Below are 72,089 nucleotides of genomic sequence, written 5' to 3'. Positions count from 1 at the left end.
CGACACACTCAAGTACTCTGGGTCATACACAGTGTGAGATCATTACTCATTACCCACATACATTAAATTTTTAAGCCACTCCTTGGATATGATCCAAGAATTATCTCATCAACACTTAACACTCCAGCCACAGAATGAAGGGGCAGGAGAGTGAAATACCACACTGAAATATGAACCAGAGGAGAGACTGAATTGAGACACAGAGGAAGAAAGGGTTTCATAGCTACCCACCGGCCATAATTAGCCTTCCAATCTACACATTTGGCAGGTCCTCATGTGCTTCGGAAGCCTTGGCAATGGACAAGTACACATGTCTCCACAAAGTACTTGCAGCCTCTGACTGTTAGCAACAACAGAATTTCAGAAGGGTGACCATGAAAGGAGAAGGGAATGAAAGGAAGTCCTGTGAGAAAATACCTACAGCTGCTTGAGACAAAATGGGAAGAGATGAAGAATGTAGTGTGCCTGGTTGCCAGCACTACACAGCTGCAGTTTTCTAAGAAGGAAAATAGGAAGGCTTCTTTGAAAGCCTTTCAAGATTTAGAGATCTGCTACAAAAGGAGATTTACCTTAAAAGATGGATAACTATAAAAATATAACCAATAGGAGAGAAGCAATTTTTTGGCACAATTTATGGCTCCAGACACTTAAAAAAACATTGTCTTTAAGGAAATATTCTTCTCCTCAAATGATACAGACTTTTTAGTTAAAATGCTCTAAGCCAATGGGAAAAAATCTTATATATAAGAAAGGGTTTTGAAAGACAGTCTAAGTTGTTATGACGGATACTCTTTTAATTCTTTTATGACTTTCAAGAATGTACTAACATTTTTATGACTTCTAGGAATATTTATTAACTGTTGGTGACTGAGAACTGAGGATAAAACGATGAAAAAGATGACCCAGTCTTGACGTATTTTGTATTCCACCGAGGACTGTAAAATAAATCATAATAACTTGTTGTGACACAAGAAACTGTCATAATAGGAAGGTAATATGTGTTATGAAATACAAAGCAGGAACTTCTGACTAAGTCTAAGGGCTAGGGGAAAATTATAGCAAGTACTTTGTTTTCCTAAAATATGGAGGGTGAGTAAGAGTCACCCAGTAAAAAACAAAATCAAATTTTTTGGTTTTGTTTTTGTTTCTTATCTGTTCATAGGTAAGTGGCTAGAGCCAAAAGGAAAGAAAAGATGGGTAGGAGAGAAAGAAGAGGGAGAGAGAGTTAGTTTGCCATGTTGAAAGTACAGATGGCAAGGTGAGGAGTAGATGATGGGAGTCTGGAGAGGTAGTCAGAGAAGCTGGGGAGGTCAGGAAAGCCTTCATAAAAACAATGACTATATTATTTCACATATAAGCCGGGATACTTTTGAGAAAACAGGAGGCAGTATTAATAGTTATGCCTGGACATGAGCATAAATGGAGGCATATGGTGATTCTATTTTAAAAGTACAGAGATAATTTTAAAGAAAAGGATGATATTCTGATACTAGCCTTTATAAAATTTCAACTTTAATGGAGAATAGTTTGGAAGAAAATAAGGATGGGCAAAGGGAGACCAGCTAGAAAGGTTTTAGCTGACTTGGAATGACTAACGATCTCATGACCTGCACTAAAATAGTTTTGGCAATTTGGAGTTAAATGGATACACCTAGATTTAGATGAAATAAAATCAGTAAGACTAATTGGAATAGATGGGGTAAAGGGACTGTGTTGGAGAAGAGACAGAAACCCAGGATCATTCTGAAGTTATGACTTCAGCAGCTGAGGCGGCATGGTGATGAGTTTTAATGAGGTTAGAGACGTCGGTGGAGAATCCTGATTTGGGGGAGGGAAGGATAGAAGATGTTCAGTTTTTATCATACCAAGTTTGGGAGGGCTGGGAAATCTTAAAGAATAAATTTTGAGTAAATACATTTATATTCGGAGATATAAAAGTGATGTCATTGTCAGATACAGTAGGTGGAAAAGGGTAATGTTTTTAAAGAAAAGACTGTCAAGGAGATAAAAGGGCCTTGGACCAAGCCTTGATGTTTTCCAATGCTATGCTGAGAATGTTTGCTTTCCCCAAAATTTGTATATTGAAATCCTAGCTCTCAAGTGCTGGTATGGGGCTTTGGGGAGGTAATTAGGTCATGAGAATAGAGCCTTGTGAATAGAATTAGCACCCTTAAGGAAAGGGACACCAGAGATCTAGCTAGCCTCTTCTATCATGTGAGTACATAGCAAGAAAGTGTTATTTAGGAACCAGAAGGTGGGCTTTCTGCAAACATCAAACCCACCTTAATCGTGGGCCTCTCAGCTTCTAAAACTGTGACAACTAAATTTCTGTTTGTAAGCTACCCAGACTATCATATTTTGTTATAGCAGCCAGGGTAGACTAAAACATCCAACATTTAATAGTTGGGTATAAGAAGGAAAATAGTCAAAGGAAGCTGAGAAGGAGCAACCAAAGAAACAGAAGAGCTCAAACTTCTAAATGAGACATCAAGTAAAATAAGGTTACAAGAATAAAATAAATTCAGTCACAAATAGGTTATTCAGGCTGCCATTTTTTTTTCTTGTTTTCATTCTTTTTTTGTTATACACACTGCTTGCTTTATCTTTTGCATTGATTTGTCAGAAATTTATTGTGATTTAAATTCTGTTAATGATACCATTATGTGCAAATGTACATAATGCCGAATTATATAATTATTAAATTACAAATAATTTAAAGCCCATTTTGTAAGCAACGATTATAACTTTTCTTGGCCTACATTTTTTCTTTTGCTTATCTTCATTTATTCAACCTAGCTATGCAAATCATGTATATATGTGTGTGTGTGTGCGCACACATATCTATATATACACATGCAGCATATTAAATTATACATCTATATGTATACTAAATTATCTACTATCAACATTTCTGTTTTCTCATTTGTACTGTTTTGATGGTATGGTGACAATTATTTAGGAACAAACATATTCTCAAAAATAATAATTCCTTTGCCTTCTGGAAGAGGAGAGATCTGGATATAAATACTAGCTCCATCTTATATTAATGGTGTCAGCTTAAGAAACAGGATAAATTCCATGTGATGTTTTGTAAAACTGGAATGTTTCTGGCTCAAGTGAGTGTTTATTTTTTTCCTTCACCTTCTTCTGATCATGAGCTTGCTTTAATATTCACTGTGAGTCTGTTTCCACGGTGACTCCTCAGTTCTTGGGCTTGTTCTTGATTGAGTCATCTGACCACAAAGAAACTTTTGGAAGAAAAAAGTATTGTGTTGTGTCATTTTCCAAAACCTTGTAAATCTGAGGATGTTTCATAATAAAATCATCAGAGCATAATTCTCTCCTCTGTAAAATATTTGAAGACATTTTTTCATTGCATTATAAAATCTTTATTGTCATGAAGAATTATGAACCCGATTAGATTTTACTTCTTTGAAAGTAGCCTCTTTTCTTCCTTCTGGATGTTAGAAAAATTCTTTAATCATGAATTTTAATAATATTCTAGGGTATCTGTATGTGTGTATGCAATTGAACTTAATACACTGTTTTTCCTTTAACATTTTGGAAATTCCTAGGGCTCCCAAATCAGCTCTTTTTGTGATCAAGAAAATTATTTGTGCCCATACAGTGGATTATTGTTTCTAAGGTATTTGTGGTGTTTTTCAGAATCTCTGTATTTTGTAACCTGGACTTTTATGGTATGGCTTCTATTATTTTATCTTCTATTGTTTGCTATTTCTTTATGTAATTTGTTCTCATTTTGGTGGTCTTTCAAGAGTTTGTTTTCTTTACAAACACTTATTCTGCACTACTGTCATTATTAGTATTTTCCAAGTACATTAAATTTCATCTCTTTTTTTTAACTGATCTTTGTAGTAAAGACTAGAAGAAGAAAGTTGAGGGAGTTCTTGCTTCATAGCCTCTTTTTTTTTTTTTTTTTTTTCTGTGAAGTAGGAAAAAAGATACCTGCTGAGAATGAAGATACGTAAGCACAAATAGAAGATTTAGGTTACAGAAGTAATTGCATAGTTCTAGAAGAAAATGCAAAGGGAATTAATCCAGAAAAGAAAAGGAAGAGCTGAGTAAAACATTAATCAGCTAAAACTGAGAACCATATATTTGTGATTTCTGCCCTCAGGGAACATAAACTCTAGTTGGAAAACAAGAGAAGTTACAACCATTACAACCCAAACAAGTTACAGTGGTTCATGATTGTGAATAAACAGACAACTTTAAGACTCAGATGTTTTTGGTTTTTGATAATAATCATTCTTAAATATATAAGAAGAAACATTTTATTTCATAAAAAAATTGAAAAGAATAATATGCATAATCACATTTCCCTTACCAGGCTATCTACTTTCTGACAAGTTTTCATTGTAAATTTACCACTGACATTGGAATCAGAAATATCTCTACTTAATTTCTTATAGACTTTTAAAAGCAAAGATTCAGAATTAATTTCTTTCCAGCATCCTGACTATGTTTAACTTCTAATTTAAAATGTAAGCTTAAATAACTAAAAAGAAAATAACTTTTTATTTATTATAAATAACTAAATATGCATTTTTGCATATTACACCCCATATATTGAAGTTGTGATTACCTCCTAATCCGAGCTTTTTAGTTTATATCTAAAAAATGTTTCATAGACAATTTAAGTAACTATACATATGGATGTTAAATTGTGGATTATATTAATTTATACTGAAATAAGAACGATTACAAAAAATTGTACCGTAAAACCACCAAGTATATCTTATATAGAGATAAATTGTTGGGGCAGTGATGGAAACTAATGCAGTATTAATCTCTTGATGCCATTTAAGTATATTCACAGATTACCAGCAAACATGAAAAAAAGATTTATTTAATATTTTGTCGTATTGCACAATAACTCAAGGCAGTAGTAAAGAACTTGGAGATTTACTGAATTCTAGAGGCCAAACACCTGGAAATGAAGAAGCAGAATGGAATACCACAAAGACGAGAAATTTTTACAAGAATGAATGACACCATAAATTTAAGTCTAAAATTGTAGCTGTTCTGAGATGTGTCCAATGTATCAAGTAACAACTGGACATAAAGACATTGTCATTTTCACTAGCAATTCCCTGAAATATAGGTATCACAATGTTTAAGGAAAATATAAAAATGTTTTTACATTGTGCCAATGCCCTGCATTCATGACATCTGTATTAGTCTGCTTGAGATGCTGTAACAAAATATCAGAGACTGGATAGCTTAAACAACAGGCATATATTTTCTCACAATTCTGGAGACTATAGAAGTCCATGATCAAGATTCCAGCCAATTCAGTTTCTGGCAATGGCTCTCTTTCTGGCTTGTAGACAGCTGCCATCTCATTATGTCCTTGGATGACCTTTCCTCCATTGATGCACATAGAGAGGATCCCTTAGTTGTCCTTCTCTTCTCCATCTCCTCCTCCTCTCCTCTTCTTTGCCTCTCCTCCTCCCCTTCACCTCCCCTCCCCTCCCCTCCTCTCCTTTTTTATTTTTGAGGTGGAGTTTCACTCTTGTAGCCAAGGCTGGAGTGCAATGGTGAGATCTCAGCACATTGCAACCTCCACCTCCCGGGTTCAAGTGATTCTCCTGCCTCAGCCTCCTGAGTAGCTAGGATCACAGGCATACACCACCATGCCAACTAGTTTTTGTTTTTTGAGTAGAGACCCCTGGGGTTGTACCATGTTGGTCAGGCTGGTCTTGAACTCCTGATCTAAGGTGATCCACCCACTTTGATCTCACAAAGTGCTGAGATTACAGGCATGACCCACGACCCCAGCCTAGTTGTCTTTTCTTATAAGGTGACTAATCCTATCAGATTAAAACCCCACTCTTATGACTTCATTCAATCTTGATTACTTCCATAGAGGCCCCATTTCCAAAAATAATCAGGTTGGTGTTAGGGCTTTAACATAAGAATTTGGGGAACACAGACTTTGTCCATAAACAATCCATGGGGTGGAATTATTGGAAAACCTTTTTAGCTTTATTTGAAAGAAGCCACCACTGTGGAATCATTTAAATAAGATTCCGATTATTTTAAAAGAGTTATGGCTGAAGGTAGCTTTCGGCCTTTCTCAGTGCTCAGAACCTCTTGGTAACTGACTTCATTATCAGCTTTACCCCTAACCTTTCCCCTGATCAGTGTTGGAGGTGGAGGAGGGTGGAAAACTGAAGATTACACAGTGCAAGGCACTCACTCTCATCTTAAATGACCAAAGACTGTCTGCTAGGCGTGTTAAAAAGCTGGTTCACAAAGTCTGAAGCCCTTTCCCTCAAATATCAGTTACTGTTGACTTTAGAATAAAAGGACTTTATGTGAAGGACTCAAGTCTTTGACTAAGTATCCAGCCTATTCAGGTTCCTTGGACCATGCAGCAGCTTTACTTTCCTAAGGCGACCTTACCTAGATCTTACACGCTTAAAACACTTAACTATGCCTTATGCATTTTCTTCCTGAATGCTATTGTGAATAATTACCCTGCATTTGCAAGCATATGTATGTTTCTGTTTCAAAATTTATCTAAAATAATTTTAGAAAAATTGCCTTCAACCATGGATCTTGACAATTATTATAGTTAATCTTTATCAATATTACTAGAATATGAGAATAATGATCCAAATATTCCACTTACCCCATTAATTGGTTAGCATTTTTGTTTTTTAATGCTTCCAGTTACATTTCTGAGAAAATTTTCTATTCGTTTTTTTAGGTGAAAAGGTAATTTACTGAACTGTTTTATATTTTCTTTTGTTTAATTTGAGGTGAAACATATTCCCACAATGGACTATTGCAAAGGAATTGTGTTAAAAGCAAAGTATCTAATGACCTTTCCAACGCCTATGCAACAACTCACTATTAAAACATTTATCCAGAGTACTAAAAGGACATACAGAGTGATGTTTATTGTACTGGACTAAAAAGCCCTGCCTGTTGTTTTTCTAGAAACTCTTTTGTTTTGTCTCAATGCATGCTTGGATTTGCTCCCTGATATAATTTCCATTCCATAAGCCCAGGCCTCCTAGACATACCATCCATGATGTGCCCACTTTTTGTCTTACATACATCAAACAATGCAGGAATCACTGGAGTATATTATTTTTAAAAACAGTTCTGGTACTTTCTTGGCTCTTTTATAAATGTTATTATTGGAATTTTTACAATTTTATGGAATTCAATGGGACCCTACAATTTCCTTGAGTGTAGGATTTCTTCTTTCCTGTATTTTTATGCCACAAAGTTGAATTTCAAAGAGAAACACTAGAAACACTCTTCTTTCTACAAGGAATAAAAGGCCTCAGCAAATTCCTAATCTAATTAACATCTTTAACAACTAAACAATAAATTGACTGCAACTGCCCTGGAAGCTCTGTGCCACCTTGTTAAGCTGCTTTCCAAGATGCTATAAATCAAAAGAGAAATGCTAAGGTCATTGCATATGTTTGTTGCTTGTTCCAATGTGAAAGGCTGATTGCTTTACCAACTGCTCATTTAGGCTGGATTTTTTTTTTAATACTTGTTTTAGAGTTTTAGGTTTGGAAAAGAGGCTGTTCTGAATGCACAGTATTATATTTTGGCTCCGGTTTCTTAGGCCAAAGTCTAATAACCTGGTTACTTCATTTATTATAGATTATGTATATTTTTCAAAGAGAATACTGAGCAAATTACAATTTACAAAGAAGGTTATACAATAGCCTTTAACATTTCACCCGAATTTTTACCACACCATTGAAATTCTGTAATTCCTTTCTTATGAATTTCTATGGGTATGATTCACTGTGTGGTTATGATAATGACATTTCTTCAAAAGCCATGATTATCATTTATGTTCAGATAAGCCAATATTTTATATCTTGATTTCAAACTGAACCTTATGCATAACTGAAATACATGTAGTATTTCTACCTGTATAGTAGAAAGGGAAATATTAATCATTTGAATGTAAACTTATTCTATTTGAACACACTCCATCTTTCAGATATAAGTATTGTGGATGAACTTAACTGACTAAGGGGTTTTTTTGCCCCTAGTCTAGTTCATTTGTAGGGTATCTACATGGTTCACAGCATACCCATGGCATGATCCTGAGATTTTAAACCAATGCTTCTATTTTGTTTTGTTGCTGTTATTATTTTTTTAGCTAGTGTCTTTTGTGAGCTCAAATTAAGGGGTCCCTCAAGAAAAGATCATGACCTGGTATAAAATAAAAAAGGAGTAATTATTTTAATGCATAATCCAGAAATAGTCTTCATTATTGTCATATGACAATATGACATATGACAATATGACATATGACAATTCAATCATCTAGTAACTTAACCAAAATAAAATAGAATAAATTGTTTTACCTTGTGTTCATAAAATAACAAAGAAAGGGGTTCTGGTGTATTCACAAAATGGGAAATAATAAAGAAAAAATGTTCAATTTTATTTCATTAGTAATTTACAAAGTATAAAATTACAGAAATAGATAATAAAATGCCACTAAAGTTGATTTTATTTACTGTTCATTGTATTAACAAGGAGCATGATATTTGACAAACTAATTTCACAATGTATCTCTACAACCAATACCATAATCTATTAGACCCATATCTGGCTATCTATCACAAGAAAATAACAGACTTTTAGAAAAGCACTATAGTTTATGGTGTGCATAATGTTTCGGTCAGTGACTGACTACATATATGATGGCTGTCCTGTAAGATTAATTATGTGGGTCTTTTTAACTTTTAAGTTGAGCAATACATGTGCAGTTTGTTATACAGTTAAACTTGTGTCACAAGGGTTTGTTGTAAGATTTCATCACTCAGGTATTAAGCCTAGTACTCATTAGTCATTTTTCCTGATCCTCTCCCTATTTCCACCTTCTACCCTCTGAAAGGGCCCCGTGTGTGGTGGTGGTCTTTATCTGTCCATGTGTTCTCATCATTTAGCTCCCATTTATAAGTGAGAACATGTGGTATTTGGGTTTTGTTTCCTGTGTTAGTTTGATAAGGATAATGGCCTCCAACTAGAAATAAAAAATTTTTTTTAAATTTATATGAAATAAAAAAAGCCTGAATATCCAAGGCTGTCGTCTTAGCAAAAAGAAAAAAGCTGGAGGCATCCAGCTCTCCAACTTCAAACTATATTACAGGGCTACATTAACCAAAACAGGATGGTACTAGTACAAAAACTGACACATAGACCAATGAGACAGAATAGAGAACCCAGAAATAAGACCATGTGTGGTCTTATTTTTGAGAAACCTGACAAAAACAAGCAGCGGAGAATACTGTATAACAAAACTCCCTATTCAATAAATGGTGCTGGGATAACTCAGTAGCCATATGCAGAAATTCAAACTGAACCTTTTCCTTAAACCATATACAAACATTAACTCAAGATGGAATAAAGACCTAAATGTAAAATTATCTGGTATTTTTACTGTAAACTTTTCTATGTTTAGATACACAAAACTTACCATTGTGTTACAGTTGTCTATATATGTAGCACAGTAATGGGGTGTACACGTTTGTACCCTAGCAGCAATAGGCTATACCATGTAGTCTAGCTCTAATAGGCTCTACCATCTAGGTTTGTGTAAGTATGCTCTGTGATGTTTGCACAATGACAAAATCACCTAACAATGCATTTCTCAGACGGTAACGCTGTTTAGTGATATATATAACTGCCAAAACCTGAAAACACAAAAGCATTCAATGATAACCACGTGGTTTGTTGTTTGTTTTGTTTTGTTTGAGACAGAGTCTTGCTCTGTCACACAGGCTGGAGTGTAGTGGTGTGATCTCGTACCACTACAACCTCTGCCTCTCAAGCTCAAGCAATTCCCCAATCTCAGCTTCCCAAGTAGCTAGGAATACAGACACCTGCCACCAAACCTGGTTAATTTTTTGTGTTTTTAGTAGAGATGGGGTTTCTTCATCTTGGCCAGGTTGGTCTCGAATTTCTGACCTTAGGTGATCTGCTGGGTTTGTCCTCCCAAAGCGCTGGGATTACAGGCATGAGCCACCGTGCTCAGCCTACCAGGTGGTTGTTTAAATTATAATACATCAGCCACATGTATATTACTCAACCATTAACGTGATGTTTATTATTATATATTGACATGAATAAAACCTTATGAACTCTAATGTTAGAGAACAAAAAAAGCAGAATAAAAATTCTGTGTATAGGCCAGGCTCAGTGGCTCATGCCTGTAATCCCAGCACTTTGGGAGGCCGAGGCGGGTGGATCATGAGGTCAAGAGATGGAGACCATCCTGGTCAACCTGGTGAAACCCCGTCTCTACTAAAAATACAAAAAATTAGCTGGGCATGGTGGCGCATGCCTGTAATCCTAGCTACTCAGGAGGCTGAGGCAGGAGAATTGCCTGAACCCAGGAGAAGGAGGTTGCAGTGAGCCGAGATCGCGCCATTGCACTCCAGCCTGGGTAGCAGAAGCAAAACTCAACAAAAAAAAAAAAAAAAAAAAAAAAAAAAAAAAAAAATCCGTGTACACTATACAGATATTTAAAAATATGCATCTGAAAAAGAGGGAAAAAAAAATCATGGTAGCTGCTATTTTGAGGCTGTGTTTTGTGGATATTTTTCCTTTTCTCCTTTCCAAACTTTTTCTCTGATGTGGTTATATTACCATTACTTTTATAATATTTATTAGAAAATCAAACATAGTAATTTTTAACTTACTATTTGTGAATTATAAACAAACCCTCAATGAAAATAACTATTTAGGAAAATGGCCTCCGTCCAGCTTCCCAGTGTTTTGTAAGCATGCTTTTATTTCTAAATTTTTTTGATGACACACAGAGGAAGAAAAAAATATCAAAGATAAATCAGGCAAAGCCTACTGGTCACTGGGAAAGGTTGATGTGCCGTGAGAACTGTTACTAACTGCAGGGGATTTGACAGACTGACTCAATTGTACCTATTTCCACACATTTGTGATGGAGTGTAGAAAATGTTTTGTAAAAATACATTTTCATAAAATGGCTTGTAGAATATGGACCAAAGCTTGTGAAAGGTCTGATGTTTGAAATGGTGGGTAAGTCAGCTGAGAGGAAGGCGGTGAAAGACCACAGCTGGTTGTTTTTTGGTTTATTTTTTTCAGAGTAATTTCACAAACTTTCCAAATTAGCATCTGCCTTTTGAGAGTTAGACCTGAGAGACAGAACCTTCAAATTCTGTGATATTTAAGTGAGCTTCTTGTTTGCTGATAAGTTTTGATGTAGTGTTATTTCTAAATTTAAGGTTACCAGATATCTGCAGTTCTGGGATCAAGCCTGGGATTTGGTCTTGCTTTCCCAGCTGTATTGTATCACTAGTCTGGAGGAACAGCTTGAAAAATTTAGCCACTCCTGGGGGAATAAAGGATTAAGCTTGACTTTCTTTATGGAATCAACATTTGATTCAATATTTTTTTCTGTATTCATGCATAACTACATAGACAAACAAATTGAATCAGTGATTCTCATTTTGTTCTTTTCCTTGTGAACACTAATATTTCACTTTCTTATATTTTCTGTATATAAGCATGGAGAGGCTTGAAATACAGTTTTTCATCACGTGTATGAGGATAAGATAGATGACGTATAAGGGTAAGATGTGACTATATCGTTCTTAAAAGTGTATGGTACCTCATTTCTTTACCAAACAAAAGAGATTGACTGAAATGGTCTGTTTCAAAGAGACACCCCTTTTCCCTCTAAACTGGAGGGTGTATGCTTTTGTGAAAATGTATATATGTTCACATAGAATGAATTGAGCTTTGTAAATCAGATCAATCAGAGTTCTCTAGTTTCCCCACTTGGATAAATACTACTTCTAGGATATTTCAAAGTTTAGAGCTGAATTACTAAGATCCCATAAGAACTAGAGAATCATGAGTGGTGAGCTCCACCCTAGGTTGACTTCAGCAGTGTCCAGCAGTAATCAGTGATAAAGACAACCTCTCTTACTGGGAGGACCTAGGGAAACTGCATCTGAATTAAAAGTCTTCTGTAAGAACTGAATTAGGTCTAAAGTGTTTTGTTTTTAGTTTTTAACTAAAACTGCCCTGAAGAATTTAGTCTGGTGTATTACAAAACGACCTCTGCTGAGAACTTTAGTAGAGCTTTTGCCTGTGTTTTTCTGTGGTTTTTGCAATAAACTACTTCTCTGGTCATTTGGACACGATCAATTAATTTGTGATTTCCTCTTCCTCATTGTTATCTTCACTGATACAGATACCATTAGCAGTCACAAATTTGTCCAACTCATAAATCTTTCTGCACTACTTCAAAAGTAGTAATTGCTCTGAAATAAACTTCTCTAAACTCTTATAGTGTTACATGTGTAGAGTCTGTTTTGTTTTCTCTGGTAGCCTTTTTATTAATTTCATATTTTATTTTAATGGCCCTTAATTCCTTATTTATGCTAGCTTTCCCTGTCTGGTGGTTTACGTGGTTAAAAATCATCTAGTTACACTAATCTCTCTTGCTACTCTTCAGGCTATTTTACCAATAAAAACCTCAGAGTTTTAGTTACCTTCCTACAAGAAAAGGTAAAAGAGAAAAAAGGCTTTGTTTTCTCTTGCTTCCATTAGTGTGCTCAATAATTTACCTAAAAGATGGAGGCTTTGTCATGAAATTTTTGCCAAGGTGTATGTGCAGAATGGTATTTCCTAGGTTTTCTTTTAGAGTTTTTATAGTGTTAGGATTGACATTTGTAAATTACATTTATTTATCTTGAGTTTATTTTTATACGTAGTGAAAGGAAGGGGTCCAGTTTCCATCTTCTGCATATAGCTAGCCAGTTATTCTAGCACCATTTTTTGATAGGGAGTACTTTCCCCATGGCTTGCTATTGTGAACTTTGTGGAAGAGCAGATGTGATCTTATGATATAATTGTAGGTGTATGCCTTTTTTCCTGATTCCCTAACCTAGTCCATTAGCAATTCCAACAAAAACAAAAATTGACAGGTGGGACACTTGCATTGGGCCTGTGTACCCCCTTTGTTTTGGCCAATTTCTCCCATTTGGAGTGGGAGCATTTATCCCGTGCCTGTACCCCCATCGTATCTTGGAAGTAACTAACTTCTTTGGATTTTACAGCCTCATAGGTGGAAGGGACTTGTCTCAGATAAGACTTTGAACTTGAACTTTTGAGTTAATGATGAGATGAGTTAAGATTTGGGGCAACTACTAGGAAGGCATGATTGGTTTTGAAACGTAAAAAAACCATGATATTTGGGAGGGGCCAGGGGTATAATCATAAGGTTTGGCATGTCTGTACCCAAATCTCATTTTGAACTGTAATCCCCATAATCCCCACATATTGAGGGAGGGACCTGGTGGGAGGTGATTGGATTATGGGGGCAGTTTCCCCCATGCTGTTCTCATAACAGTGAGTGAGTTCTCATGAGATCTGGTGGTTTTATAAGTGTGTCACACTTCTTCCTTCACATGCGCTCTCTCTTTCTCTCTCTCTCATGTTGCCTTATGAAGAAGGTGCTTGCTTCCTCTTTGACCAAGATTATAAGTTTCCTGAGGCCTCTCCAGGCATGTAGAACTGGGAGTGAAATAAACCTCCTTTGTTTATAAATCATCCAATCTCCAGCAGTATCTTTATAACAGTGTGAAAACAGACTAACACAAACCTAATTAAAGAGCTTCTGCAGAGCAAAAAATAAATAAAAGTAAAAACAAAAAATTATCAATAAACAGACAACCTATAAAATGTGAGAAAATATTTCCCAACTATGCATCCAACAAAGGTCTAATATCCAAAATCATAAGGAACTTAAAAAACAAGCAAAAAACAACTCCATTAAAAAATGGGCAAAGGACATGGATAGAAACTTTTTAAAGGAGGAGACACACTTGGCCAACAAGCACATGAAAATATACTCAACATCACTAATCATTGGAAAAATGCAAGTCAAAATCACAATGAGATACCATCTCATACCAGTCAGAATGGCTATTATTAAAATGTCAAAAAATAAGACATTGGTGAGGCTGCAGAGCAAAAGGAACATTTACACACTGCTGATGAGAATGTAAATTCGTTCAGCCACTGTGGAAAAAAGTTTAGAGATTTATCAAGCAACTTAGAACTACCATCTGATCCAGCAATTCCATTACTGGGTGTATATCTAAAGGAATATAAACCATTCATCCATAAAGAAACATTGACACATATGTTCATTGCAGCACTTTTCACAATAGTGAAGACGTGGAATCAACCTACATGCCCATGAATTGTGGACTAGATAAAGAAAACATGGTACATACACACCATGGATATACAATGGAATACTATGCAGCCATCAAAATGAATGAAATCCTGTCCTTAGCAGCAATATAGATGTAGCTATAGGCCATTATCCTAAGCAAATTAATGCAGGAACAGAAAACCAAATACCATATGTTCTCACTTAGAAGTGGGAGCTGAACATTGAGTACATATGAACACAAAGAGAACAACAGATATTGAGGCTTACTTGAGGGTGGAGGGAGGGAGGAAGATGAGGATCTAAAAACTACATAGCAGGTACTGTAATTACTACCTGGATGTCAAAATCATTTGTATACCAAACCCCAGCAACACGCAATTTACCTATGTAATAAACCTGCACATGTACCCCGCCGAACCTAAAATAAAAGTTAGAAAAAAAAAAGTAAAAAAATTTAAAATAAATTGTATATCAACCCCAGAAAAGATATAGCCAAAATAAAACTAGTTTGAAAAAAAAGTTATGTACAATTGACGAATCTATTTACCTGATACCATCATTTTTCTCTGACCATCATACTTAGAACTATATTAGATTGGAATAAAATGTATCTATCAGCATATTATCGATATGTAAAATCGTGCACTAAATTTCATTAAAAAAATCAAGATTTTCAGATTTTCCTTCTTAAATTATATTCAAACATATGACCTAATGAGACTCTGGGACTGCAGTCAACAATGACTTTGGTTGAGAAATATATAAATCATTGCTCATTAGTAAGAAAATTGCTGAGACACTAAATCACTTTATAAATATGCACAACAACAACAACAACTGTGTCTGTATCTAGTTTCCATGAATTGGTCATCCAAACAAAAGATCTGCCTGGACTGTTTTGTTTCTTAGTGTGTATACTTGAGGTCCTGAGCCTTCTAATTATGCCTCATAAGTTCATAGAGTTATAAGGTACATGAGTGAATTGTTAAATAACCTAATTTAGTAAGAACTTAAATGTTATGTTTTGAAAGAATGGCTCAACCAGACACAGAAAGGCCACATACTGTAGTATTATTCCATTTATATGAAATGTCTAGCAAAGTCAAAATTAGAGAAACAGAAAGTAGATTAGTGATTGCCTGGGGCTGTGGGTGGGAACAGGCACAAGGATCTTTTTGGGGCCATGGAAATGTTGTAAAACTAGATTGTGGGATGGTTATATAACTTGGCACATTTAGGAACAGTTTTGAAATACATATGTGTGTGTGTGTATGTATACACATATATGAAATAATGGCTTGATTAAAATGTTATTTCAGTGATTCTTCCATTAAAGTTACTTAATTTGCACTTATTACACAATCTGTCATTTTTCTACCCTAGAGGATGATAGAAAAAAATTCTGGAAATTTGCTCTGTTTTCCATTTTCCACAATGAGGAAGGGTGTACATGCCTTATCTTCCAATTTTAACCACTTAACTACAGAGCTGAGAATAATGACAGTGACTCACATTTTCCCTGGAGACAAATGAAAAATATATGTAGGTACCTAAATTATGCCTGCCTTAACACAGCTCTACATGCCTCAGAAACTATCATGGTGTTAACATACATGGTTACTCTCCATAAATATCTGTTGAATGAATACACATAGAGAACTGTATGCATACGTGGCTCCAAATTACAGTTGTTGAATCCATAACAGAATTTCTCATAAATGTAAGAAGTTTGTATTAAGTAATTTATAACCTGCTGTTTGTTCTGTTATATTATGGTGGTTTAAGATCAATGCACAGAAAATATTTTCAAGTATAATTTCATCCGTACATTAAATGTTATAAAATATTACTTTTTTCTCTTTCAATAATTGAATATTCCCCTGGAGGCGAAGGGCAAATATAGTTAAAATATTACATCAACTGACTAAAATACAATGGAAAACCATTTTACAACTGCAGAAAGACAGGGCTATTGCATGTTCTGGTTTATTTATAAAACTATGCTGGGAAGACCCACTTCCAACTCAGTTTTTGGCAACAGACCTTGTTTAGGAACAAAAAGAGTGCATTAATGAATTGATAAATAAATACAGTTCTGCATATAAAAGAAATTAATTCATTATAACCTGAGTTTGGCTTCTGATAGTCAATTCTACCGAACTAAAATGAAATACTTAACTCAGTTGCAAAGTGCTAATTTCATAGTCCCCTACTTTCCCTCAAGATATTCCCGCATAGGTGTTATGAGTAGTTAACTGCAGTTTTTCTCAATAATTCAGAATCTGCAATGAATCAAAAACCTCTGTGTGAGTGACTGTAGAAAATGATAACACTCAGTTTATTATGTAGCACATTTCTGTAGCTGTTTAATGATAGGAACAGTTACCACAGAATTTATTATGCCAAACTATTAGACAATTGATTTTTCTCATTAGATGCCAACTTAATATGTATTGATGTACACCCATGTATACCCACATGTAAACTTGCATATACATTAACACACCAAAAAAGCTGCACATTTACTGCAATTTTAGTTTTACCATAATTAACTAAAATTCCAATATTATGTTCAAACTAAGACCTACTATTTTGAATACAGAATTATTTTTTATTGTGCCTCAAAATGGTTATATGAGAAATTTATGATTTAAATTCGTACATGGCTACATAATTGTAGTCAGTAAAGAATGCATCTTTTCCTTCTATGAAAGCTACTATAGAGAAAATTTAGCCATCATCGTAAATTAGTAGTCTATGTCTCAGACCTAGTCAAACTCATACGTGTCTTTTAACTGAGATCACTAAAAATTGTACTTATCACAATGAATCCATTGGAAAATTTACTTTTGCAAGTAGATCCATAATCAGAAGATCGGTGCTCAGTTTATAAGCATGCTTTCTGGACAGGCTGTTTGTTAAGAAACAGTTGATAGTTGCTTTCTGTACCTTTGGTCCTATGGAGGAGGTAGTGTTCTTTTTGTTTTTTGGAGACAGAATCTTGCTCTGTCCCCCAGCCTGGAGTGCAATGGCAAGATCTTGGCTCACTGCAACGTTCGGCTCACTACAACCTCTGCCTCCCGGGTTCAAGCATTTTTCCTGCCTCAGCCACCCGAGTAGCTGGGATTACAAGCACTTGCTACCACACAGGTGAATTTTTGTATTTTTAGCAGAGATGGGGTTTTGCTATGTTGGCCAGGCTGGTTTCGAACTCCTGACCTCAGGCGATCCACCTGCCTTGGCCTCCCAAAGTGCTGGGATTTCAGGCATGAGCGATAAAATGTTCTTATAACTAAGATCCAGCCTCTTGGTCAAAATTAAAGCCTGCCCTGGAGGCCAATGTGTGTAGTTCATGCTGCCGTAACTGCCATGTGTTTTTTCATCTTAATAACTTACATCAGCAGAGTTTCCACAGTGTGCTGACTTTTAATTAAGAGGCTGATGATATGTGCCTGAACAGGATTTTCTAGTGGCGTAGGTAATACAGCACTAAAAGAAATCTGTGCCTCCTCTCTATCCCTGATGAATTGAACAACACCCAAGAAAGCACATCTGGCCCAGAAGACAACCTTTTAATACATAGACTTTTTAGAACCTTGAGGAATCATTTGTTAATGAATACTTCTTTAACATTTTGTTTGATAATGTCTGCCTTCTCTACTACCCTGGAAGCTCCCCCGGGAATAAGGGCCATGTTTTTTCTTTTGTTTGCCACGGGATACACAGTACCTTTAGCATAGTGCTTAATGAATGGTAGGAAATGGATACTTATTTGTTGAAAAAAACGTCAAAAAATACATCTCTGTGAGTAATCACTTACCTGGCATTACTCAGTTACAAAAAGTCTTACTGGCTTGTTTGATTACTGCTGTATGGATTTGGTAGTACGGTTATTATCAGTAACTTCCACTATGCTTTGTAACATTCAGAATAATGTCTTGGTGAGCAAAGATCGTGCCACTGTGTTCCAGCCTGGGTAAGTGAGTGGAAGCTTGTCTTTTGATAATAACAATAGTAATAAATGCCTCTAGTATAAAGACCTATTAAAAACAATCAATCTCTTTGACTCAATGTTAAAGAATTACTTCTTTCCAAGATGGTAGAGGGTTATTAAAAACCAAGTTTTCTTCATATTCTACTTAGAACTGGGCTTTAAATGTATAACCCTTCAATTATTAACCAATTGAGATTTCAATGAGCTGTATCTCAGTTTGTGCTTAGAATAAGCATCACATGCCTGCAGCATGTATGAACCAGCCACTCTTTGGAAGACCGTGTTCACCTGGAACAGTGGTCCTGATTTCCTTCTCTGAGTAGCCCCTGGCTAAAATGGCAAAACTTACCACAAAGTGAGCATGGAGACTAGGATGCGCATTGCTTTTCAGGATCAGTTGCTCCCCATCTCATTGGCCATTAGATTGGAGGATTGTTGTTCTGAGGATTTATTTGGCATTTGTGAAGTACTGACAAGGTCCCCAGCACTGAATAAAACACAGAAGGCGACATGCTTCACTTTCCCACTGGGCTTAGAGTTGAGGCAATTACAGTTCTGGGTTTTGTGCATGTTTGGAATTTAAAACTGTTGCTTTGTCAGTGTGTTGATTTTATGGTCAGTCTCAAGAGTAAGTGGATTTCAAAAACATAGCCAGTTAAGAGGAGAATTGGCTGACTGTTAGATACAAGTATCTGGATAATAGTAGTATTCGTCCCACAAGATGGTTCTGAAAGGAAGGTTATAATTGACTTAAGCCGTTTTTTGATGCCTGTTCTTTTAAACATGTGGCTGGAAAAGCCTCTTCTGGTCTCTCAGCTCAAATGCTCAAACATATTCTGTAACAGTCATGCAGCCTGGTCTAACACAAAGAAAGTATTGTACTTCATCACTTAGCTAGGTTTTCCTTCAAGATCAAAAGTGAAAGCTATTTCCATTTGAATTGGAAATACGCAGTAAACACTTTCTTGATAGAACTTTTAAGATTTCTCTGTGTACTGTTAGGAAGGTAAAAAGTAAAATTGGGTTGTATCTCCTTAAGACAGTAAAAATGGAATGAGGAATATTTTTTTCTGAAAATGTCACAGGTTAATATCAAAGAGACCGTCAAACTGTTGAGATGCATAAGGGAAAATACTTAGAGATGGGAAATAGGATTCAGGAACATAGTAAAATCTTACAGATTGATAGTTTGTGATACTTTCAATAAGGGCTTGCCTTGAGTTTAGCATAGAATGATTTGTAAAGAGTCTGTAAATCAATTCATCAGGTAAAGACAATTACAATGGGAGTTTTATTCCAAAATCTCTTAACTGTGTTAGAAATACTATTTTCATGACAGCAATTAATATGCAAAAATCGTTCTTAACATGAACTTGATTAGACAATGTTTTATTGTATAATACAAATTTATATTAAATGAAAATAACAGAAACTAATTTTTTCCCTTGAAGTATTACGTAACTATCTGCTTAAATCAGGGGCTTGCATCTTATATCTATCACTCCTTCCTTTCCCTTCATTATTTATAGGTCCCAAACCCAGTCACAACGCAGAAAAAAGATAAGGGCCATCTACCTGGTTAACTGATTTAGTTTTTTTTGTTTGTTTTTTTTTGTGTGTGTGTTTTTTTTTTTACGATGAGCCCAGCACATCATATGCCATTGAGGAAAGCATAAATGAGAAGGAGTCATGAGGATATAGACCTACTTCCTTCTATTGTCTCTCACATTAATTTAGGAACAATTTTGTGGGGAATCTACCACTGAGAAAGAGTCCCAGGAGGTTGATCACGGCTGTAGAGGTGGGGATCTGGTGGGAGAGAAATATGATATGGCTTTGAAGATGAATATGAGGAGCTTAAGGTCCAGGGAGCCCATCCAGGTACCTGGAAGTCCTTGACATGTATCACTGGCATAGATAGGAGAGTAGGGGTAGGCACAGCATCCCCTCAAAGAGACCACTGTAGCTGATACTTGGAAAGAGGGAGGTTCATAGTGTTTGAAAAAGGAAGAACAGAATAAGCAAGGCACATTCAGAGTTGGGAGAGGCCATCACAAACTCTAGACATGAAAATGTGCCTCCGATCTCATCTTGGCCCAAGGGCCATGGCCATTCTGAACTAGGCCAGGAGCAAAGTCCTGTTGTGTCATTTGCCAGGTTGTGTTTGGCACAAATAACAGAGAAGCAGAGGAAGCTGTGCCCTCCATGAGAACAGAGCAGCTCTAAGCAGTATTTTTCTGCTGATGTGCAGGCGAAAACTTATATGCAGGGGCTGGTTCAGAATGTTCTGTCCTGCTCAGGGAACAGTGTTACGGGATGGACTTCTTGAAGCTGCTCATTTAAAGGCAGCATGGAACATATGTACCTGAGAAGACATGGTACTCACAGTTACGGCTGAGGGCCTGCTGAAGGACCCCAAGGTAATAACAGCAAGATTTTGCTCTTTAACTCTGGATGACCTCATTAACAGTTTACTGTAAATGCTGTAAACGCATCAGCATCTGTAGGCACTGGTACCTGCTTGCTTTTTGTTCTGGGTGTGAATCCCGTGATAATTGCTTTTGACAGTATTTATTTTCACTTCTTCATCTTGAGTTGAACCTTCCTTTCAGGAAATTCCTGCCTTTAAAGGAAATTCTGAATTTCTGGGATCCTCCAAGATGAAAGAAGTTGCCAGAATGGGGCAGAGAAACATGAAGGCATCTTGAAAGGTTTTAAGCTACAACTTTTAGTGTTTCTCAGAGACTTGCTTTTCATAGAGAGGACCAAGACTGAACAACATGACAGGAATATGATATGGGCAACTTTCAACCTAGAAGACTCCTAACTGAAATATGTTTTCATTATGATGACAGGTCATGAAGCTCCAATAGGCCTAAATGTTGTTCAGATTCTATATATTGACTGTTACTAAAAAAATAGAGCAGGAAAACAAGCTTTGATAGTTCCTGAGAGGACCTTCTCTGATATTACAGGAACATGAGATACACCTCCAGTGGGAGTGTTTTCTGTCCATGAAGTTACCAGAGTCCTCTTAGCAGAGAACAAGAGCTCCCAGGAGTAATGGGACAGGTTCCACCAACCTCAGAAGTTCCCCAGCCTGAGGCTGGAGAGGGTGGATGATGAACGTTGGTACAATATGTTTAGAAAACTCATTAAAATAGCTCAGAGTATGTTGTTGAGGGTGCTCTCTTCCCTCGGTGTCTTTTTCTTTTTTTACTTTATGAAGTATTCTGATAATTTCAGTGTGAATTTTCCCTTCTGATATTTATTTTAGAATAAAGAACCTTTTAGTAGGAGCATTGCTCTTAAGAATTTGTCTGAAAAGATTTTTTTTCAAATGGTCATTACAGTAATGACCATCAAAATCTAAGATTCTGAATCTTAAGTTCAGAACTAGAGAACTACATATGCAATGTAAAATTATAAAGACTCTCAGTCTCAGACCAATAACAATCTCTTGTTTCAGATTCAAAATGAAAACAAATTCTTAGAAGGAGAAATTTTATAAAGGGATATAAAAATAGAGTAGTAGAGAGGCCACATAGCACAGGGTTAAGGTCAAGGGCTCTGGAAAAAGAACCAAGATTTTAATTCCAGATTCAACATTTAAAATTGCGGCATCTTGTTCAAATTAGTTGGCCATGCTGTGTCTCAGTTATTTTCTCTAAAACGAGGATAATGGCAGTACCTGACCACAAGGCTGAAAATATTATTTGACTTCTTCACTCTTGGTTCAAGTTCTATTCTATGAGCCTTGGGATCTAGATATAAATGTAGATTTTTACTTGTCATCTGTAAATCTATGCAAGAAGAATAAAACACCAATTTAAGTGACAGGAATGCATATCATATTATACTAGCTATTGAAGAAGTGGAAGAAGTTATTTTGGGGAAGATTATTTGGGCTGAACAAAAAACGTCTAGTGTTTAATCTTCATGGTATCCTAGATTATTTAGGTTTGCCATCTCTCTTTGGAATGTCATGCTGTTGTCTGTTACTTAAGGAAAATGATTTTGCCAACCCCAGATCATTTGGAAAATAAATGCCAGCTTCAGAAAAATATTACGACAGAAGTTGCTACCTGGCTTTGAAAAGAAGAACTACTTTTCACTTTTCGTTTCTCAGAGGGTTGGGATAATGCATTTGGTGAGGGGTGGTGAAGGAAAATGTAATGAAGTCCCTGAGACTGTGTAAAGGTAGGGGTGGGAGGATACTTGAGAGGTTTGAAAGAGATGCCGTATTTCTGAGACTGGAAATCCTGGGAGAGCTATCAAAAATTGGGGTGAAAATGTGTGGGAAGTGGCAGTGTCACTTGGCTTGGATAATCACCATTAGATTTCTCTCTGATGGCCAGGAACTCTGCTGAAAGTTTGCTAAACAAAAGTCAAAAAGCACAGGTATTCATTTTTTTAGTCAAAACTAGTTATATGAATCAATGAGAACTGAGAAACTTCTGTGGTGGGTAGAATAATGTCATAAAGATTTACCAATGTGTTTATTGTTTATTGCTCAGCTAATTAAATTCTAGGAGCCTCTGGGTGTAGGGAAAGGAAGGCATGGGGCTGGAGGCTATAATGTAGAGCAATGGTCCCAGCCTTTTTGGCACCAGGGATGAGTTTGATGGAAGACAATTATTTTCATGGACTGGGTTTTGGTGGGGGCGGTGATGGTTTCAGGATGGGTCACATGCATTACATTTATTGTGTACTTTATTTCTATTATTACTTTTTTATCCCTTTTTTCAAATTATACTTTAAGTTCGGGGATACCTGCACAGAATGTTCAGGTCACATACTTATACATGTGCCATGGTGATTTGCTGCACCCATCAACTCATCATCTACATTAGGTATTTCTCCTAATGCTATACCTCCACTATCCCCCTGAACCCGATAGCCCCTGGTGTGTGCGTGATACTCCTTTCCCTGTGTCCGTGTGTTCTCATTGTTCAAATCATTTATGAGTGAGAACATGCGGTGTTTAGTTTTCTGTTCCTGTGTTAGTTGGCTGAAAATGATGGTTTCCAGCTTTATACATGTTCCTGAAAAGGACATGAACTCATCCCTTTTTATGGCTGCATAATAGTCCATGGTGTATATGTACCACATGTTCTTTATCCAGTCTATCACTGATGGGCAGTTGGGTTGTTTCCAAGTCTTTGCTGTTGTGAACAGTGCTGCAATAAATATGTGTGTGCATATGTCTTTATAGCAGAATTATTTATAATCCTTTGGGTATATACCCAGTAATGAGATTGCTGGATCAAATGGCATTTTTCATTCCAGATCCTTGAGGAATCACCATACTTTCTTCCACAATGGTTGGACTAATTTACACTCCAACCAACAGTATAAAGGCATTCCTATTTCTCCACATCCTCTCTAGCATCTGTTGTTTCCTGATTTTCATGATATTGATTCTTCCTATGCATGAGCATGGAATGCTTTTCCATTTGTTTGTGTCCTCTCTGATTTCCTTGGGCAGTGGTTTGTAGTTCTCCTTGAAGAGGTCCTTCACATCACTTTTAAGTTGCATTCATAGGTAGCAATTGTTAATGGGAGTTCACTCATGATTTGGCTGTATGTCTCTTGTCTATTCTTGGTGTGTAGGAATGCTTGTGATTTTTGCACATTGATTTTGTATCCTGAGATTTTGCTCAAGCTGCTTATCAGCTTAGAGAGATTTTAGGCTGAGACAATGGGGTTTTCTAAATATACAATCATGTCATCTGCAAACAGATACAATTTGCCTTCCTCTCTTCTTATTTAAATACACTTTCTTTCTTTCTCTTGCCTTATTGCCCTGGCCAGAACTTCTAATACTGTGTTGAATAGGAATGGTGAGAGAGGGCATCCTTGTCTTGTGCTGGTTTTCAATGGAATGCTTCCAGCTTTTGCCCATTCAGTATGATACCAGACAATACTTTTTTATTGATATATATTGAAATTTATTGATCCTTTTTCTCTTCCGTCAGTGTTAGTGTCTGCTGATTTTTCCTCGTCATTTGAGTTAATGTTTCTAGTTACAAAGACTTATTTTGTATTGCATTGTAGAAATCTGAGGTATTATAATATGACTCAGTTTCCTATTTAAATGTCATGACTGTCAAGTGAGGATGGTAGTCAGGCCTGTGTTCACACACATAATCTCTGCAGATATCTAGCAGCCAGGAGGAGCTAGAGATGAGAGGCTTTACTTAACCCCTGCAGATGCCCACCAGTCAGGAGGGGAACTGTCTCCCTGTTACCACCTTGGGATGGTAGCCAGGCTCTGCTCATACACCCAGCCTCTGCAAATGCCTACCAGACAGGAGACAAAGCTACTTCCTCACTATAGAGGTGGGGTAGAAGCCAAGGCTCTGGTCAGATAGTTGCAGTGCTGGTAGCTGTGCACAGTGGAGCGAGGGAGGGATAGAGTGACTCTTCCTATTTGAATACCCTTTCTTGCCTGATTGCTCTGGCCAACTTCCAATACCATGTTGAACAGGAATGGTCAGAGAGGGCATCCTTGTCTTGTACCGGTTTTCAAAGGGAATGCTTCCAGTTTTTGCCTGTTCAGTATGATATTGGCTGTGAGTCTGTCATAAATAGCTCTTATTATTTTGAGGTATGTTTTATCAACACCTAGTTTATTGAGAGTTTTCAGCATGAAGGGATGTTGAATTTTATCAAAGGCCTTCTCTGCATCTATTGAAATAATCATGTGGTTAATGTCATTTTTTTTATGTGATGAATTACCTTAGTGATTTGCATAGGTTGAAACTATCTTGCATCCCAGGATGAAACCTTTCCATATTTTTCCTTTCCAAATTTAGTGCTTCCTTCAGGATCTTATCGGGGTAGATAAGCTTTTTGATGTGCTGCTGGATTTGGTTTGCCAGTATTTTATTGAGCATTTTTGCATCAATGTTCATCTGGGATATTGGCCTGAAATCTTTTTTCGTTGTGTGTCTGCCAGGTTTTGGTATCAGAATAATGTTGTCCTCATAAAATGAGTTAGGGAGGAGTCTCTCTTTTTCTATTGTTTGGAGTAGTTTCAGAAGGAATGATACCAGCTCCTCTTTGTACCTCTGGTAGAATTCAGCTGTGAATCCATCTGGTCCTGGGCTTTTTTTGGTTGGTAGGCTATTAATTACTGCCTCAATTTCAAAACGTCTTATTGGTCTATTCAGGGATTAAAATTCTTCCTGGTTGAGTTTGAGAGGGTGTATGTGTCCAGGAATGTATCCATTTCTTGTAGATTTTCTAGTTTATTTGTGTAGAAATGTTTATAGTATTCTCTGATGGTAATTTGTATTTCTGTGTAATCAGTGGTGATTTCCGCTTTATCATTTTTATTATGTCTGTGTGATTCTTCTCTCTTTTCTTCTTTATTAGTCCAGCCAGCAGTCTATTTTGTTAATCTTTTCAAAAACCCAGCTCCTGGATGCACTGATTTTTTTTGAAGGTTTTTTGGTGTCGGTATCTCCTTCAGTTCTGCTCTTATCTGTTTCTTGTCTTCTGCTACCTTTTGAACTTGTTTGCTCTCATTTCTCTATTTCTTTTAATTGTAATGTTAGGGTGTTGATTTTTGATCTTTCCCACTTTCTCTTGAAGGCATTTAGTGGTATAAATTTCCCTGTAAACACTATTTTACCTGTGTTCCAGAGATTCTGGCACGTTGTGTCTTTGCTTTCATTGGTTTCAAATTATTTATTTATTTCTGCCTTAATTTCATTTTTTACCCAGTAGTTATTCAGGAGCAGATTGTTCAGTTTCCATGTAGTTGTGCCGTTTTGAGTGAATTTCTTAATCCTGAGTTCTAATTTGATTGTACTGTGGTATGAGAGACTGTTTTGATTTCTTTTCTTTTGCATGTGCTGAGGAGTGTTTTACTTCTAATTATGTGGTCAGTTTTATAATAAGTATGATGTGCTGAAAAGGGTGTATATTCTGCTGATTTGGGGTGGAGAGTTCTGTGGATGTCTGTTAGGTCTGCTTGGACCAGAGGTGAGTTCATTTTCTGAATATACTTGTTAATTGTCTGTTTTGTTGATCTGTCTAATATTGACAGTGGGGTGTTAACAGTCTCCCACTATTATTTTGGGAGATTCTAAGTCTCTGTAGGTCTCTAGGAACGTGCTTTATGAATCTGGGTGCTCCTGTATTGGGTGCAATTATATTTCAGATAGTTCTTCTTGCTGCATTGATCCTTTTACCATTATGTAATGCCCTTCTTTGTCTTTTTTGATCTTGGTTTGTTTAGTCTGTTTTATCAGAGACTAGGATTGCAAACCCTGATTTTATTTATTTATTATTTATTTATTTTGCCTTCCATTTGCTTGGTAAATATGCCGCCATCCCTTTGTTTTGAGCCTATGTGTATCTTTGCATGTGAGATGGGTCTCCTGAATACAACACACTGATGGGGCTTGACTCTTTATCCAATTTGCCAGTCTTTGTCTTTTAATTGGGGCATTTAGTCCATTCACATTTAAGGTTAATATGGTTATGTGTGAATATGATCCTGCCATTATGATACTAGCTGGTTATTTTGCCCATTAGTTGATGCAATTTCTTCATGGTGTTGATGATCTTTACAATTTGGTATGTTTTTGCAGTGGCTGGTACCAGTTTTTCCTTTCCATATTTAGTGCTTCCTTCAGGATCTCTTATATGGCAGACCTGATGGTGACAAAAATTTCTCAGCATTTTCTTCTCCATAAATGATTTTATTTCTCCTTCACTTATGAAGCTTAGTTTGGCTGGATATGGAATTCTGGGTTCAAAATTGTTTTCTACGATTATTGAATATTGGCCCCCACTCTCATCTGGCTTGTAGGGTTTCTACCAAGAGATCTGCTGTGAGTCTGATGGGCTTCCCTTTGTGGGGAACTCGACCTTTCTCTCTGGCTGCCCTTAACATTTTTTCCTTCATTTCAACCTTGGTGAATCTGATGATTATGTGTCTTGGGGTTGCTCTTCTTGAGGAATATCTTTGTGGTGGTCTCTGTATTTCCTGAATTTGAATGTTGGCCTGTCTTGCTAGGTTGGGGAAGTTGCCCTAAATAATATCCTGAACAGTGTTTTCCAAATTGGGTTCCATTCTCCCTGTCACTTTGAGGTACACAAATCAAATGTAGGTATAAGGCTGGCTGCCTTGCAGAGGGTTAAACGGACACATCCATCTCTCTCCGCACCTGACAACTACGTCATTACCCAAGCTCGTTATCTGGCCTCACCACATGACTTCCCTGCACCCACCTCTGCATACCATACCAAAGCCCACACACAGCACTAAATTATGCATCCAACCCCCAGCCTGCTGTTGAAAAACCCTGCAGAAAATTTTTTAAACAAGCCCCACCAAACCCTGCCCCTGGTAGCAGTCTGCCCTGTACGCCCCCAGCAGGCCCACTTACCCAAGGCCCTGCCCGCCTACCAATGGCAACTAGCTCCAGGTATTTCCTGCTTCTCAACAGCCAATAAGATTGCCTTCGCATTATTTCCCCAATAGCAAATCAAGGCCCACTTACCCAAGGTCCCACCTGCCTACCAATGGCAACTAGCTGCAGGTATTTCCTTCCTCTCAACAGCCAATAAGATTGCCTTCGCTTTGTTTCCCAATAGCCAATCAATTGCCTTCCCTCCACATAAAACCCCAAGACCTGAACACCTGGGCGTGACTTCTTTGGCCTCTTCCTGGACCACAGAACTTCGCCTGGGAGCTGAATAAATTAGTTTCTCATTTTCTTATACTTGCCTCAGTTTCCTCATCTTACCTCGGCAATAAATCTTACAGTAGGTTTGGACTTTTTACATAGTCCCATATTTATTGGAGGCTTTGTTGTTTCCTTTTTATTCTTCTTTCTCTAATCTTGTCTTCATACTTTATTTTGTTAAGTTGATCTTCAATATCTGATATCCTTTCTTTTGCTTGATCGATTCAGCTGTTGATACTTGTGTATGCTTCATGAAGCTCTCATGCTGTGTTTTTCAGCTCCATCAGATCATTTATGTTGTTCTCTAAACTGGTGATTCTAGTTAGCAATTCCTGTAACCTTTTTTCAAGGTTCTTACCTTCCTTGCATTGGGTTAGGACATGTTCCTTTAGCTTGGAGGAGTTTGTTATTACTCACCTTCTAAAGTCTACTTCTGTCAATTCGTCAAACTCATTTTTCATCCAGTTTTGTTCCCTTGCTGGTGAGGAGTTGTGACCTTTTGGAGGAGAAGAGGTGATCTGGTTTTTAAAATTTTTAGCCTTTTTTCACTTTTTGCTCATCTCTGTGGATTTATCTGCCTTTGGTCTTTGATGTTTATAACCTTCAGATGGGGATTTTGTGTGGACATCCTTTTTATTGATGTTGATGCTATTCCCTTTTGTTAGTTTTCTTTCTAACAGTCAGGCCTCTCTGCTCCAGGTCTGCTGGAGTTTGCTGGAGGTTCACTCCAGACCCTGTTTGCCTTGGTATCACTAGTGGTGGCTGCAGAACAGCAAAGATTGCTGCTGGATCCTTCCTCTGGAAGCTTCATCCCCAAGGGGCACCCACCAGATGCCAGTTGGAGTTCTGTTATATGAGAGGTCCACCAACTCCTACTGGGAGATGTTGCCCCATCAGGAGGCATGGGGTTCAGGGACTCACTTGAGGCAGTTTGTCCCTTAGCAGAGCTGGAGCACTGTGCTGGGAGATCCACTGCTCTCTTCAAAGCCAGCAGGCAGAAACATTTAATTCTGTTGACAGTGTGCCTACAGCTGCCCCATCACCCAGCTGCTCTGTCCCAGGGAGATGGGAGTTTTATCTATAAGCCCCTGACTGGGGCTGTTGCCTTTCTTTCAGATATGCCCTGCTCTGAGAAGAGGAATCTAGAGAGGCAGTCTGTCTACAGTGGCTTTGCAGAGCTGTGGTGGGCCCTGCCCAGTTTGAACTTCCTGGTGGCTTTGTTTACATTGTGAGGGGAAAACTGTCTACTCAAGCCTCAGTCGTGGGGGACACTCCTTCCCACACCTTGCTTGACCATCCCAGGTCGACTTCAGATGACTGTGCTGGCAACAAAAATTTAAAGCCAGTGGATCTTAGCTTGCTGGGCTCCATGGGAGTGGGATCCACTGAGGTAGACCACTTGGCTCCCTGGCTTCAGCGCCCCCTTTCCAGAGGAGTGAAAAGTTCTGTCTCATTGGCATTCTAGGAGCCACTGGGGTATGATAAAAGAAAACTCCTGTATCTAGCTCAGTGTCTGCCCAACTGGCCACCTAGTTTTGTGCTTGAAACCTAGGGCCCTGGTGGTGTAGGTACCCGTGGGAATCTCCTGGTCTGAGGGTTTTGGAAGAATGGTGGGAAAAGTGTAGTATCTGGGCCAGAATGTACCATTCCTCTCGGCACAGTCCCTCATGGCTTCCCTTGGCTAAGGGAGGGAGTTCTCTGACCCCTTGTGCTTCCCAGTTGAGGCGACACCCCACCCTGCTTTGGCTCACCTTCCATGGGCTGCACCCAGTGTCTAACCAGTGCCAGTGACATAAACCAGGTACCTCAGTGGGAAATGCAGAAATCACCTGCCTTCTGCATTGATCTAGCTGGGAGCTGCAGACCAAAGCTGTTCCTATTCGGCCATCTTGCCCATGAATCTATTATTACATTTTAATAAATAATAAAACAATTTTACAACTGGCCATAATGTAGAATCAGTGGGAGCCTGAGCTTGTTATCCTGCAACTAGGCAGTCCCATCTGTGGGTGACAGGAGATAGTGGCAGATCTTCAGGCATTAGATTCTCATAAGGAACTAGCAACCTAGATCCCTTGCACATGCAATTCACAATAGGGTTCACCATCACAAAAGAATCTAATGCCTATGCTGAACTGACAGGAGGCAGAGCTCATACAGTCTTGTGCATGATGGGGAGTGGCTGTAAATACAGATGAAGCTTTGCTGGTTCACCGCTGCTCATCTCCTATGTGGCCTGGCTCCTAACAGGTCACCAGCAGTGGTCCATGGCCAGGGGGTTGGAGACTTCTGAGGTAGAAGGATTGTATATTATTGTTGGATTGCTGTGCTTAGTTTTATTTTAAATGTTTCAAAATAGCACACTACTTATTTACTTTCCTAAGGTAAGTCATTTTGTAAAAACTCCTTTTCTAATACCAATGATGCTGGATTTCAGTATTACTGCTTTTATATCAGAGGTTCTTAAACTGAGACACCTGTCTATCTAAAGAACTTATTCATAGCATTAGGCAATGGATCAATATTGATGAAGAAATTAACAGAATTCCCAAACTAGTGACCTCTGTGGATCATTTGTCCCATACAATTTTATAAAGATTTCACTTAGTTTTAACTTTTAAAGATTGAAGTTTTCACTGAAAATCAAATTCTCAGTTTATTTTGAAGGACTGCATATCTTCAAAGGCTGAGTTTTGTGTGCATTACTCAGAGGCAGCAATCAGCTAGAATTAAGTGTCCCCCTGTCTTCACTGTAGTTCCCTGTTCTGCCTGCTTGACTCATTCACATTGCCTGTCCCCAGTGGTGTTTGAATTCAAGACATCCAATATAGTCTTATCATTATAGTACTTTAATACATATGATTAAATGATATATCTATATCATTTAAATTATATATATATATATATATATATATATATATATATATATATATATATGATAACTTGCTATTTAGATATCCCCATAGGTTGTGAAATGATCACCACAGTTAAGCTTTTTGGTGAAAATATTTAAGATCTATTCTCCTAGTAAACTTTCATGTATACTGTGTAGCAGAGAGTAGAATAGTGGTTACCAAGGTCTGTGGGCTGGGGAAAATGGGAAGATGTTGGTCAAAAGGTACAAAGTTTCACTTCTGCAGATGAATAACTTCTGGAGAGCCAATGTGCAACATAGTGACTGTAGTTATCAATGGACCACTTTTAAAGGTTGAATCAATTCAGATGAAAAACTGATGCAAATAATACCCATTTTGCTTTTGTTTTATTCTTTCTCTTTTCTAATCAGTATTTGTAATTAACCTGTGTTTTTACTGTTCAATAAATTTGGCTAAAATAGTTCAATGATTATCTGGAGATTAGTCTTTAAGTAGGTACTTTTATTTTTTAAGAGGTGGTCTTTCATACAAACTTAAAAGACTATATTCTTTTAAAAAGGGCTTCTAATTAAAAATATTGTCCTTGGATTTCTCAGTAGAAAATATTGAGAAAGTTATGGGCTACAGGATTATATAAAATTTTGGAAAATTCACTGATGATTAAAATTTAGCATAGAAAGAATACATGTGAATAGTTCAATAGAAAAAAATAGAAAACCTATATAAAGCAAATCAGTCACAGGTTTAAAACAAAAGATGTTTTACAAAAGGACTTATACTTCTTTTTATGAATATGCTAATTTTCTGAGTTCTTAAAAATAAAAACAGCCTTGGATATAATGCTTTAGAACTTGTAAAGCATAGCTGCATATATTTTATCTTTATTTATTTATTTTTGAGACAGTGTCCTGCTTTATCCCCCAAGCTAGAGTGCAGTGACATGATCTTGGCTGACTGTAACTTCTGCCTCACAGGCTCAGGTGATTCTCCCATATCAGCCTCCTGAGTAGCTGGGACTATAGGCATGCACCACCACCTTCAGCTAATTTTTATATTTTTAGTAGAGACGGGGATTCATCATGTTGGCCAAGCTGGTCTCAAACTCCTGGCCTCAAGCAATCAGCCCACCTTGGCTTCTCAAAGTGCTGGGATGACAGACATGAGCCATTGTGCCTGGCCTATTTATCATTTTATTTTAAAAACAGATTTGTGTAAAATGGATAATAAATATTTTTCCCTTTTTAGAGATGCATAAACTAAGTCTCAGAAATGTTTTGAATTGCTTGTTAGAAGTCATACAACTAGCTAATAGTAGAGCCAGACGTAGAACTCTAGTTTGACTTTCACCCAGAGCTCTTTCAACTATATTACCCAGGCCTTCAATTTGCAATAGACTCTTTTCCAAAGTAACACTGAAATAAAATGTCTAGTCCCAAAGGTGCTACAATGCTAAAATATGAGATGGGATTTAAATTAATTGTCACGTTCTGTGGTAAAGAAATGAAAATATTATTCAGTTTTAACCTTTGAGAGAAATTTAAATAAACTCAGCCAAATACTTGGGGAAAATTCCACAAAACTACTCCATGGAAGGTGATTAAACTTAGCCAAACCATGAGCAATGTCTTCCTACTATTTAAAGTGGAAACCATACTACTGTGGTACTTTGTGTGCCATTTCTAGGAATGCATTTTTGTATCATTCTGAGTTGCAGTCATGGTTTGCTAAGAATATCTTGTCCACTTTTTAATTGCTTGAGCAAATAGAAAACAAGTTTTGCAGAAGTCAGACTAATAGTCACCTTAGATTTCCTGGTTCTCATGTCTTTTATGAATTGACTAGTATAAATGAGCAGTGACCACAAAACTGTATTGCATCTATTCCCACTCTTTCAGAATCTTAAGACCCATGTTGTCTAGTACAGTGGGTAAGAGTTTGTCTTCTGAGATAAGACATTTCTAGGTAAAAACCTAACTTTCTGTTTTCCAGCTATGTGGGTAAGTTGCTTAATCTTTTTAAGATTCCTCCATTCATTTCTTATTGAATGCATACCATATGCTATGAAATATGTTAGATGCTAATGACCTGACAGTAAACAAAGAAGACAAAAATATCTGTGCTGATGGAGATTATATTTTAGTGCCTCAATAACACTGAATGTAAAATGGAGATAAAAGTGATGTGTTATTTCCTGGATAATTCCTGCGATTTTATAAAATTAGTCAGCCTAGGTGTACAGTTGTGCACATTAAAGGCTCTACTCTCCACTTAAAGCAGGTTAAAGAAGGGATTCAAGACCAGTATAAACGCCTATGTAATTAAGCTATGACACTTACTGGCCTGCAGGAAGTAAAATAAATGGTGAAAACCCATATAGGGTCCAGGAAAGGAAAATATGCTATAAATGAAAAATGTTAATTCAGCCTTTATTTTTTTAAACTTTGATTTTGAAATCTTTTTTTTACTTACAGAACAGGTGCAAAGATAGCACAGAGAATTTTAGTATACCCTTCCTATATTAATATTTTAGTATATTAATCAACATTAATATGTTATGAATCTAGATAACAACAGCATATTAACAAAACCAAGAAATTAGCATTGATAAAATGCATTAAGCAAACTGCAGGCTTTATAGTATAGGCCAATTTTGTTGTTGTTGTTTGTTTGTTTGTTTTACTAGTGTTCCTCTTTTGTTTCACGATTCAATCCTGGGTACCATATTGCAGTTTGTTTCCTAAGTCTGTTTCAATCTGTGTCAGCATATTATTTATTCTTTATGTTTCATGAATTTGGCAAATTTGAAAAGTACTCGTTAGGTAGAATGTTTCTTAAGTTGGCTTTGTTTGAAATTTTTTTTCCCAATAATTAAAGCTGTAAATTTTGGCAAGAGTAATACAGAAGTAATGTAATGTCAGAATATCATATGGAGGGGTACAAAATATTGACTTACTTCTAGCAATGTTAATCCTGATAACTTGGTTAAGAAGTTGTCTGCCAGGTGCCTCTTTTGCAATTAGAAATATCTTGGGGGTAGATATTCCTAAATTTCGAAGGTTATACCTTGAGATAGTACCTTGAGACTATGCAAATACTCTGTTTTTCCCCAAGCTTTTGCTCGTTAATTTTAGCATTCATTGTTAGAACTTGCTTGCAATAATTATTATAGTGTTCTAATGGTGATCATTACAATGGCCTCATCCCTTCTACAATTATAATTGGAATTCTTCTGTAGGAATGAACTATCTCTTCTATTTCATTTGTTTATTCATTGCATTATGATTAGCTTTGGATATTTATTTATGGGGATATTTATTCTACATAATAGTTATAATCCAATAATATTTCACTTATTTTTGCCCAGATAATTCCAGTTTTGGCCATTGGGGAAGATTTTCAGCTTGGCTCTTGTGTCCTTTTGACATAAGCCTATTCTTTTCTGAGTACGTCCTTACTTCCTGGCACCACAAGATGTTTTTAGTTATAGAGGCAGTGAGATCCTTTAAGAATGTAATACATGTAAAGTGTTTGCATATTTTTTAAAAGCTAAAACCAGGAAAAGATTATCTTCCGAGACTATCACAGAAAGTTTAATGTCAATGAATGTCTCTGTTCCAAAATTGTACCAAACACTTACCTGTTTTCAAGCTAAGTTAATCCTGTTGAAAAAACTGAGTATTCCTATCACTGCACTCTATGTGAGAATGATGGCTTAAGTATGTCTGTAAGCACTGGCATTTAAATAATTTTTGAATTCTACTTCCTTCCCTGACCTGGTGGAAATATCATAGCATCTAATGTGCAGCAATGTGTACTTTGGGACATAAAATGAATGAGGAGAATTTTATTCACTTGATGTTGCTTACTAACACTCCTTAGTTCTGCTGGATCAGGAAGGATGAGGTCAAGCCAAATAAACTGCTATTTCCAGAAGTCTGTAAGTGGACTTTTTGGCTCTTTTATATCTTAAGAGAATGAGAAAAACACACCCACGCTGCAGAAGAGAGGCTGTAGTGTGATTTGCCTGTAGTCTGTATCTTCTTCTAGAATAGAGGTCAGGCTAGCTACAACCCATTGGCCAATTCTAGTCAGCTGCCTGTTTTTAATAGTCCTCAAACTGTTTGTTACATTTTCAAATGGTAATATTTTATAGTTATATAAGCCCCTACATAATATTCAGAATTTTTCTCTTGGCTCTGAAAGCTTTCTATTGTACTCTCTGGCCCTTTAAGAAAATCTTTTCTGGTGTCGTTTCGAAAAGAAGACATCCCTCCTTGCTTTGCAAATGGTATTTCCTCTGCCTGAAATACTCTTCTCTGCTTTGCCCACTTGACTGATGCCTACTTGTCCTTTAAATATCAACCCAAAGATTTCCTATTCTGTCATCATCTCCTGACCTATCACATAGAGTCAAATGTCTCTCTTCTGACCACCTATGCTGTATACTGGCAGTATTAAGGCACAGCTCTTTTCTAATGCAGTGATGTGCTGAACCAGCTGGCAACAGCCAATTATATGCATCTCTTCTCAATTCCAGATTCAGTGATATCACACTAGTGTCCTGTAATTGACCACAGTGGGAATATTTATACCATGGAAATTGGCAAATACCATGAACCAGGGATTTCCCCTTCCCATAGAGAGTAGAGCATTTAATGATACTAGCACACTGCAATTTATCACACTAGTTTTTGTTTATTTAATTTTTACTGTTTTTTTTTCCTGATTTTGCCAGAGATTCTCAGCTACTTAAAGAGTGACTCTGAATTTTATTAATCTTTTGCACCTTATCGTGCCTTAAATAGAAAAAGCAATCATGCTTCTTGAAGTAATGAGAAATTAACTGAGGAATGAATTTTGTCTCTCCAAAAAAAAATTCTGTTCTGTAATTGTTTCTAAATTAAAGGAATAATAATTTAGGGACTTAAAACTACACACATCAAAGACATGTGCTTAAAACAACCGTATTTCAGAGCCTAAATTAAAAAATCAATGACAATGTACATTCAAATAGGAAAATAAGTCAAACTTGCTCTCTTCAATGATGGTATGATTCTATACCTAGGAAACCCTAAAGACTCCACCAGAAGGCTCCTAGAACAGATAAATTACTTCAGTAAAGTTTCAGGATACAAAATAAATGTACAAAAAGCAGTAGCATTTCTATATACCAACAGTGCTCAGGCTAATGGTCAAATCAAGAATGCAATCCCACTTACAATTACCTCCCTTATAGACACACAAAATACCTAGGAATATACCTAACCAAGAGGGTAAAACATCCCTATAAGGAGAACTACAAAACATTGCTGAAAGAAATCAGAGATGACACAAATAGATGGAAGAATATTCCATGCTCATGGATTGGAAGAATCAACATTGTTAAAATGGCCATACCGCCCAAAGCAATTTATAGATTCAACTGTATTCCTACTAAACTACTAGTGTCATTTTTCACAGAACTAGAAAACACTGTTCTAAAATTCATATGGAACCAAAAAAGCCCAAATGGCCAAAACAATCCTAAGCAAAATAACAAAGATGAAGGCAACACATTACCAAACTTCAAACTATCCTATGAGGCTACAGTAACCAAAACCACATGGTCCTGGTGTAAAAACAGACACATAAACCAATGAAACAGAGTAGGGAACACAGAAATAAAGCCCCACCCACTTATAAACAACTACTACAATGAGATACCATCTCACACCAGTTAGAATGGCCGTTATTGAAAACTAAACACATGGCTGGGTGTGGTGGCTCACATCTCTAATCCCAGCACTTTGGGAGGCTGAGGTGGGTGGATCACCTGATATCACAGGTTCGAGGCCAGTCTGGCCAACGTAGTAAAACCCTGTCACTACTAAACATACAAAAATTAGCTAAGCATGATAGTGGGCGCATATAATCACAGTCACTCAAGAGGCTGGGGCTGGATAATTGCTGGAAACCTAGTAGGCAGAGTTTGCAGTGAGCCAAGATCCAGCCTAGGTAACAAGAGAGAAACTCTCTATCTCAATAACAACAACAACAAAAACCAAAAAAACTAAACACACACACACAGATGCTGGCGAGGCTGCTGAGAAAAAAAATAATGCTTATACACTGTTGGTGGAAATGTAAATTAGTTCAACCACTGTAGAAAACAATTTGGAGGTTTCTCAAAGAACTTAAAAAAAAGAACTACCATTCCACCCAGTGATCCCCTTACTGGGTATATACCCAAAGAAAAATAAATTGTTCTACCATAATGACATATGTATTCATAGGTTCATTGCAGTACTATTCACAACAGTAAAGATGTGGATTCAACCTAGGTGTCCATCATTGGTGAACTGGATAAAGCAAATGTGGTAAATATACACCACGGAATACTACACAGCCATGAAAAAGAATAAAAGAGGGTGAAAGATCGCTACAAGGAAAACTACAAAACACTATTAAAAGAAATCAGAGATACACAAATGGCAACCTGGATGCAGCTGGAGGTTATAACGCTGAGCAAATTAATGTAGGAACAGAAAACCCAACCAATACTGCTTGTTCTCACTTATAAGTGGGAGATTAACATTGAGTACACATGGCCATAAAGAAATTATTTTTCTCATCTTTATGAGAACAAGAGTTACAGAACTAGAAAACAACTATTCTAAAATTCATATGGAACCAAAAAAGAGCCCAAATAGCCAAAACAATCCTAAGCAAAAAGAACAAAGCTAAAGGCATCATCATACCCAACTTCCAACTATTCTATAAAGCTACAATAACTAAAACCACATGGTTTTATCATTTTGAGAACAGTAATTATTAGGGACTACTAGAGGGGAGAAGGAGTGAGGGAGTGGAAATGGGGTTGAAAAACTACCTATTGGGTAATATGCTGACTACCTTGGTGACAGAATCAATACCACAAACCTCAGCATCATCCAATATACCCATGTAGTAAATCTGCACATTTATCACCTGAATCAAGTAACAAAAGTCAGAGAATAGAAAGAAATTGAATAACAAAATTTCCAGTTGAAAGAAATGGAATGATAAATTTCCAACTGAGGACATTCTTAAAAATGTTAAGTTCCAGGCTGCCAGTGGCACTTTGAAGTAAATCTTCAGTCATTTTGATTCTTGTCCCAGCTCTTTCTGCTACATTGGGAGTCAACAAAATTAGACCACATTTCTCAAATGTGAGTCTTGTTTCCAATGTCTCCATTTCCTTCATTTTTGTGTTTATATCCTTCACTTAACTCACCTTCCATTCTTTAACTTAGGCAAATAAGCTGGAGGAGAGGTTGTCATAGAGTATCTGCAATAATGTAAACTAGAAAACCAGATTCATTTCCCCACAAATATTGGTGAAAAATGTAAATTAGAAGGAGCGAGAAAGTGAGGAAAATATGTCTTTGTTAAAATTAAACATGCAGGAATGCAGTAGCCTAGTTTACAATCTGGGATGTAACTTCAAAATTTCACTTCTGACTGATGTGCCCTTGTTTTGTACAAAGAAAACATACACACATATTAAGATCCATTCTATGTTAATCAAGGTATTGGCTTTCTTTAGTTTGGCTCTAGGGCTTCTAATAAATGAAACTTCTCAAAAGATAATATAATTTTTGATAAATGTCAGTCAATTCCTTTCAGGACTTCTGGGGACTTCTAAAAACTTTGAGACTCCTGTGTTCCATAGCTGTAAATATAATGTCCATTCTCAAATTTCTTCTTCTTATTTCTAATTGAACTAAGAAAAGATTTTATGGGTATAATATACTACATGTACTTCAAAGTAGAGAAGGTGAGACACATAATTTACATCCAAAGATAGAAAAGTAACAATTAGTTTTAGTGACAGAGGAGAACCCAGAGGGAAAAGTCTATTTCTACAAATAAAAATTAGGACAGTGAAAGAGCTGAAACTGGAAAACGGTGCATGTATGTCTAAATGCAATATCTGAATCTTTCCACAATGTTTCTGAATGGTTTGAAACCTACATTGGCTTTTAACTTTGTTTTGGGCATAGTCCCATCAACTGAGAAAACTTTACAGAATTTATATACTCTGTGTGTGTGTGTGTGTGTGTGTGTGTGTGTGTGTGTGTGTGCGCGCGCGTGCACGCACATTTCCCCTGCCCACCCCAGCAAATGACACACAGTCTGCTCTCCAGAAAAGCATTTTCTCATTGGCTGGTCTATGAAGAGCAATGATTTTTTGCTTTCCCACTGCATTCTAAATAATAATGAATAAGACTAGTAAACATATAAACTGCCTTTATGTTTCCTTGACTGAGTTACCATTATAAAAACTATCTGGAATATGCATTGTTCAGGGTTAAATAAAACTGCTTTCCAGTTTTAAATACAGAAGCTTTTTTGTAGTCCCAATCCTCATAAGTGCTACTAAAACTACTTTGTCAGTGCAGTCCCAAAATCTTCAAGAAGTTCAATAGTCCATGCTGTCTCAAAGTAAATGACAGGCATCCAAGTGATGGTGTTGCCAAGGCAAGAGGGTTGTATTTGGCTCCTCTATTTGAATGACAATCTAGCTACTGTGAAAACCCGGGAATTTGATTTCTGTTATAATTGGATCAGATCTTTCCAGCAGCTCCTTCAAGGGGATATTAGTTTCATATGGAACATTAGTTTCAGTTCTTCTAATTTAAGGCTTTGATTGTACAAACAAATGTTGAAATGCTGATTCTGATCCTGTCATGCTAATAGAATTGGTGACTGGACTTGTATTCAACTGTGTGGAAGACACAAGGGAGTGGGAAATAACTAAATGGCCCATTTACTGGGAAGGCATGGTGATGATGAAAAGATGGTCCAAGATTAAGATTTGCAGGAGATTTGCTTTTATTATTAAATTAATAGGCAGCCTGTATTATCATAAGATTTGAAGTTGCTACTGAGCTGTGAATGATCAAACTGCAGATTTCTTGAGGAAATGTTTTGCAGTGTTAACAACCTACTGAAGATATCTATCCCATCATTATTCTTTATCCACCCTGTGGTTAAGGCTGATGCATCTGAAAAGTATGTGGAATCTTCTTTCAAAATGTATTATATTTGATGACTATGCTGCAGCATATAACTATCCCATTGAGGATGTATCCAAAATTAAACATGACATTTTGCTTTTAAAAAGAAACACACATTTTAAATTTCAGACTACTACTAGATTTATGGAAAAGTTTCAAGGGTAGCATAGAGGTTCAATGTACACTATACTCGATTTCTCCTATTTTTAACATCTTACATTGTATGATACACTTGTCACAAATAATGAATCAATATGAAGGCATAATTATTAACTAAAAGTTGTTCCTCATTCAGATTTTCTTAGATTTTAGTTAATGTCCTTGTTCTCTTCCAGGATATCATTCTGGATACCACATTATATTTAGTTTTCATGTCTCCATTGGCTCCTCTTGGCTCCGAAAGTTCCTCAGACTTTCCTTATTTTTGATGGCTTGACAGTTTTGAGGAGTACTGGTAAGACATTTTTCCGGGAGACCGGTAAGAATGTCCCTCAATTTGTTGACTTTTTTTTTTTTTTAATTCCACTGGGGCTATGGATCTGGGGGGAAAGACCACAGAAATAAGTTTGACATGCAGTAGTTTGACGAGACAGTGCCTGTTAAAATTTTCCATTGTAAAGTTACTTCTTCTTTCCCCCTTTTCCATATTGACCCGTGGAAACAAGTTACTCTGTATACAGCTTATGCAAAAAGACTAGAGGTATAGGGAATTATCTTCCACATCTTTGAGTGAAGGCTTATCTGCATTATTAGAGACATTCAATTTATTTATAATTTGTCAGCAGGCAAGACTTGCTTATTCTCTTTATTTATTTGATTATTCTATCACTATAGACTCATGGATATTTATTTTGTGACCTAATATAATGTTGCCTATTCTGTTCAAATTGTGCCAGCTTTAGTCATTAGGATCTCCTTTAGTTGGCTCCTATGTGTATTTGACATACCTCACCTGCATCATTTTGTTTTGTTTTATTCTGTTTCCACTGTTTTCTTACTTTTGGGCACAACAAGATGAGCCAAGCTCTTTTTCATATTTCCTGAATATAAAAAAGTCATCCATGGCTTGGGATTTAAATATCAAAATTAAATTGCAGTCAAGATTTCTGTAATCTCCACTTAGATTTTAATCTCCATCATCAAGGTAAACTATATTTGTAATCAAAAAAGTTTTTGTCTAGTTAACAGATTGTCTTTTAGTGTTTCTGTTTGGTTACCAAATAAGAAAAATAATCCAGCTAAGAAATTATTTTAAAATTAATTTTAACTTGGTGGCTTTAAAAAATTATAAGTGAATATGTATTACTTTAATCACCTCTGTCCAAAGACAAAGGACAAAGAGAGATAAAGTCTAATTAGATTAATTCAGTGAATTATCATCTGATCAAATCATGACTATAAGAAATTATCCCTGGCTAAATGTGACATCAAATTATTCTATGAAATAATTAGGAATATGTCCCCTGGCACAAAAGGCTAGCTGTTTCCAAGAACAGAGTTTCCAAATAATGAAAGAACAGCAGCTAAGATTACACCCTGTGCTTTACTTTCATAACTAGGGCAAAAAAAAGAAGATTCTCAACTTATTTATTACCTCATGGGAAATTCAAAATTAAAAGCAACATTGTAGTATCTCACTTGGGAATAGATTAATAGAAAAATTCTATGAAATTCTAAAGAAATATGATAGGAAGTTTTATATGAATTTAAATTTTAACTTAAAGAATTTTAAGGTTCCATTAAAATTATGTGAGATTTACTATTTTGGGCCAGGGGATGGGGGAGAAGAAGATATAGGCAGTAAATTCCTTTTACTCACTTCTCAGTGTAATCCTGTGGGTTTATCCAGAACATTAGGTCCTGGCTATGAACTTCTGTTGGTAGTCTCATGTTGATGAATCATCTCTTGGGAACACATCTGTCATGATTTAAAAGAAGATATTCGTGCTTTTTTAGGTTCTTTGACTTTCTTCTTATTTTACTGGTTTTCTTTTAAAGGTCAACTTCATTTATACCTTTAGAATTCTGTTAGGGTAGACTCTATTTTGTCATACCAGTATCATTGATGTTTTTATTTCGAGGGTTGAGTCAGCAGCATTATCATCAAAGACCACTTCTCTTTTCCCCCCTTGTCCCTTTACATATTTTTTTAAAGTAAGGGTAAGTCATCTAGATCCTAAATTTTTATCTCTCTTTCGATAAAATTTATACTTTCTCTTTTGCTATTCAAAATAAACATATTTTTCATTGTGTGTTTAATTCTAAATTTCTCTGACATAGTATGACAGCTTAAGCTGAAATTCGGCTCTTTATTTTTACAGAATATTTTAGGATATTTAATAAGAGCTAACTAAACATGAATTCATGGTATACTATCAGAAATCTGCTGGTAACATTTACTTTTCAGTTTTTCTTTTATTCCTCCACACGTTAATTTATTGTGCTGAGATCTGTTCTTTTATAATGATACTGTATGAAACACTACACACTAAAGGAATTCAAGTAGAACAACTGTGATGCAAATCTTGCATAAACAAGACAGATAGCTTACTTTCTAATGGAGAATAGCATATGCATATTTCTAAAAGGTAGGATATATTATGTACCAGATGACTGATACTAGTTTGGTAGTCATGTAAGAAGTTGAATGCCAGGGTCAGGAGGAGTCCAAATATTAATTAGCGGATCTTAACTGATTTTGATCAAGAGATGATGGCACATCTTACACCTCAAAGAGGGATAAAGAAAATGATGATATCAGAGATTTGGTTTATGAAAATTTCTGTAACATTGCTGTAGAAAACAGGTAGGGACTTTATAAGAAATGAGTAAGAGGCTTCCCAAGTAGTTTTCCAGATAACTAACAGCATGAAGTTTTATTCGATACAAGGAACCAATTTTTACTGATTACCAGCCATACAGTAGAAACAGAAAATTTGAAGTAAAAATGACCCAGAGTTGTAAAGGAGCTTGTTAGGCATAGAAGAAAACGAGGACTAATCTTGGAAAACTCAAAAAGCACATTAATGGAAAAAAAATTACATGGGTTCAAAGAACTCAATATCTTTTTGTAGGTCTCTTTTTGAGATGGAGTTTCACTCTTGTTACCCAGGCTGGAGTGCAATGGCACGATCTCGGCTCACCACAACCTCCGCCTCCTGGGTTCAGGCAATTCTCCTGCCTCAGCCTCCTGGGTTCAGGCAATTCTCCTGCCTCAACCTCCTGAGTAGCTGGGATTACAGGCATGCACCACCATGGCCAGCTAATGTTTTGTATTTTTAGTAGAGATGAGGTTTCACCATGTTGACCAGGATGGTCTCGATCTTTTGACCTCGTGATCCACCCGCCTCGGCCTCCCAAAGTGCTGGGATTACAGGCTTGAGCCACCGCGGCTGGCAGAAGTCAATATCTTAATGAGGTAGTTTTTGAAAGGAGGAAGGATTGACTGATAGATGTGGATGTGGCACTATGTGCTTAGTATACTGTGATGCTTAATTTTATGTGTCAACTTGACTAGGTTATAGTGTCCAGGTATTTGATCAAATACCAGTCTAGATGTTGCTGTGGAGACATTTTCATTTTTTAGATGTGATTAATTATTAAATCAATAGACTTTGAGTGAAGCCAGTTACCCACCATAAACTGGGTACGTACAGCATACTCAGTTGAAGGCGTTAAGACAAATCAATGAGAACCCCAAGGGAGAAGAAATTCTGCGTACACACTGCCTTTGGACATGAGCTGCAATATTTACTCTTTGCAGGTCTCCAGTCTGTTAGACTACCCTGGGGATTTCAAACTTACCAGACCCCACAATTTTATGAGCCAATTCTTTGAAATCTCTTATTCTCTCTCTCACTTTCTCTGTGTGTATATACCTACACACACACCCCTCCTATGTTGCTCTGAAGAACCATGCTAACACACAGTTAAACACATAATTCCTAGCTCTAAACACTGAAAGAACATAGATGAAATGGCACACTGTAGCCGTAAGTACAGCCAGTATTCATATCTTTGTTTCTCATTACCATTCTCCAATAAATGATACTAGGTTCCTTGGCAAAATGTCTGATTCTGGGACTGAGGCATGGAAAGTGTGAGATGAATCTGGAAACTCTTACAGTGCCAGAAAATTAAAATGTGATCTAAAAAAAAAAATTGAGGCATGTTGAAAAGACACAGGAACTAAGTCGAAAGAATTTCCCATAGTCAGATTTGGGAAACTTTGAGCAACAAATTAAGTAGGATCCATGACATAAAATAAATACCCATTAGTTTATATTGATAAAAATATATCTTTAAATAAAAAATAAGATACAGCTCTATACAGTAGAATTCCAATGAATAAATGCAGAGGGAATGATGGAAATATAAGGTCACAATTGGCATAGCAATAATTGTAGCAGGCAAGGATCATCAATAGTAGCTAAAACTGAACTGGGTGCAGTGGTGTGCCTGCAGTTCCAGCAACACACAGGATCACTTGAACCCAGGAGTTTGAGGTCAGCTAGGGCAATCAGACTCTGTCTCTTGGAAAAGTTAGTTACCTACACATCTACAACCATCTGATCTTGGACAAACCTGACTAAAACAAGCAATGGGGAAAGGATTCCCTGTTTAATAAATGGTGTTGGGATAACTGGATAGCAGTGTGCAGAAAGCAGAAACTGGACCCCTTCCTGACACCTTACACTCAAATTAACTCCAGATGTATTAAAGACTTAAACATAAGACCTAACACCATAAAAACCCTAGAAGAAAATCTAGGCAAAACCATTCAGGCCTTAGGCATAGGCAAGGACAAATAAAACACCAAAAGCATTGGCAACAAAAGCCAAAACAGACAGATGGGATCTAATTAAACTGCAGAGCTTCTGTACAGCAAAGGAAACAATCAGAGTGAACCAGCAACCAACAGAATGGAAGAAATTTTTGCAATCTGCCCATCTAACAAAGGGCTAATATCCAGAATTTACAAAGAACTAAAACAGATTTACAAGAAACAAACCCATCCAAAAGTGGGCAAAGGATGTGAACAGACACTTTTCAAAAGAAGACATATATGAGGCCAATAAACACATGAAAAAATGCTCATCATCACTCATCATTAGAGAAATGCAAATCAAAACCACATTGAGATACCACCTCACACCAGTAAGAATGGCGATCATTTAAAAATCTGGAAACAACAGATGCTGGAGAGGATGTGGAGAAATAGGAACACTTTTACACCGTTGGTGGGAGTGTAAACTAGTTCAACCATTGTGGAAGACAGTGTGGCAATTCCTCAAAGACCTAGAAATAGAAATTCCATTTGACCCAGCAATCCCATTACTGGGTATATACCCAAAGGATTATAAATCATTCTGTTATAAAGACACATGCACATGTATGTTCATTGCGGCACTGTTTACAGTAGCAAAGACCTGGAACCAACCCAAATGCCCACTGACAACAGACAGGACAAGGAAAATGTGGCACATACACACCATGGAATACTATGCGGCCATAAAAAACAATGAATTTGTGTCTTTTGTAGGGACATAGATGAATCTGGAAACCATCATTCTCAGCAAACTGACACAAGAACAGAAAATCAAACACTGCATGTTCTCTCTCATAGGAGGGTGTTGAACAATGATAACACATGGTTACAGGGAAGGGAGCATCACACACTGAGATCTGTTGGAGGGGACTAAGGGATGGACACTGTGGGGTAGGGAGTTGGGGAGGTATAACATGGGGAGAAATGCCAGATATAGGTGATGGGGTTGGAGGCAGCAAACCACATCGCCATCTCTGTACCTACCCAACAATCCTGCAAGTTCTTCACATGTACCCCAGAACCTAAAGTGTAATTAAATATACATTAAAAATTCTACAGGGCTTGACAAATGCATAATAATATATATTAACCATTAAAGTTAATTACCTAAAAATACCACGTACTTTACCTATTTATCCCTCTCCTTCCTCTTTGCTGACTGCCACTGATCTAAAAAGATCTGTAACACTGATTTGTTAAAAATTGTAAATGAAAACTATTTCTATAGTTTTTTCTTTTCAAAAATTGTATATAATTAAAATCATACAGCACACAGCCTTTTCATACTGGTTTCTTTCACATTGCAATACACATCTAAATTGTTTTAATGTCTTTTCATGGTTTATAGCACATGCATTTTGTGTTGCTTTTATTATTTTTAGTGGCAACATAATTTTACATATTTATGGACTAAGTATAACATTCAGATACATGTATACAATGTAGAGTGATCAAACCAGTGTAATTAGCATATCCAGCAACTCATTTATCCTTTTTAATGTAAACATTCAAAATACACTCCTAGTAAAATAAACAATAAATTATTAATTATAGTCACCCAATACTGCGATTGAACACTAGCATGTTTCTTTTATTGCTCAATATTTCACTCCATTAATGCACTACAGTTTGTCTCTTCATCCTCTATTATAGAACATCTTGGTTGCTTTAAGTTTTTGGTGATTATGACTAAGACTGCTGTAAACATTCATCTGCAGGTTTTCATGTGCACATAAATTTTCAAAACTGCATAAATACCTAGGTAGGAATATGGCAGCTGGATCACATGGTAAAACTACTTTTAACTTTAAAAGTAAAAACTGTCTTCCAAAGTAGTTGACCTATTTGCATTGCTGCCAGCCATGATTGAGTGTTCATGTTGCTCAGTATTCTCACTGGCATTTGGTTTCATGTTTGTTTTAATTTTAGCAACTTTAATAGATGTGTAATGGTATTTCATTGCTGTTTTGCTTATAATTTCTTAAAGATACTTGATATAAAGTATCTTTTCCTACGCTTATAAGTCATCGGTGTAATTTTCTTCACTGAGCTGTATTCAGATCTTTTGCCCATTTTTAAGTGTGTTGTATGTTTATTGTTGAGTTTTTGAGTTAATTTTTGCAAAAGACCTAAAATGTCTATCAGGTTGTTTTTTATTTTTTTTTACTTTTGTTTTACCTACTGATGTCCAGTTGTTCCAGCTCCATTTGTTTAAAAGACTATCCATTCTCTTTTGGAATTTCCATTACTTCTTTGTCAAAGATCAGTTGACTATATTTTGGTGGGTCTATTTCTGGGCTCTCTATTCCACTGACCTATTTGTCTATTCTTTCACTATACCACATTATTGTGAATATTGTAGCTTTATGGTGAATCCTGAAGTTGTTAGTGTCAGTCTTTTGAACTTTTCTTTGGTATTGTGTTAGCTATTTTGGATTCTTTGACTTTCCATATAAACCCTAGAATAAGTTTATTAATATCTACAAAATAACCTGCAGAAATTTTGACTGGGATTTTGTTGGATTTATAATTTACTTTGGGAGGAAATGACATTTTAATGAGTCCTTCTTTCCATGAACATAGACTGTCTTTATTTATTTAGATTGTAATTTTTTGTTGAGTTTTCTAGTTTTCTTCCGATATATCCTGTACATAATTTGTTTGGTATGTACATGGTATTTCTTTCTCACTCTCTTTTCTTGGCATTAATATAAAAATACTGTGTTTTAATTATAAATTATAATTGTTCATTGCTAATATACAAGAAAACAAATGATTTAGTATATTAACCTTTTATTCTATAACCTCGCTGTAATTACTTGTTACAGTTTTTTGGTTTCAGCTAATTGATTAGATTCATCCTGGGAAATCCATGTTTCCTCTTGTGTTTAGCTGCATACATCTCCACACAACATGTTTTTAGCTGGATCCCTGAAACGTTGCATAATTTCACATTTAACCAGTGATTTGGGCAGAAACTATGCAGAAGCACCTCAAGCCTGTAAGGCTTCCACTCTCTGCTAATTGGGCTGTGTAGGCAGAGGAATACATTCAAAATCACAAGTGACTTGGATTTTCCTCATGTATCAAGAATCTCTCCCACTGTTCATCAGTCAGTCACAGGTCTCCAACTGAAGGCAAAGATTAGCAGTCCACCAAAGATGTTGAGAGTTTATTTTATGCCTTCTATAACTCTCTCAAGATTCCTCCCTTAAGTTTTTAATGTTCTGCCTCCCACCCCACATTGAGATCATAATACCTGACCATTATAGTTGCCTAAACTGTCCTATGCTAACACAAAATTATCTTTTTATAATACAATATCTAAAACACACTGGGCCGGGCACGGTGGCTCATGCCTGTAATCCCAGCACTTTGGGAGGCCGAGGTGGACGGATCACGAGGTCAAGAGATTGAGACCACCTTGGCCAACATGGTGAAACCCCGTCTCTACTAAAAATATAAAAATTAGCTGGGTGTGCTGTAGTCCCAGCTACTCATGAGGCTGAAGCAGGAGAATTCCTTGAACCCGGGGGGCGGAGGTTGCAGTGAGCCGAGATCGCACCACTGCACACCAGCCTGGCTCCTGGTGACAGAGTGAGAGTCTGTCAAAAAAAAAAAAAAAACACCCCACTGTCCCTGAAATGTAAATTTCTGGATGAGTTTTCTACATGCACACCAAGTCAGAAGACCTTCAGTCAAGGCTCAGCTCTTCCACTAATTTATGTGCCTTTAGGAAAGCCAATTAATTTCTGTGGACCTCAGTTTCCTTTCCTGGAAAATCATATTAGATTATAACTAAAATATTTTCTCAAATAGCCTAATGTCCACCCTGTTATGTTTCTTGCAGCTTCATCAGCTGGAAGTTTAATCCTGTGTATGCATATATCATGTCACACTAGTAAGATTGTGTTTTTGAATAGTCAACTGTGAAATTAGCTATGTAAATTCAGCATTTACCATGACTGTATTTATGTTTTTTTAAATTTATTATACTTTAAGTTCTGGGGTACATGTGCAGATCATGCAGTTTGTTACATAGGTATACACGTGCCATGGTGGTGGTGGTTTGCTTCATCCATCACCCAGTCACCTACATTAGGTATTTATCCTAATGCTATCACTCCCCAATCACCCCACCTCCTGCTATTCCTCCCCTAGTCCCCCAGGCCCCAGTGTGTGATGTTCCCCTCCCTGTGTCCATGTGTCTTAATTGTTCAACACCCACGTTTGAGTGAGAATATTTTATATTGATTAAATCATTTATATAAATCTAAAATAACTTTTATCTAGCATTTGCTAGCAAGTCTGTTGCAATGCCATTTAGTACATAGGCATGGGCAAGGACTTCATGACTAAAACACCAAAGCAATGGCAACAAAAGCCAAAAAAGACAAATGGGATCTAATTAAATTTAAGAGCTTCTGCACAGCAATACAAACGATCAATAAAGAGAACTGGCAACCAACAGAATGGGAAAAAATTTTTGCAATCTACCCATCTGATAAAGGGCTAATATCCAGAATCTATGGAGAATTTAAACAAATTTACACGAAAAAAAACATCAAAAAGTGGGTGAAAGATAAGTACAGGCACCTCTCAAAAGAAGACATTTATGCAGCCAACAAACATATGAATAAAAGCTCATCACCACTGGTAATTAGGGAAATGCAAATCAGAACCACATTGAGATACCACCTCATGCCAGTTAGAATGGTGATCGTTAAAAAATCAGGAGACAACAGATGCTGGAGAGGGTGTGAAGAAATAGGAACACTTTTACACCATTGGTGCGAGTGTAAATTAATTCGACCACTGTGGAAAACAGTGTGGCAATTCCTCAAGGATCTAGAACTAGAAATACCATTTGACCCAGTAATCCCATAGCTGGGTATATACTCAAAGGATTATAAATAATTCTATTATAAAAACACATGTACAAGTATGTTTATTGCAGCACTGTTTATAACAGCAAAGACTTGGAACCACCCAAATGCCCATCAGAGATAGACTGGATAAAGAAAACGTGGCACATATACACCATGGAATACTATGCAGCCATAAGAAAGGATGAGTTCATGTTCTTTGCAGGGACATGGATGAAACTGGAAACCATCATTCTCAGCAAACTGACACAGGAACAGAAAATCAAAACTGCATGTTCACTTCCAAGCCTTTTAAAAAAATTCAGTCATTTAATTTTCATTATAACTTTGTGAGATAGCTATTATCTTCATTTTACAGCTGAAGAAACTGAGGCATAGGAGATTAACTGTCCTATGGTCACTCAGGGTTTTTATCTCTATGACTGAACTCTGGAACTCACCTTTTTAACCACTATGATAAGCTCCCTGTGTCACCATAACCACAAATGTTTCCTAATCTATAATTTATTACGTCTGTTAGACGGAAATACTGAATTGATTTGATATTAGTTGATTTATATACACAAGGCTCCTATAAAATAATTCTTTCAACTATATTAAAGAAAACCTACCATTTTGGTCCAGTATCTTGTGTAGACACACACTTAAGAGATTTTAGATACCTGCTTTTCCACATCATTTATTGCCCTCACTATACCACCTTTTCCTGAGGTAGGGAAAAACATACTTAAGAGACCCAAGAAATAAAAATGGCCTAAATATCATTCATTATTCTATTCTTCTTGGTAGTTTTGCAACACATTATGCAGTTTCTAGGGAGAATAGTTCACTGCCTTTTGTTGGTAATGAGTCAGGTAAACATAAATTTGTGTCCAAGTTAAGTACCCGTAGTTATTCCTTTTGAAGATTTTATATCTGGTGGTCTGCTCAGTGTCACCAGGTTTCCACAGCAATATAGCTGTAACATTCCTTCTGAGAGAACCTGCATCAGGCACACTGGATCAGATTTATGTCATGGACCTCCACAGGGTATTAATCATTCTTTGAGGTCATTTTCAGCTATCAAAGTAAGTGCATTTGCAGAAAAATTGCCAAAAACAAACTTTAAACCAGGTCTCATGGCTAGCTTCAGGTGGTAGGAAAACAAATGTTGAAGATTCACAAAACAAATTTCTTGGCAGAGTGAGTATGAAGATGGAGAATCAGATGGGGTAGTTACATTCATTAGTGCACTTACAAAATGTCTGTGTTATGAAAACCAGGGCACACTTGGAGGAAAATAAACCAATTTATAAGGCTGGTTTCAATTTTATGAAGTAAAATATTGAAAGGTTTCCACTTGCTCTGTGTGAAATTCTGAGAAGATAATTTAAGCATGGCTAGACTGATTTGTCACTGCTGTCAGGTCTTAGAAAAAGTATTAAGAGCCTGGTATACTTTTCTCATTGAGGACTGGGACAGTTTGCATACACCATTGTTCCAACAGCATGTGATCACTTTGTGACTCTGTTTTACATCTTGAAAATTCTCACAGTATTTCAGACATTTTATTATATATCTGTTATGGTGATCTCTGATCAGGGTCTTTGATGTTACCAGTATAATTACTTCAGGGAATCATGAACTGCACCCATGTAAGACAGCAAACTTAATAGATAATTTTAGTGTGTGTTCTGACTGTTCCACTAGCCAGTCAATTCCCCAACTCTCTCTTTTTCCTTGGGCCTTCCTATTCCCTAAGACATGATGACAATATTGAAATTAGGCCAAATAATAAAACTATAATGGCTTCTAAGTGTGCAAGTGAAAGGAAGAATTGTATACCTCTCATTACTTTCAGTCAAAGGTAGAAATAATTAAACTTAGTGAGGAAGGCATGTCAAAACCTGAGATAGGCCAAAACTAAACCTCTTCCACCTTACAGCCAAGTTGTAAATAAAAATGAAAAGTTCTTGAAGAAAATTAAAAGTGCTAATCTATAAGAAAGAAAAGCAGACCTAATGCTGCTATGGAGAAAGTTTAAAGGTCTGAATACAAATCAAACAAGCCACAACATTCCCTTATGCCAAAACCTAATCAAGAGAAGCTGAGGGAGGTAAGAGAAGCCAAAGAAGAACCTGAAGCTAGCAGAGGTTCGTTCTTGAGGTTTAAGGAAAGAAGTTGTTTTCATAACAAAAGTACAAGGTGAAGCAGCAAGTGCTAATGGAGAAGCTATAACAAGTTATCCAAGAAGACCTAACTAAAATAATTGATGAAAGTAGCTACACTAAACAGACTGTCAGTATGGACTAAATAGCTTTCTACTTGAAGAAGATACCATCTAAGATTTTCATAGTTAGAGAAGATAAGTAAATGACTGGCTTCAAAGTTTCTAATAAAAGGTTGACTCTCTTGTTAGGAGCTAATGCAGCTGTGAATTAAGATAAAGCCAAAGTTTATTTGTCATTCCCCAAATCTTAGGGTCCTTGAGAATTATGCTAAATCTACTGCACCTGTGATCTACAAATAAACACCAAAGCCTAGATGAAAACATACCTGGTTATAGCATGATTTACTGAATATTTAAAGTCTACTGTTGAGACCCACTACTCAGAAAAAGAAAAAAAAAAAAAATTTCCGTTTTTTTTTATTTTGGAGGTTGGAGGCTTTTTTAAAAAAGTTATTTTCGTTTTTTATTTTGAGTTCTGGGGTACATGTGCAGAACGTGCAGTTTTGTTACACTGGTATATATGTGCCATGGTGGTTTGCTGCATCCATCAACCCATCATTTACATTAGGTATTTCTCTTGCTGCTATCCCTCCCCAACCCCCTAGACCCCTACTATCCCTCCTCTAGGCCTCCAGCCCCCGACAGGCCCAGGTGTATGATGTTCCCCTTTCTGTGTCCACGTGTTCTCATTGTTTAGCACCCACTTACGAGTGAGAACAAGTGGTGTTTGGTTTTCAGTTCTTGTGTCAGTTTGCTGAGAATGATGGTTTCTAGCTTCATGTCCCTGCAAAGGACATGAACACATCTTTTACCACTGCATAGTATTCCATGGTGTGTATGTGCCACATTTTCTTTATCCAGTCTATTACTGATGGGCATGTGGATTGGTTCCAAGTCTTTGCTATTGTGAACAGTGCCTCAATAAACATATGTGTGCATGTGTCTTTATAACAGAATGATTTATAATCCTTTGGGTATATGCCCAGTAATGGGATTGCTGAGTCAAATGGTATTTCTAGTTCTAGATCCTTGAGGAATTGCCACATTGTCTTCCACAATGGTAGAACTAATTTATACTCCAACCAGCAATGTAAAAGTGTTCCTATTTCTTCACATCTTCTCCAGCATCTGTTGTCTCCTGATTTTTTAATGATTGCCATTCTAACTGGCATGAAGTAGTATCTCAATGTTGATCTGCATTTCTCTAATGACCAGTGATCAGCTTTTTCTGATATGTTTGTTGGTTGCATAAATGTCTTTTGAGAGATGCCTCTACATATCCTTCACCCACTTTTTGATGGGGTTTTTCCCTTGTAAATTTGCTTTAGTTCTGTGTAGATTCTGGATATTAGCCCTTTGTCAGATGGGTAGACTGCAAAATTTTTTCCCATTCTCTTGGTTGCCGTTTCACTCTGATAGTTTCTTTTGCTGTACAGAAGCTCTTAATTAGATCCCTTTTGTCAATTTTGGCTTTTATTGCTATTACTTTTGGTGTTTTAGTCATTAAGTCCTTGCCCATGCCTATGTACTGAATGGTATTGCCTAGATTTTCTTCTAGAGTTTTTATGGTGTTAGGTCATATGTTTAAATCATTAATCCATCTGGAGTTAGTTTTTGTATAAGATGTAAGAAAGGGATCCAGTTTCAGCTTTCTGCAGATGGCTGGCCAGGTTTCCCAACACCATTTATTAAATAGGGAATCCTTTCTCCACTGCTTGTTTTTGTAAGGTTTGTCAAAGATCAGATGGTTGTAGATGTGTGGTGTTATTTTGAAGCCTATTTTCTGTTTCATTGGTCTATATCTCTGTTTTGGCAATAAAACCATGCTGCTTTGATTACTGTAGCCTTGTAGTGTAGTTTGAAGTCAGGTAGTGTGATGCCTCCAGCTTTCATTTTTTTTTTTTTTTTTAATTTGCTTAGGGTTGTCTTGGCTATGTGAGCCCTTTTCTGGATCCGTATGAAATTTAAGGTGGTTTTTTCCAAAACTGTGAAGAAAGTCAATGGTAGCTTGATTGGGATAGCATTGAATCTATAAATTACTTTGGGCATTATGGCCATTTTCATGATATTGATTCTTGCCATCTGTGAGCATGGAATGTTTTTTCATCTGTTTGTGTCCTCTCTTATTTCCTTGAGCAGTGGTTTTTAGTTCTCCTTGAAGAGGTCCTTCACATCCCTTGTTAGTTGTATTCCTGGGTATTTTATTAACTTTGTAGCAGCTGTGAATGCAAATTCACTCATGAGTTGACTCTCTATTACTGGTGTACAGGAATGCTTTTGATTTTTGCACAGTGATTTTTGTATCCTGAGACTTTGCTGAAGTTGCTTATCAGCTTAAGGAGATTTGGGCTGAGACAGTGGGGTTTTCTAAATATATAATCATGTCATCTGCAAATAGAGACAATTTGACTTCTTCTTCTCCTAACTGAATACCTTTATTTCTTTTTCTTCCGATTGCCCCAAACAGTACTTTCAATACTATGTTGAACGGGAGTGTTGAAAAAGGGCATCCTTGTCTTGTGTCAGTTTTCAAAGGGAATGTTTCCCTTTTTGCCTATTCAGTATGATTTTGGCTGTGGCTTTGTCATAAATAGCTCTTATTATTTTGAGATATATTCTATCAATACCTACTTTATTAAGAGATTTAAGCATAAAGGTCTGCTGAATTTTGTAGAAGGCATTTTCTGCATCTGTTGAGATAATATTGTGATTTCTGTCTTTAATTCTGTGTGATGGATTAAGTTTATAGATTTATGTATGTTGAACCAGCCTTGTTTTTTGATACGCTGTTGGATTCAGTTTGCCAGTATTTTATTGAGGATTTTTGCCTCAATGTTCATCAATGGATACTCGCCTGAAATTTTCTTTTTTAATTGTGTCCCTGCCAGATTTTGGTATCAGGATGATGATGGTTTCATAAAATAAGTTAGGGAGGATTCCCTCTTTTTGTATTGTTTGGAATAGTTTCAGAAGGAATGGTACTAGCTCTTTTGTACCTCTGGTAGAATTAGGCTGTGAATCTGTCTGGTCCTGGACTTTTTTTGGTTGGTAAGCTATTAATTGCTGTCTCAACTTCAGACCTTGTTATTGGTCTATTCAAGGATTGAGATTCTTCCTGGGCTAGTCTTGGAAGGGTTTAAGTGTCCAGGAATTTATCCATTTCTTTTAGATTTACTGGTTTATTTGCATAGAGGTGTTTGTAGTATTCTCTGATGGTTATATATTTATATATTATTGTTTTAGGTTTTGGGGTACATGTGAAGAACATGCAAGATTGTTGCATAGGTAGATACATGGCAATGTGGTTTGCTGCCTTCCTCCCCGTCACCTATATCTGACATTTCTCCCCATGTTATCCCTCCCCAAAACCCCACCCCCCACTGTCCCTCCCCTAGTTACCCCAACAGACCCCAGTGTGTGATGCTCCCATGTGTCCAAGTGTTCTTATTGTTCAACACCCAGCTATGAGTGAGAACATGCGGTGTTTGATTTTCTGTTCTTGTGTCAGTTTGCTAGGAATGATGGTTTCCAGGTTCATCTATGTCTCTACAGAGGACACGAACTCATCATCTTTTATGGCTGCATAGTACTCCATGGTGTATATGTGCCACATTTTCCCTGTCCAGTCTACCATTTATGTGCATTTGGGTTGGTTCCAAGTCTTTGCTATTGTAAACAGTGCCACAATGAACATTCGTGTGCATGTGTCCTTAAAGATTTATAATCCTTTGGGTATATACCCAGTAATGGGTTGCTGGGTCTAATGGAATTTCTATTTCTAGGTCATTGAGGAAGTGCCACACTGTCTGAACTAATTTACACTCCCATCAACAGTGTAAAAATGTTCCTATTTCTCCACGTCGTCTTCAGCATATGTTGTCTCCAGATTTTTTAATGATCGCCATTCTAACTGGTGTGAGATGGTATCTCAATGTAGTTTTGATTTGCATTTCTCTAATGACAGTGATGATGAGCATTTTTTCATGTTTGTTGGCCTCATATGTATTCTTTTGTAAAGTGTTCATATCCTTCACCCACTTTTGAATGGGGTTGTTTTTTTCTTGTAAATCTGTTTTGTTTCTTTGTAGATTCTGGGTACCAGCCCTTTGTCAGATAGGCAGATTGCAAAAAAATTTTCCCATTCTGTCGGTCGCCAATTCCCTCTACTGATTGTTTATTTTGCTGTACAGAAGCTCTGGAGTTTAATTAGGTCCTATTTGTCTATTTTGGCTTTTGTTGCCAATGCTTTTGGTATTTTAGTCATGAAGTCCTTGCCTGTGCCTATGTCCTGAATGGTTTTGCCTAGGTTTTCTTCTAGGATTTTTATGGTGTTAGGTCTTATGTTTAAATCTTTAATCCATCTGGAGTTAACTTGAGTGTAAGGTGTCAGAAAAGGGTCCAGTTTCTGCTTTCTGCACATGGCTAGTCAATTTTCCCAACACCATTTATTAAACAGGGGATCCTTTATCCATTGCTTTTGTCAGGTTTGTTAAAGATCAGATGGTTGTAGATGTGTGGCATTGCCTCCGAAGTCTCTGTTCTGTTCCATTGGTCTATATCTCTGTTTTGGTACCAGTACCATGGTGTTTTGAATACTGTAGCCTTGTAGTATAGTTTGAAGTCAGGTAGTGTGATGCCTCCAGCTTTGTTCTTTTTGCTTAGAATTGACTTGGCTATGTGGGCTCTCTTTTGGTTCCATATGAAGTTTAAGTGATTTTTTCCAGTTCTGTGAAGAAGGTCATTGGCAGCTTTTTGGGGATAGTATTGAATCTGTAAATTACCTTTGGCAGTATGGCCATTTTCATGATATTGATTCCTCCTATGTTTTCTTCTTTGTCAGGCTAGTGGTCTATTTTGTCAATCTTTTCAAAACACCACCACCTGTATCACTGATTTTTTGAAGGGTTTTTTTTTTGTGTGTGTGTGTCTCTATCTCTTTCAGTTCTGCTCTGATCTTGGTTAATTCATGTCTTCTGCTAGCTTTTGAATTAGTTTGATCTTGTTCTTCTAGTTCTTTTAATAATAACATTAGGGTGTCAGTTATAGATCTTTCCTCATTTCTCTTGTGGGCATTTAGTTCTATAAATTTCCCTCTCGAGCCTGCTTTAAATGTGTCCCAGAGATGATGTTATTACCCAGTAGTCATTCACGAGTAAGTTGTTCAGTTTCCATGTAGTTGTGTGGTTTTGAGTGAGTTCCTCAATCCTGAGTTCTAATTTGACTGCACTATGGTGAGAGACTGTTTGTAACGATTTCTGTTCATTTGCAGAGGAGGATTTTACTTCCAATTATGTGGTCAATTTTAGAATTATTGCTATGCGGTAATAAAAAGAATGTATATTCTGTGGATTTGAGGTGGAGAGTTCTGTTGATGTCTATTAGGTCTGTTTGGTCCAGATCTGAGTTCAAGTCCTGGATATCCTTGTTTATTTTCTGTTTCATTGATCTGTCTAATTTTGACAGTGGGGTGTTAAAGTTTCCCATTATTATTGTACGGGTCACTTTGACAAATTGACAGAAGCAGGCTTCAGAAGGTGGGTAATAACAAAGATTTCTTTTAAAATGTTACTGTTCATTGACAATGTATCTAGTCACTCAAAAGCTCTGATGGAGACATAGAAGGAGATTAATGTTTTCAGGCTTGCCAACACCACATCCATTTAGCAAGCCATAGATCAAGGAGTAATTCTGACTTTCAAGCCTTATTATTTAACAAATACATTTTGTAAGCCTGTACCTGCTATAGATATTGATTCCTCTGATGGATCTAGGCCAAGTAAATTGAAAACATTCTAGAAAGGATTTACCATTCTAGGTACCATTGAGAATATTCATGCTCAACGGGAAGAGGCAAAAATATCAATATTAGTAGGAATATGGAAGAAGTTGATTCCAGCTCTCATGAATGACTTTGAGGGGTTCAAGACTGCACTGGAGGAAATCAATGGTGATGTGGTAGAAATAGCCAAGAGAACAAGAATTAGAAATAAATCTTGAAGATGTGACTTATTTGTTGCAATCTCATGATAAAACTTGAATGGAAATAAAGTGGTTTTTTGAGATGGAAACTACTGATGGATATGCTGTGAACACTGTTGAAATGACAACTAAGGATTACATAAACTGAGTTGATAAAGCAGCAGCAGGGTTTGCAAATATTGACTGCAGTTTTGAAGCTCTAGCATGGGTTAAATGCTATCAAACAGCATTGCATACTGTAGAAAAATCTTTCATAAGAAAAAGAGTTAATCAATACAGCAAACTTTATTGTTCTCTTAAGAAATTACCACAGCCACCCAACATTCAGCAACCCTAATGGGGAAGAAACTATCAACATCAAGGCAAGATTCTCTACCAGCAAAAAGATTACAACTCACTGAGGGAATAAGATGATCATTAACATTTTTTATTAATAGAGTATTTTTAAGTTAAGGAATGTACATTACAGTTTAGGACATAATGCTGTTGCACACTTAAAGAGTACAAGATAGTGTAAATGTAACTTTTAAATGCATTGGGAAACCAAAATTTGTGTGAACTGCTTTATTGTGGTGATGGGAACCACACTCCCAGTATCTGCGAGGTGTGCATGTATTTTTATGATCTTTGTAGAAGTCAAACAACTAGCTATGGTACATATTTAGTGACTACTTCTTAACTACGTGGGCTTTTGGTAGAAAGAGAAGATAGACATATTAGGTCATCAGTGATGTCTAAGAATTACAGTGTACCCAGGAAATATAGACTCTTTTTTAATTGAGTATGCAGCTATGTTTTGTGCTTACATGTACATAATTTGATTAAAGAAAAAGTTACAAAAATTTAAAGCAGAATGGCCAACTAGAAGCATTTTATATGTCCTTCAAAATGTTTTCATTCCCACCACTCTCCTTTTTGTCCCCAAGTAACATCATTTTGCAAAATGGATTAGAAAGCCTTGATTTAAGAGGGAGAGGTTGACATCTTCAGTGAAGTTACTGTAAAACAAAACATTTAGATTTCTAACTGTATTTAAAATGGCTGGGTATGTGAGCCATCTATTTGTAATCAATTATGTTCATGGCATTTCTCTTTCCCGATAGTATCGTCTTGAACTTGAATAGGGTTTTTTTTTCTATGCAAAAAAGTATCTCTTCCAGACTGGAAGAAAATGTAAACTTCAAGCAGTATTGACTTACCTATCAATCACTTAGTATGTATGAGCCTCTCAGAGAAGAAATCATAAACGTTGAGAGTTGCCACATATAATGATGACCTTCAACACATATGAAGATATAGCATTCCTTTTCCCTTTCCATTTCTCCCTTATGATTCCAATTTTGCTTCAAGAAAAAAGCTGCCCAATGGGCAAGCTTAAAGCTATATAAGTGACTACCTCATCCTAACTTGAATATTTACCTTTATTTCAATTATTTTTATATCAATGGAGAAGGGAAACATTTTGGTTGAAATGGCACAGCATACATTGAAGTGATCCACTACCTTTCACTTAGTCCGTATGTAGTCCAAAATGCTGCACATGAGAACCTAGTTTCTCACTGGCTCATGACCTTATCTTATAAGCTGAAGTTTCTGTATTTGAAGAAAATGGCATTTTTTTTTATATTTGAATTTGCATGTGTTATATGTGTGCAAGCAAGAGTTATCCAAATCTTGTCATGTAAAATCTACCATTTACTTGATTTTCATGTAATCTTTTGTTTTAGAGATTACAGGTAGTAAAAGAAAAATCCAAATTAGGAAATTAAGCAGTGCCATTTTATAACAATATACCTGGATATCTTGAAAAAGTGCTGTTGATTTATTAGCGTTTTAAAAAAGTCTCACTGCAAACATATACATCAATTATAAAAAGTACATCCAAATTTTAGAAATGTAAAAATGCGAAAATAGGTATGGTTTATAATCATGGAAATATAGGGGATTTTTTTTTTTGCTTTTTCTCTACATACCAAATGTTTTGCTACACATGTCATTATACTGATTCATAATTTTATGTCAATCATTTATGCTATAACACTACTAAATTCTTGGTGGTCAGTCATAGAGAAATTTAGACAATAGAGTTTTAAGATGAAAATCATTATGCTCTCCCACTGTCCAAATTTCTTGGAAGAGTCCTGCTTTGAGCACTATAATAATGCTAAGGTTCACGAACCTTCCTCTGTCTCCTCAGGAACTTACCCAGATCAGCATTTCCCCATCTTTCATGGAATAAAAGGGGGATGTGGTTAGTTTTTCTGAGACATGTTGCCAAAATATTAAGGTTATATCAATAACAGAATGAATATAAGAATGAACCATCCTTCTATTAAAATAGAATGAAAAGAGACCCAACTTAATTTAGAGGTTTGTTTTGAACATTTTCTCTGTGTTCTGCAGTGACCTAGAGTTGCTTCTAACACCACACCCAATCCCACAAGGGTTTTAATTGACATGCTGATAATATTGTTTTAAATTTAGTAAGAAAGGCCTCCCACCACTAACTGTTTCTATAGAGCATTAATGACCTCTTGGGGAATTTTTCTTCCAAAAAAAGCATGAAATTCCTCTCTGAAATATTTGTTTCTCTAGGACTCTAAATGAAAGTGTCTGGAATAAAAAAAAAAGTGAGCGCAATAAAAACTAAAAAGAAGGAGGGAGAGACAGATGGGGGAAGGAAGGAGAGAGAAAGATTTTTGACAAATGATCAATTTTTTAAAAAATATTTTGTTGCATTTTAGGTTTTGGGGTACATGTGAAGAACACGCAGGATTATTGCATAGGTACATACATGGCAATGTAGTTGGCTGTCTTCCTTCCCCATCACCTATATCTGGCATTTCTCCCTATGTTCAATTTTTATTATAGTTCATTTAGTGACTTTGTTATTACCTTTCAAAAGTAAAGCAATTTTACAACTTAAAAGTTTGTCATTTAAATGTTACATTTGCCTTGTAATTCAATCAATCAGTAGAATCCATGCTTGTGGAAAAATCCTTTTGCATATTTGCATTTCACTGAGAATATATTTGACTCTTGCCAAGTGAGACTGGAAGAAAATAACAGAAAAATCCAGTAGTGTGAATGAAAAATCTACCGATTATTCCTCATTTCTTCAGAAATTTACTTCTTTTCAAATTACCAAAAGTAAGGCAGTAAATGACCGTTAATTCCTTGTTTGTTCTCTAATAAGCAGACATTGTTGAACTTAAAACTGTCTTTTCTTCATGACCTTTTGGGTTGCATCTAAACTGCATGCTGTAACAATTGATAATTTACAATTTGTTGTCATGCTAACAATTTTTTTTTCTGACAATAATTTTCCTTTAGCCCCTGTACTGAATCCTAAGATGTCCAAAATATTTGGGCCATGTCAGGATAAGATATCTTCTGTTTTGCCATTTAGATGGGTGACATACTACCTCCAAGTCTACCATTACTAAAATAATCTAATAATCTACATTTCTTCTTTTTTTTTTTTTATTTCCCAATTCCATCACTGGGGGCCCGGCCCAGCCCCCTGTGGTCAGACCCCATTCTTCTGTGGTAGATGCCATAGTGGCTACCCAGGGAAATCATGAATCAACTATCCATAAACAAAGGACATGGTTCCCCAGCTGCTGGTGGTGTTGTCTACAGATAGCTCTACAGGGATTGCCTTTGTGGAAGACAGCCACTTCACCCAGGCCATGTGCCCTTTTCTGGGCCATCACCATGCTTGATGGGAGGATATAAGGCCCTGAACTTGGCTTTCCAACCTGGGACAACTCTGAATGGCCATCGTAGTTTCAGAGTCCACTGTAAGGTTGGCTGAAGCCTCCATTAAGGCTGCAGCCCAACTTCTCCCTCTACTCAGTCCTGCTTTCTTCCTTCCGTAGGCATTGATCCAGAGAACACACTCAAGTGAAACTTCTGCACTCCAATCATCATCTCAGAGTGCTTCCTGGGAAATCCAACCTGTGACCCATTCCTGGTGCCTACTTCCTGGGCTCTACTCTCCCCCACAGCAGCTAGCTGTCACCAAGGAGGCTTATACAGGTACAATGTCCCCTGCCCTAGGCCACTGCGTGGGAGGCTGATGCAAATGGCATGTCCCCTTTTCCTGGCCCACTGCTCATGTAGCTCCCCTGAGCTACAACATTGCACTCAGCTACAGTCAGTATTTAGCTGACCCCTGTCTAAGTCAGTTTCCAGCTCTTCCACTGAGATTGTTTTCAATTCTTATCTTTTCCTTAACCTCCACAATCAAAGTTACTGAGTTCTGCTGACTGGGTAATGAGACTATCCAGAAGTGGATATTCCTTCCTTCTCTCACACCTATCTCTTCCTCTCCTCCCCACTATCCCTACTTAATGGCCTTCCATTGTCTGTCTCTGCTTACACTGTGGCCACATTCTATTAACTGGCTTCCCTGTCTGCTCTTGTCTCTCTGCTGTCCTTATCTGTGCTGCAGCCAAAGAGACCATTCCAAGGCTCACATTTGCTCTTGTCATTCTCTTGCTGATCACAATGCAATGACTCCTAGTGATTTATAAGACAAAGCCTAGACTCAGCACAACACAAAAGGCCCTCTATGGTATGAGCCCAACTGCGTCAGTGTCTCCTGTAACCCTGGTCGTCTTTCCTCTGGTGTCATGAATACTGAAAACTCCTTTAGTTTAAGTTCTGGTATACATATTCAGAATGTGCAGGATTGTTACACAGGTATACATGTGCCATGACGGTTTTCTGTACCCACTGACCCATCATCTACATTAGGTATTTATCCTAATGCTATCCTTACCCTAGTACCCCACCCCCAGACAGGCCCTGGTGTGTGATGTTCCTCTCCCTGTGTCCATGCGTTCTCATTGTTCAACTCCCACTTATGAGTGAGAACATAAGGTGTTTAATTTTCTGTTCCTGTGTTAGCCTGCTGACAATGATGGTTTCCAGCTGCATCCATGTCCCTGCAAGGGACATGAACTTATCTTTAATTTCATATGGAATATAAGAGAGCCCCTATACCCAAGACAATCCTAAGCAAAAAAAAAAAACACAAAGCTGGAGGCATCATGCTATTTGACTTCCAACTATACTACAAGTCTACACTCATCAAAACAGCATGGTACTAGTACCAAAACAGAGATATAGACCAATGGAACAGAACAGAGGCCTCAGAAGTAATGCCACACATCTACAACCATCTGATCTTTGACAAGCCCAACAAAAACAAGCAATGGGGAAAGGATTCCCTATTTAATAAATGGTGTTGGGAAAACTGGCTAGCCATATGCAGAAAACTGAAACTGGACCTCTTTCTTACAGCTTACACAAAAATTAACTCAACACGGATTAAAGACTTAAATGTAAGGCCTAATACCATAAAAACCCTAGGAGAAAACCTAGACAGTACTATTCAGGACATAGGCATGGCCAAAGACTTTATAACTAAAACATCAAAATCAATGGCAACAAATGGGATTTAATTAAACTAAAGAGCTTCAGCACAGCAAAAGAAACTATTATCAGAATGAACAGGCAACCTACAGAATGGGACATTTTTGCAATCCATCCGACAAAGGGGTAATATCCAGAATCTACAAGAAAAAAACAACCCCATCAAAAAGTGGGTGAAGGATATGAACAGACACTTCTCGAAAGAAGCCATTTATGCAGCCAACAGACATGAAAAAAAGCTCAACATTACTGGTCATTAGAGAAATGCAAATCAAATCCACAATGAGATTTACATTTCTTGAAATGTATATGTTTCATGTTTTCTTTACCCAGTCTATCATTGAAGGGCATTTGGGTTAATTTCTTTGTTTTACTGTAAATCATTACCGTTGGATACATTTAGAAAACATATATATACTCATATTTGATTTCCTTTCTATATCTTTCAAATGATCTGAAATGACCCACATCCTTTCTTATGCATCATACAGAGAGATAATCAGCAAGGTTTGGAAGTTGGCTAATATAACTGACATCAGTAACACCATTCAAAACTAAGAGCCAGTGTCAAGATCCTGGATACCCTTCCTGCCTTTACTCCCAAAGTAGCCTTTTCATAGATCCAGGTAACACTTCAGCCCTCAATTGAAGATTAAAAACATCTGCTACAGAAATTGTCAAACAGTCTTGGAACACTTAGTCAAATTCACAGGGACTCCATCTGGGACTGGTGATACTTGTTGCTTTCATATCTTTAATTGTTTCTAGCACCTCCATAGATCAAAGTTCTCTGTGTAATGCGTTCTTTCCATCATGCCATATTTACCCATTTTATATCAAAATGTATAATCTTTACCATCTGCTTTCATAGGGGAATATAAATCTTTATCAAACTAGATTAACATTTTTCAGCTAAGTGTGCCTATATTTTCTTATGTGCAAATTTCAGAAAATAATCTCCTCTTTCATGGCATGCTTTAAATTTAGAAACAGGCTTTCTGGGTTTTTCTAACTGTGAAGTATTTTTACATGTTTCTTTGTTCCTGAATTTCAACATTCGAAGAAAGTAATTTTTTAAAATCTTCTGTACCAGAATTAAATATATTGCTCTTACAACACATATCATACAGTCTTGATTATAATTTTGTACCTGTTTGCAAATCTGTCATGTCATGAAACTATAAACATCTAAAAGACGTTATTAAGTTTTAAAAATGTTTAGTACTTGGTCTAATGTCTTACTGATAGTAAATAATAAATTATTATACTGATAATGAATTATGTTATTTTGTGCTTAATAAGAATTATGTTAAAGTGTTGTGGTAAAATGAAAAATAGTAAATCAGCTAAATGTGACAGAACACTAATAGAAGGCTAAAATTATTACCCATACACAAAAATATTGTGTAATAATCTGATTTATACAAATTAATATATCACTGTTATTCATAAATAAGCCGCTATAAAATATTTATATTTTCATACTGTTTTTATGACACTGTTTATACTTTCCTACTGTTGTACATCGCATATACTCTGTTCTCTTGTACACCATGTAGTAGCTTATTGCTTTTATCCTTCTATTCCCTTCATCGAGCAAACAGTAAGGGCCTTTAAATATGACAATGTATTATTTATGGAAGGTATATGATAGATGTCTAAATCTCAAAATATGTGTGCCATTAATTTATATATCATCTCAAGTTTCTAATGGGCTATGGTGAGTTATTTTTGAAAGCAAAGATGAAGTTATTAATCATCACTGTATTACTCAGAATTCTCCAGAGAAACAGTAAGATAGATAGATAGACTAAGCTATAATATGAGGGATTGGCTTACCTGATTATGGAGGCTGAGAAGGGTATCTGCTTTCTACAAACTGGAGGTCCAGGTAAGCCAGTGCTATCGTTTTAGTCCAAACCCAAAGGCCTGAGATTCAGGGCAGCCAATGGGATAAGTCCAGGTCCATATCCAAAGGCCCAAGAACCAGGAATGCCTATTCTAAAGGGCAGAAGAAAATGGACATCTCAGCTCAAGCAGAGAGCAAATTTTTCCTTCTTACACCGTCTTGTTCTATTCAGACCTCAATGGGTTGGATGATGCCCACCCACATCAGGGAGGGTGACCTTCTTTACTCCATCTACAGATTCACATGCTAATGTCTTCCAGAAACACTCTTGCAAACACCCCAGAAATTAGGCTTTGCCAGCTATCTGGGGTTCCATTATGTGTCAACCTCACTGCTTTCCCAGTCCAGCTGTAACTAAGATAACTATATTTTCTCTAATCTCCAACACTGGAGGTAAGCATGGACCTGAGAAACACTTTGAAATGAGGAAATCCTCCTATAAAAATTGTTTTTGTTTTAGCAGACTTAATCTGTATTGTATTCTAGATAGTTATCAATTGTCTAATCCTGGTGTTAAAAGTAACACCTCAAATTGTTTCTCTTGTCCAAGACTAAATAAATGTGTCCATCTAGGGCAAAGACCTCTTCCAGGGAGCACACTATAAATTCCAAATATACCCCATCTTTTCTTCTGTGATGACCACTTCTATATGCCACTATGAAGAATGAACTAATTTTAAGGCCAGCTTTGTAAAAAAAAAAAAAATAGCATTTCTTATGATGGCATCTTTTCTAATTAACTTCAGACAGTGAAGTATTCCAAGGCAATGTTGTGGGATTCTGTAGAAATAAACAAGAACAATATTTCACTATAAGACAATGATTTACATCAATTTTTGGTAAAATTACAGCTCCAGAGGCTTTGGAATTTTCTATACTATTTACATTGATATAATGAAGGGAAACATTTATGTTTGGATCATTAAATTTACAAATATAAAGTTATCTAAAAAGCAAAGTAATTTTTAAATACCTAGAATGGTACTCTTCCATTAATTGAGTTTGTACAAAGCACCTGATAACGGGAAAGCAATATTGAAGTGGGAATCCAAACATTCATGTTTTAATACAATATCTGATACTAAATAGAAATATTTATCATAAACAATACATTTAATTTTTCTGAGCCTCAAAAGTAAAATTAAATAATTGAAAGACATCAGTTCTTAAGTTCCTTTAAACATTAACATTCTATGGTCCATGACAAAAAAGAAAAAAAACATTTAGATAATAAGTACTCCAGCCAAAAAACACATAAAACAGTAGGGCATCACCCCAAACCCTACTAGTAAAATCTAGGTGGGGTGCCTAGAATTCACCTTCCTGAGGTTGCAATGAGGCACCACAACTCCCCACTGTGTAATGTCAAGAAAAGCCACATAGAGAGCTGGGATTTTCATTTTTATTGGCATTTAATGAGCCATCACTCCAAGCCTCAGTATCAGCAGAGGCCAAGAGTGGAGCTTGTTCTTCCACACTCATGCAGCAGTAATGAGGCACTCCACCTTCCTATTGGAGTGGAGTCAGTGGAGACCTAGTAGAGAGTTAGGACCTGCACAATAGCTACCCCAGGCAGCATAATTAGAAGCCACCGCCCCTCTTGTGTCAATGGAAGATGAGTAGAGAATGTGGCTTTTACCACCAACTAACATTAATGATATAGAGGTCCCTCTTTTCCTGCCAGAGAAGTGCTAGTGAAAGTTAGCTAAAACAGACAGTTTAAATAAGATCCAGAATCTTAGAACATACCACAAAAATGTCCAGGTTGCAATAGAAAATTACTTGGCTTACCAAGAATGATGACGATCTCATACTGAATGAAACAAAAGAATCAAAAGGTATTAACACCAAGATTACATAGATGTTAAAATTATCTAATAGATGTCTTTAAAATAGCTGTAATAAAAATTCAGTGGGCAATTAAAATCACACTTGAAACAAATGAAAAATTCAAGTCTCGACAAGGAAATACAAGATATAAAGAAATAAGACAGGACACAAACAGATGGAGAAACATTCCATGTTCATGGTTGGGAAGAATCAATATCGTGAAAATGGCCATACTGCCCAAAGTTATTTACAGAGTCAATGCTATCCCCATCAAGCTACCAATGACCTTCTTCACAGAACTGGAAAAAAACACCTTAAACTTCATATGAAACCAAAAGAGAGCCCACATAGCCAAGTCAATTCTAAGCAAAAAGAACAAAGCGGGAGGCATCACACTACTGGACTTCAAACTATACTACAAGGCTACAGTAATCAAAACAGCATGGTACTGGTACCAAAACAGAGACACAGACCAATGGAACAGAACAGAGGCCTGGGAGGCAACACAACGTATCTACAACCATCCGATCTTTGACAAACCTGGCAAAAACAAGCATTGGGGAAAGGATTCACTGTTTAATAAATGGTGTTGGGAAAACTGGCTAGCCACGTGCAGAAAGCAGAAACTGGACCCCTTCCTGACACCTTACACTCAAATTAACTCCAGATGGATTAAAGACTTAACCATAAGACCCAACACCATAAAAACCCTAGAAGAAAACCTAGGCAAAACCATTCAGGACATAGGCACAGGCAAGGACTTCATGACCAAAACACCAAAAGCAGTGGCAACAAAAGCCAAAATAGACAAATGGGACCTAATCAAACTCCACAGCTTCTCCACGGCAAAAGAAACAGTCAGAGTGAATCGGAAACCAACAGAATGTAAAAAAATTTTTGCAGTCTACCCATCTGACAAAGGGCTTATATCCAGAATTTACAAAGAACTAAAACAGATTTACAAGAAAAAAACAAGCCCATTCAAAAGTGGGCGAAAGATAAGAACAGACACTTGACAAAAGAAGACATACATGAGGCCAACAAACATGAAAAAATGCTCATCATCACTGGTAATTAGAGAAATGCGAATCACAACCACACTGAGATACCATCTCATGCCAGTTAGAATGGCGATCATTAAAAATCTGGAGACAACAGATGCTGGAGAGGATGTGGAGAAACAGGAACACTTTTACACTGTTGGTGGGAGTGTAAATTAGTTCAACCATTGTGGAAGACAGTGTGGCAATTTCTCAAGGACCTAGAAATAGGAATTCCATTTGACCCAGCAACCCATTACTGGGTATATATCCAAAGCATTATAAATTGTTCTACTACAAGGACACATGCACACGAATGTTCATTGCAGCACAGTTTACAATAGCAAAGACCTGGAACCAACCCAAATGCCCATCGATGACAGACTGGACAGGGAAAATATGGCACATATACACCATGGAATATTATGCAACCATCAAAAACAATGAGTTCGTGTCTTTTGTAGGGACATGGATGAACCTGGAAACCATCATTCTCAGCAAACTAACACAAGAACAGAAAATCAGACACCACATGTTCTCACTCACAGGTGGGTGTTGAACAATGAGAACACATGGAGGGGAGCATCACACACTGGGGTCTGTTGGAGGGAAATAGGGGAGGGACAGCAGGGGGTGGGGATTTGGGGAGAGATAGCATGGGGAGAAATGCCAGATATAGGTGAAGGGGAGGAAGACAGCAAATCACACTGCCATGTGTGTACCTATGCAACAATCTTGCATGTTCCTCACATGTACCCTAAAACCTAAAATGCAATTAAAATAAATAAATAAATAAAAGCTCCTCTGTCTGAAAATGAAAAAAAAAAAAAAGAAGAACTACATGGTAACTTTACAACGGAAAAATATAACTGAAATTAAAAGGCTAGTGAATAAATAGCCTTAATAGTAGACTGGGGGAGACAGAAGAAAGCACTATAATTGAAATTACCCAATCTGAATGAAAAAGAGCAAATAGGCTGACCATAAATAAACAGACCCTCAAGGACCTTGACATTCATAACAAAATATCTAATATCCTAGTCTTAGAGGAGAAAGGGCAGGGCTGGAAAAATACCCAAAGAAATAATGTCCAGAAACCTTCAAAATTTGTTAGGAGACATAAACCTACAAATTCAAGGTGCTACATTTAAGACCCAAATATGATAAACACAAAGTAATTGATGCCAAAGCACATCAAAATTAAACCACTGAAAATTAAAGACAAACCTAGAAAGCCATCAGACAAATTTAATACCTTATGTCTCAGATTAACTAGATTGACAATATTATTATTATTATTATTTTGAGACAAGTTTCGCTCTTGTTGCCCAGAGTAGAGTGCAATGGAATGATCTCAGCTCACTGCAACCTCTGCCTCCTGGGTTCCAATGATTCTCCTTCCTCAGCCTCCAAAGTAACTGGGATTATAGGCATGCACCAACACACCGGCTAATTTTGTATTTTTAGTAGACATGGAGTTTCTCCATGTTTGGTCAGGCTGGTCTCAAACTCCAGACCTCAGGTGTCCATCTGACTTGGCCTCCCAAATTGCTAGGATTACAGGCATGAGCCACCATACCTTGGCCAATTGACAAGATTTTTTATCAGAAACCATGGAGATGAGAAGAAAATGACAATATATTTCAGGTGCTATAGGAAAAGAACTGTCAACTCAGAATTTTATAGACAGTGAATATGCCATTCAGGAATGAAATGGAAAGCAAGAGGAAGTAAAACTAAAATAATTCGTCCCATAGTTTTACCCTAAAATAATGGCAAAGGGAAATTCCCTAAACAGAAAGGTACAAATAAAAGAAACTTAGAATTCCAGCAGGAATGGGAAAACATAAGCAAAAATATGAATACATACAATAGACTTTTATTCTTTTGAGTTTTCAAAATGCTTTTTGATAAAGAAATAGTAAATTTGCCGAATGATATAAAAACAAAAAATATTTGAGATAATTATGTTCTAAAGGGGTGAGACAAAATGAGGTAAGATTCTATACCCAAACTGGTAAAATAAGGACATCGATAAACTGTGATAAATTGTACACATATATTGTAATACACAAAGAAATATACTCCAAACACTATATAGGTAAATTAAAAATAAAATTCTAAAAAGGTGTTAACTCAGAGATTGTGAAAAAGACAAAGGAGTGGAAAACAAAGGGAACAAACAAAAAATGGCAAACTCAAGCCCTAACACATCACTAATTTCACTAAATGTGAACAGTCTAAATTCACCATAAAAAAATCAAAATTGACACACTTAATTAACCACTCAAATATATATTGTTGACAGTAATGTCACTTCAAATATAGTGATATAATCACGTTGAGAGTAAAAAGGATGGAAAAAGTATTTCAAAGAAATATTGAAGAAAAGCAGGAAAAGCTATGTTAGTATCAGACTTCAGGGCAAAAAATAAAAAATTACCAGAGACAGTGATGGACTTTATACAATTATAAAAGGCTCCAGTTACAAAGAAGATGTAGCAATCCTAAATATGTCTACACTGAACAACAGAGTTTTTAAATATGTAAGGAAAAACCAAGAATTGAAAGAAAATTTATTAACAGAGAAATCTACAAGTGTATCAGAGCTAGGCCTAGGCAATAAAATCTCAAGCTTACATGCAATTTATAAAAGGAAAAACTGATAAATTAGACTTTGTCAAATTTAAAAATGCACCTTCTACAAAATACCCTGTTCGAAATGCCCTGTTCAGGGGTTCAGAGGTGCCCTCAGCTCCCCTGAGAGGACATTTCTTCAAGGTTCTTGGTCTCCTGCTCTCTCAAGAATAAAAGGGAGGACCCAGGTGCACTCACAAAGTAAATATGGACCCCAAACAGAGTTTTTGCAGGAAGTGAATTTATTTTAGGTAGAGAAAAAAATAATAAGAGAAAACTTCCACACGGGACAGTGTGTGTGTGTGTGGAAGGGGACTCCAGAGGGAAAGGCTAGGAGAGAGAAAGACAGCTTCCAAGAGAGAGTTTGTGGAAGGGGATTCAAATATGGAATTCGAAGGTGTAAGAAAGAAGGGGACTTTTAACCTGGGAAGAACTCCCACCTTCTTTTAGACCTCTGGCCAATGAAAGGAGTTCCTTGCCGCTGGAGTGACTGACTTTTGACCCTTTCCCGTGCCTGCGAAAATTTAAAAAAAAAAAAAAAAAAAAAAAAAGGCCTTCAAATCTCCCAGATGGAGAGAGATGGGGGTGGGGGCATGGCACTGGGAAGTTCTTGTCCTTAAACCTACGCCCCCTTGTGGACCCGAAAAGAGAACACATTCCCTCAATAATATTTACAAATAAGGTACAAACTGGGAAAAAATACTTGCTAACCACATATCTGACAAGAGAACAGTATCTAGAGTATAGAAAGAACTCTGAAAATTTAAAGAGGTGTAGGGAGGGGGGGATATTTAATATTTCCAAAAATTAGATAGAATGATATTCAATAGCACAAGAGGGTGACTACAGTCAATAACCTAATAGTACATTTTGAAATAAAGGGTATAATTGGATTATTTATAACTCAAAGGATAAATGCTTGAGGGAGTGGATACCCCATTCTCCATGATGTGCTTATTTCACATTGAATGTCTGTATCAAAACATCTTATACACCCCCAATAAATATACATATCTGCTATGTACCCACACAATTTACAAATTAACTGATTTAAAAAAATGATTTAAACCATGAAAAGTCATTTTGCTGAAGAGAATATATACTTGGGAAGTAAATACATAAAATAATCATCAACATCACAAGTCATTCAGGAAATGCAAATTAAAACCAAATTGATATATTATTGCATACCTATTAAGATGGCTAAAATAGAAATAGTGGCAATACCACATTCTAGAGACTGTAAGATAAACTGGATCACTAATATACTGCTGATGAGAACGAAAGTGGTACAACCACTCTGGAAAAACTGTTTGGTAAATTCATAAGGAACTACGCATGCAGCTAACATACAACCAGCAATTACAATCCTGGATATTTATCCCCCCAAAAATGAAGATTTGTGTTCACACAAAATCTGTGTATGTTTATACTAGTCTTATCCATAAAATACAAAAACTGTACACAACCCAGCT

General features: G+C 36.7%; 3 long non-coding RNA genes across 3 annotated transcripts; 2 read left to right on the top strand and 1 right to left on the bottom strand.

The window, feature by feature from the left end:
- Nucleotides 1–27,846: 27,846 nt before the first annotated feature.
- LOC116557541 lies at nt 27,847–40,884 on the top strand. Its single transcript, XR_004271564.1, has 3 exons — nt 27,847–28,019; nt 31,908–31,910; nt 40,874–40,884. It is a non-coding gene; the product is annotated as an uncharacterized LOC116557541 (long non-coding RNA).
- On the bottom strand, nt 40,361–65,523 carry LOC116557539. The gene is made up of 2 exons (XR_004271563.1): nt 65,038–65,523; nt 40,361–41,772 (listed from the first exon to the last, which is right to left on the bottom strand). It is a non-coding gene; the product is annotated as an uncharacterized LOC116557539 (long non-coding RNA).
- On the top strand, nt 61,580–64,318 carry LOC116557542. The gene is made up of 2 exons (XR_004271565.1): nt 61,580–61,797; nt 63,692–64,318. It is a non-coding gene; the product is annotated as an uncharacterized LOC116557542 (long non-coding RNA).
- Nucleotides 65,524–72,089: the final 6,566 nt, after the last annotated feature.

The sequence above is a fragment of the Sapajus apella genome, unplaced genomic scaffold, assembly GCF_009761245.1.
Source record: "Sapajus apella isolate SASKATOON/1434 unplaced genomic scaffold, GSC_monkey_1.0 scaffold19, whole genome shotgun sequence".
NCBI classification, from domain to species: domain Eukaryota; kingdom Metazoa; phylum Chordata; class Mammalia; order Primates; family Cebidae; genus Sapajus; species Sapajus apella.
Note: the sequence above shows the minus strand (reverse complement) of the source record. Positions and strands in the feature narration are given on the sequence as shown.